We start from the raw sequence: 72,089 nt of genomic DNA, 5'->3' as shown, positions 1-72,089 counted from the left end.
GCTCTAATGTAAGCAGCTAAGTGAATATTCAGTGCCGTAACTAAAGCATGTTGGATAAAAGCGTGCCGACAATCCTATGCAGGACTTATGCATGCAGCCTTTAAAAAGTTCTTGTTAGTGCTATGAGGGTGGGGGGAAGTGTTTGCGCTTCTGTTGAGAGTGTGGGGGGGGGGGGGGAGGTAGTAGAAACTGCCATTTTCCTTTGTTTTGTGGGCATTCGGCAGTTTTCCCACCCCTAAAGGGAGTGCAAACACTTGTAAGTTTAGTGGGGAGCGAATAAGTCCTGCGGGGGATTGTCGGCGCGTTTTTGTCCCTCACGATTTTGATGTGTCACCGAATATTCAGCATTGGCCAGTTATGTTAAAGGGCTACTATTTATGCCTCCTGATTTGCCCACTAAGGGGCTGATTCTGGAAGCAGCTTCTGCTGTGGCAGGCGCCTGCAAAACGGGCGCCTGCTGCATGTCAATTACCGACAGGCGCCATTTTTGGAATTGCAGATACCGCAGACCCTAAATGCTAGAAATATAGGCCAGGGTTTTAAAGGCCTATGTTTTTGGCACCTAGGTGCGTTAGAGAATCACGCATATTGAGGCCTAAAGATGCCTGATTCTGGTGCCACCCCTAATCATGCTTACTTCCACATTAGGCATCGCTTGGAGAGACATAGAAGCACAAGACACCTAGCACTGCCTATTTTTTACGTTAATTGTTTTGTAATTGGCTTTTAGTGGCGAAATGAATTATTGCGCCACTGAAAGGCAACTGAAAACAATTTAGGGGTCCTTTTACTAAGGCGCACTAGTTCAGCGTGCACTAAATGCTAACACGTGCTAACGTGTTCATAGGATATAATGGACGTGGTAGCACGCATTAGCATTTACCGCGCACTAAAATGGTACCGCACCTTAGTAAAAAGACTAGTAAGTAGGTACTAGTAGGTGTGCTTCAGACACCTACCAACACCTAACTTTAGGTGGTCCTTACAGAATTTCCTCCTAAATGTATTTATTTTATTTAAAAACTAGTGTTTAAGCCCGTTACATTAACGGGTGCTAGAATATATGCCTGTCTGTCTTTCTTTATTTATCTCTCTCTCCCTGTTCCTGTCTCTTTCTTCCTTCCTTTCTGTCTCTCTCCCTCCTGCTATTTTTCTCTCTCTCTCCCTGGCACCCTTTGTCTGTCTGTCTGTCTTTATTTCTGTCTGTCTCTCCCTGGCCTCCTTTGTCTGTCTGTATTTCTTTCTGTCTCTCCTCCCCCCCCCCCCCCCCCACTTTCCTTTGCAGAAGCAGCAGCGGTATTTCCGTTCCCCTCCAGGTCCCTGTGAAGTAGTAGGATTTGTTTAAAAATGCCCCCTCCCCTTTTACGAAGCCACTTTAGGCTTTTTTATCGCCTGCCATAAAAATCTATGAACGTCGGAGCTTTTTCCGCCACAGCTGGTGATAAACAAGCCTAATGCAATTTCGTAAAAGAGGAGGGTTAATATTGATTTTTCAAAAATGTATCTTGCTAGGAGGGTGCTGGGTTGATGGGGTGTTGGATGGCTCGGCCTGGGTTTTTTTGTGGGGGGAGGAGAAAATGAAAATGAAGTAATTGTTGATCTTACAAATTTGATTTTGCTATTTGTGGTTTGTTTTACAATGCTCGACAATAAAAATGATTTACACCCAATATGTTATCAGGTAGTGTTTCTGTGATGTTGGCTTCTAGCCTCTAGCCTCAAGATTTATCAACCGACGTGGGCATTGAGATTTGCCCAGGACAACTTAGTGGACATTCCTTCTATTTACAATGCATGTTGGGGAAAAAATTGGGCCCAAAATTGTGGAACTCTTTGCATTCAGAATTGCAGAAGGTGTAAACTGTGAGAGATTTTAAGAAGGGATTGAAAACCTGTTTCTTTCAACAATATTTGGGGGCTGAATGAACTCTGATGTCATAAATTAAATATACGGGCCAATTTAGTGCGTGCTAAACGCTAACACGTCCACTATATCCTATGGACGCATTAGCGTTTAGCAGACGCTAAATCGAATAGCGTGCACTAAATCAGTCAGCGTGCACTAAAACGCTTAGCACGCCTTTGTAAAAGAGGGTGATACTGCAGCGTTCCAATATTAGCAGTTCATAATAAGCTGATGTTAGTCATGGAAAAAAACGAAAGGAATTGACCCCAAAATATCCGTAGAGAAAAAAATCCAGAGAAAACAAAAAAATACTCTGTGGAGTGACGATGTTCCAAAATGGACTTTATTTGAAAGTGTCAAAGTTCCAAAGGTACACTGAAATCATCCACATAAAATAAATTCATCCACATAAAAGCCTTAAAGGACCTAGTCTGCTAGTGATACAGGACCCAACACAGTCTGCGTTTCGACAAAAAGTCTTCTTCAGGGGTCCCTGAGGGTCCTATAAAGGTGAATACGTGGGAAACAATTGTGTGGTGAACCGGAAGTGAGACACTATGATTAGATCCATTATAATATTTGTTTGTTTATTTGTAATCCGCTTTAATTCAAAGCAATGTAGTCAGCATACGTAGAAAATCACTGTATCAACACAAAACAAAAATACAATTCTAAAAACATGACATAAAAATATCTTAATCACAATCAAAACATATAAGCATGACCTCCCTACGACTATAAATTCAATTTCAATCCAAATATTTCATTTGCTAGAATAAATGATGCGTCAATAGTTTTTAAAACATAGTTATATTCTCCTGCCTTCTAATATATAATGGGAGTTTATTCCACTCTTTGGGTCATATGCAGAAAATAACCCCAGCCCTTATGGTCAGTAGCCTCTTAATTAATATGTAACTTAATTAAAACTGTCTGTATACTATGCATGTATCAAGTATTTATGATAGTACAAATGTTTTCCACTTATAATGCTAAGATAATGTGAACTATATTTTAAATAAAAACAATTAAATATAGGTGTTATTTTATTTTTTTAATTGTCCCCCCTTACAATGGAACTCATTGCTGACCAGTTAACAAGCGGCTGGATCTTGTGTAGTTAAAGAATTTCCAACTCACATCCTACATTTCACATAACTAAACATAATCATAACTAAACATTTACCAGGAATCAGAGTGATGCACGGCGAATCTTGCTCCAGGATCTGCTTAAAGCTTTGAGCATGTCTTTGTTTCTTAGGCTGTAGATCAACGGATTCAAGAGCGGAGTTATAGTTAAGTAAACTAAAGACACCGCTTTATCTACTTCGTAGGATTGCATGGGATCGCGCCGCAGATAGTTGAAAGTAGCAGTTCCAAAAAACAACAGAACTACAGTGAGGTGCGAAATGCAGGTGGAGAAGGCCTTCATCCGACCTGTGGCAGAAGGCAGTCGGAAAATGGTCATGATAATGTAAAAGTAAGAAATAGTTATGAGAAGGAGAGGTATAAGCACTAGAACAAAGGCGTTCCAAATGAAAATAAACACATAGCCAACGGTATCAGAAGTGGCCAGCTTCACAAGTGGCATCATATCACAAAAGAAATGGCTTAATTCATTGGACTCACAGAAAGAGAACAGGAACCCTGGCATTGACAGTGCCCATCCGTTAAGAAAACCCCCTGTCCAGGATCCGATAGCCAGCTTTTTACAAAGTCTACTGTTCATAATAGTGCCGTACTGTAGAGGGTAACATATGGCGAAATACCGATCAAATGCCATTACTGTTAGCAAAATATATTCCATGGAAGCCAAGAAACAAAAGCTATAGAGCTGCATAAGACAGCTTCTGTAGGAAATTGCTTTATTACCTGTTAGAAAACTAGAGAGCATTTTTGGGATGGTCACTGTTGGGTACCAGATTTCCAGGAAGGCAAAGTTACTTAAAAAGAAGTACATGGGGTTATGAAGGTGCTTGTCGATGCTTACTATTGTAATAATTATGCTATTTGTCAAGACGGTCAAGAGGTAAATTACTAGAAACACCACAAAGTATACTATCTGTACTTCACGTGAGCCTGGGAACCCAAGGAGTATGAATTCTTTAATGGATGTCTGATTATTGATTGCCATGATTGATCTGTACAGAGAGAAAGACAGACAGAAGCAAAAATGATAAATCCATACATTTGAAGACAATCAGTGATGGAAGAAATGTATCGCAGACCATGATTTTCAGAAATACTTAACAGTGAGCAGGCTTTTTTTTTTTTCCTGTCCTTTGGAGAATCAAGTTTCCTGAAAATATATTGACGCCTCAAAAATTGACATAGCAAAATATGAGGAGTGGAGGAATAGCTTAGCGGTTAGAGCACCGAACTACAATCATCTTTGTGAGTGCTCAAATCCTTCTTCCACCGATTGATATTAAATAAGACAATTCATCTTCTTTATTATAGGAACAAATGTATGTGCCTTGTAGATCTGCCTTTCCTATGCTTGATTTGCTTAAATATTTTCTGCATTCTCTGAATCGGAGAAAAGTCTTAGGCCCCCCTTTTATCGAGCTATAGTAGTTCATTTTAGTGCAGGCTGGCGAGGTTAATGCTCTAAGAGTCCCTATAAGATGGTTATTTCTTCAATAGTACTCTAACTTGGGAATCACATAGAGCTCATAAATACCTCTTATTCCAAGTGATAAAAATCTGTTGTGATATGTGATTCAACCACTCTTAATCGCTATAAATTTCATAACTTTACTGAAGCTTCGGACCTCAGAAACACCACTCATCGCTCAAATGTTTATCATAGCGATAAGCTTGACGTGTTGTCTCCTCACTGGCCCACTTTTTTATTCTAATTGGATTTCAATATTTAAAGTGCAACAGTTTCAAAGTGCTTAAAAAGTGTCTTAAAATGCTACTAGTCAAATGTACTAAAGCAGGGGTGTCCAACCTTTTGGCTTCCCTGGGCCACATTGGATGGAAAAAAATGTTTCTGGGGCCGCACAAACGCTGTAGCAAGACAGAGGAGGGAGCCGGCAAGTTGGTAAACACCCAGGGGCAGTAGAGGAAAACACTGCAACGCCCTCGACCGGGGCCGCACAAAATACTTCACGGGGCCGCATGAGGCCCTCGGGCCGCAGGTTGGACACCCCTGTACTAAAGGTTAATGACTCATCTCCGTTTTTATGATCGTGGAAACTCGGATCCGACATGTTTCACATATTCAACGCTTTATCAAGGATTGTTTCCCACAATAATTCCGTCGTCACCTGACCATTCAAGATTGTGACACATAGTAAATGAATGGTCGGGTGACGATGGAGTGATTGTGGGAAACGACCCTTGATAAAGCGCTGAATATGCAAAACATGTCGGATCCGAGTTTCCCTGATCATAAAAACTGAGATGAGTCATTGACCTTTAGTACATATGTAAAAGCATTTGACTGGTAGCATTTTGAGGCACTTTTTAAGCACTTTGAAACTGTTGCACTTTAAAAACTGCACTTTAAATATTGAAATCCAATTAGGATAAAAAAAAAGGGGGCCAGTGAGGAGACAACATGTCAAGCTTATCGCTATGATAAACATTTGAGCGATGAGTGTTGTTTCTGAGGTCCAAAGCTTCAGTAAAGTTATGAAATTTATAGCGATTAAGAGTGGTTGAATCACATATCACAACAGATTTTTATCACTTGGAATAAGAGGTATTATTTATGAGGTTAATGCTCTGACATTCATAGGAATTGAATGAGCTTCGGAGCATTTACCTAGCCAGCCTGCACTAAGGGTTCCTTTTATTAACGTGCCCTAACTAATATCAATAAGCAGTTTATAAGCTGCTTAAAAGCAACTGGCTGACTGACCCGGATTTTCATGGCTCCTGGCAATGAATATCTGGGTATGCCCATTGACCCAGAAATTAACTAGGCAGTGACCGATATTAAAAACAGCCCCCAGTTAACTCAGTATATAAAATTAGGACAGGCGTTTGCAAATAATAATACTGAAAATATTAGAGCTTTAATATATTATCTTAAAGCAGGGCACTTTATAATACATTACTTACTTTTTTCTCCTGCTGCACTTCACCCCTCCTTGGTGCAGTTATGAATTCCTTGTCATGCACCTTCCTACATGTAGAAAGGAATACCAAGGATACAGAGAAGTTGTGAAGAAGCTCTGGTATAGCACTGGTTAAAGAAGCGATGTTCAAATGTTCAGCTCTGAGGCTGTGAAGACTTATAGAAGGAAGAACTTTCCAATTTTAATATCATTTAGTGAAAGACACCCAGGAGATATGAACTTATGTAAGCTTAAGATATTTTTAACTGTGCATCTAAGATCTAATAATTATAATTATGAACTAGATTGGAAATCAAGATTACCTCTCGTTCTTCTAAGGTTTCTCTAGCCCAAGGAATATGTCCATTAGTTTGTGCCCAGGAGAGAAGTGTTAAGATGGACATTCTAGTTGGTAATTCAGGGGAGAATTTATCAATGTGGACTGCTACTAAGATAATTTATTCCAGAGTGCATTTGAACAAGAGATGCCTTGGGATACATCCCAAGATTTTAGCTTTTAAGCTAGAACCATTATGCGTGAACAGGGATCTTACACTGTTTAAGAGATTTGTCTGAGTTGGGTATGTTGGGTTAAGTTTATTTGACTAGTTTTGCCTTTACTCAAAATTTATTGAATGGCTAAATTGTATTTTTTTAAAAAGTTTTGGTTTGTACAAGGGCTGCTGGAAAGTTTTCAGCCCAACCAAGAAGAGAATGATGTGGAGCCATGAAACTTACAAGTTATCCCACACTTACCTTGACACTTTTCGTATCAATGAGGCAAATGCATCTAGTAAGTGGGCACAAGTAAAGGGAAACAAAGCCACTGTGACATCACCGATGAGGTTGGCTCTTAGGCATTGGTGGAATGAGGCATTATGACATCACAATACGAGGAGCTGCTGAAAAGTTCTCAGCCCAGCCAAGAAGAGAATGATGTAGAGCCATGAAACTTATAGGTTATTCCACACTTTTCTTGAACTTTTGGTTTCATTTAATATCATTGAAATGAAAAGTGTCAAGAAATGTGTGGAATAACTTGTAAGTTGCATGGCTCTACATCATTCTCTTCTTGGCTGGGCTGAGAACTTTTCAGCAGCCCCTTCTTGATAGTGTTATTGAAGGCAATGGTGATGTACAACCCCATTTTAGATATAACATTGAAATCGGAATTGGCACGTACAGTTCCAGAAGTATTTTAGAACAGTATCTGTAACCCATTCTGAGCTCTTTGGGGAGAATGGGATAGAAAACAAATTCAATTTGGGAGTGTATGGTGCTGTGGTTAGAACTATAGCCTCAGCACCCTGAGGTTGTGGGTTCAAATCCCACACTGCTCCTTGTGGCCCTGGGCAAGTCACTTAATACCTCTCCCCCCCCCCCCCCGCCCCCATTGCCCCAGGTACATTAGATTGAGTATAAGCCCACAAGGATAGACAAAAAAGAAATAGTTGAGTACCCGAATGTAAACCACTTAGGCCCTCTTTTACTAAGGTGCGCTAATCAAATTAGCACCCGCTAAACGCTAAGGCGTACATGTTAGTCTGTGGATGCATTAGCGTTTAGCGCGTGCTAATTTGATTAGCGCACCTTAGTAAAAGAGGGGGTTAGGCTATAACTGGTATATAAATATGAAAATAAATCTATCCATGCAAAACCTACCCCCTCTTCTATTAAACTGAATTAGCAGTTTGTCGCACAGAGAGCCGCGCTGATGGCTTGTGCTGCTCCCGACGCTCATAGGAGCTCTATGAGCGTCGGGAGCAGCGCGGGCCGTTCAGCGCAACTCACCGCGGTAAAAACTGCAGTTTTGTAGAAGAGGGGGCTAGTCTAAGATATATTCAGGAATGCGCATGTATGTGGCCGCTGCAGGTAGACAGAGCATCTGTTTTACAAAGGTAGCATGAAAAAAAACTAAGTGGCTCCTTTTACGAAGGTGCGTTAGGGCCTTAATGCGTGGAATAGAGCGCTATAATGCCACGTGCACTAGTCGCTACCGCTTCCTCTTGAGCAGGCGGTAGTTTTTTTGGCTAGCATGCGCTAAAAACGCTAGCGCACCTTTGTAAAAGGAGCCCTAACCGAAGAAGCACTGCTGATTTCACATGAAAATGATAAAACGGCAACTTAAAGCCTCCTTTTATGAAGCTGGGGTGGAGCGTTTTAGCTCTGGCCTGTGAGGTAAACGCTTTGCTGCTCATAGAAATTGAATGAGCGTCGGAGCATTCTCCTCACCGGCCAGCGTTAAAATGCTCTTCCACGGCTTGAGAAAAGGAGACTTAGGGCTCCTTTCACAAAGGTGCGCTAGGGCCTTAATGCGCGGAATAGCGCAGGCTAAAATGCCGTGCACGCTAGCCGCTACCGCCTCTCGAGCTAAAAACACTAGAGCACCTTTTTAAAAGGAGCCCTTAAATATATTGGTACATAGGATAGGAGTAGAGGTAAGTTATAGGGAGAGGATTAGAGGCAGTAGAAAAATTAGACAGGGGCACCTGATGGGCCGCCGCGGGTGCGGACCGCTGGGGAAGATGGACCTCTGGTCTGCCTCAGCGGAGGCAACTTCTTATGTTCTTATATCTGAATGGATGCTATTTTTGCCAACCTGAGACAGAGGCCGCAATTGTCATGGAATTCTGCCTTGAAGGGAAACATTTAAAACATTAAAAAATTTTAAAAGACATTAGTACAAATGAAATAATGGGGAGGGGGAGGATGTTCAAGGGTTGGGAGGGAAAAGGATAAATTCTATTTAATATGAAGAATGGTAGAATTTCAAGTGATGTATTTAAGTTAAAATATTGTTACTTTTTGATGCACTTGTTGGAAGTTATAAAAATGAATAAAGAATTGGGGGAAAAAAGACATTTAAAAACACATTTTTTTTTCAATTGGCTTTTTCAAATTGAAGAATTGAGTTTGGAACTGTAATCTGTATTTATGTAATGATTAATTTTAATTTTTTTTTAATGAAAATTTTAAATTGTATAAATTAGTTATGGTTTATTGAGATTTCATTGTTTTCCTCCCCTCTTTTGTTAAGGTGCGCTAACCAATTAGCGCGTGCTAAACGCTAACGCGTCCATAGACTAACATGCATACATTAGCATTTAGCGTGCACTGAATCGATTAGCGTACCTTAGTAAAAGAGGGCCTTTTAGAGTTTTATTATTAGAATCTTTATTATTAGAATTGTTACTATTGAGATGTTGATTGTTATAGTATTTTTTAAAAAAAATAAATATATAATAACTTTTGCTCTTTTTCTTTCTTTTCCTTTTTTAAATGGAGTTCTTTTCATAATGAATGTGAACTATATATTGTAAACCGCTTAGATCCTTTCTAGGCTGTTATACGGTATATAAAGTTTCTAATAAACATAAACATTGAGGAAGTTACCTTTTTTTAACCTTAATTCTATATATGATGCCTAATGCCCCAATTTACATGTTTATATTTGAGTGTGTTCCTGATATGTGTACCTGAATTAAAGGCCCCCCTTTAATCAAGCTGCATTAGAGCATAAAGTTAGGCACCTATCACATTTCAATCACTCTTAGGCGGCCATTACAGAATCGTGCTTAACGATGCCCAACTTAAAACTTAGGTGCCTGTAATGTAGGCCAGGGTTTTAAAGGCCTTACAGTACAGGTACCTATGTTCTTTACAGAATTGTACCTAGCAGTGCCTAAGGCCCTCTTTTACTAAGGTGCGCTAACTGATTAGCATGTGCTAATCGAATTAGCATATGCTAAATGCTAACATGTGCATGTTAGTCTATGGACACGTTAGCGTTTAGCGCATGCTAATTCGATTAGCCCACATTAGTAAAAGAAGGGGTAAGTCACTCTCTATCCCTAAATATACCTACTTTGCTGTTCGGTGTCACTAGGCACCATGCGATAGGAGCCTTTTCTTTGTAGAAATGCACCTAAGAAGATATGCGCTTATCACCCAATTAATTTTTTTTTCCAATTATGAGCGTGATAACCTCATTATTGAAGTCAATTTACTAATTAAGTTATGTGCCTAACTTTATCAAGAAAATACATAGTACTCCAGGTCTACTTTGCAAAAAGAGTAGGCTCAGTACGTAGTGGTATATGAAGGGCATTCCAATAACATAGACATAAGAACATAAGAATTGCTGCTGCTGGGTCAGACCAGTGGTCCATCGTGCCCAGCAGTCCGCTCACACGGCGGCCCTTGGGTCAAAGACCAGTGCCCTAACTGAGACTAGCCTTACCTGCGTACATTCTGGTTCAGCAGGAACCCGTCCAACTTTGTCATGAATCCCTGGAGGGTGTTTTCCCCTTTAACAGCCTCCGGAAGAGCGTTCTAGTTTTCCACCACTCTCTGGGTGAAGAAGAACTTCCTTACATTTGTACAGAATCTATCCCCTTTTAACTTTAGAGTGTGCCCTCTTGTTCTCTCTATCTTGGAGAGGGTGATCAACCTGTCTTTATCTACTAAGTTTATTCCCTTCATTATCGTGAATGTTTCGATCATGTCCCCTCTCAGTCTCCTCTTTCAAGGGATAAGAGGCCCAGTTACTCTAATCTCTCACTGTATGGCAACTCCTCCAGCCCCTTAACCATTTTAAAAACTACTACACTGAACATCAATTTATGGAATGCAGAAGATGAGATATTCCGGACTGATGGGACAATCAATAGGTATTCTTGGCTAGAACTCAAAGCCTATGATGGGCTGGTTGGTAAGACATATGAAGACAGAAATTGAGGTGACCTCATATGAATGATCTTAAATACTAACAACAATAGTTTGAAGATTATACAGTACTCCACCTGGAGCCAATGCTCAGAGATATATGTGTAGATGTTCTTGAGTATACGTATAGTGTAGGTTGATCCCATTTTACACTCACCGACTTACAATTCTTTTGGAGCAGGAATTAATCTGTACATGGAGTTTGCACAACTTGGTGCCTGGGTTTGAGTGTCTCTGTTGCCTTCATTTCTCCCATAGACAGCCTGTTATAAAATTACCCCACAAAACGCATCATACATCTTATGGAAAGAAAATCATGTTAAATTAGATTTAAGTTTGAAGAAACATATTTTCACTCACAATGTAAAAATAAGAGTTTTATCTGTCAAAATGAAAGGGAGGAATTTCACTCTCCTAACAGATTCATTAAAAGATTCAATAATGCCATTTAAATTAGTGACATGCATAAGTAAAGAGGTTGTTATGTGACATCAGTTGGACCACTAGTTAGATCTACACCAGTGTTTCAACATACTGTAGCAGGAGCATTCCCTGGAAGGAACATAACTTTTTTTTTTTTAATATCTTTATTAATTTTCAAAACTTCAATAGTGCCATATAACAGATGCAACATATAATTATACAATAAAAGCACATTCAACATGCACATGTTTATAATCAACCATTTTCCCCCACCCACCCAATGATTATTCAATAAAACACAAAGAACACAACATAAGAACACAAGAATTGCCATCTCCGGATCAGACCCTGGGTCCATCAAGTCTGGTGATCCGCACACGCGGAGGCCCCGCCAGGTGTACCCTGGCATAGTTTTAGTCCCCATATCACTCTATGCCACTCTTAAGGAGATGTGCATCTAGTTTACCCTTAAATCCTATAATCCAAAAACATATATTATCGCAAAAACCTTGCCCTACTGATATCTTCCCACCCCCCCCCCCAAGTGTAAATATTAAAAATTAATTTATGACAAAAAATAACCCCCCCTTCCCTGGATATGTACACAAATAAACAACAATTATAATGAGGTAACATAAGATGCCAATGGGCCCCATATCAATTTAAATATATTACCATACCCCAAATTCTCAGCGTTAATCCTTTCAAATCTATAACTAGAGCAAAGACTTGCCCACCAGAACGAAAAATTTAAACAATCATAGTTCTTCCAGTTACGGGTGATCATCTGGATGGCTATCCCAGTCATTATGGGGGGCTTAACATGTAATATTGTACCACAAATGACTGCCTCATACGTTAGAGGAATTGATGATTCCAAAATGTTATTAATTCTACCCCATATTGACCTCCAAAAGCTAAGTATCAAAGGACAATAGAACAGCAGATGATCCAGTGTCCCAGTGTCTAAATGACAGTGCCAGCATCTATTAGATTTAGAATTATCTAACTTGTTCAACCTAACAGGGGTCCTAAAAGATCTATGTAGCAGTAAAAACCATGTTTGTCTCATAGATGCTGACGCTGTACATTTCATCCTCCAAGTCCAAATTTGTGGCCATCGAGACGCAGAAATATACTGCTTTATCTCACTGCTCCAAATGTAACCTAACTTATAATAATGGCTGTCAATCGTGTACGCAGTATCCAGAAAAAAATGAGACCCCTTCCATAGTTTCAAAATATTTTGCAATTGTTTAAACATTAATATGACCTTTGGAAATACATTAGTATAATGGAGGTGGTGGGATGATTACATTACATTACATTACTGATTTCTATTTCGCCTCAATCTTGCAGTTCTGGGCAGATTACAAAAGAGACAACTGGACATTTCCAAGATAATTACAGAGAGAATTCTGGACATTTCCAGGAGAAGTTACAAGAATAATGGAGCTGTATATTTCAAGAGCTACAAGATGCTGTACAAATAGGAAATAGTGCAGATCCAGTATATATACCATTAGGGAAGCAGTTGACATGCTTGAGGCTAAAGAGAAGGGAACTGGTGAAGGGGGGAGGAGAGGGGAGTTGCGTTGAGGGGGGTCCGGTTGGGGTTAAGCCATCTGTATACATTTTTTGAATAGGTGGGTTTTGATTTCTTTGCGAAAATATTTGTAGTCGTTTGTTGTTATCAGCAGGTTGGCGATAGTGTGGTCCAGTTTCGCTGCATGCGTCGCCAGCAGACTGTCAAATATCTTCTTGCGCTGGGTGCCTTTGAGTGGGGGGTAGGTAAAAGGGGTCTTAGTTCTCCTTTGCCTAGTGGTGGCGTTTTGGTACAGGCGGTTGTTTAGGTAATTGGGGGCTGTGCCATTTATTGCTTTGAATAATAGACAGTATAGTTTGAATTGAATTCGTGCTTGTATTGGTAACCAGTGTGAGTCCAGATAGGCCGCGGTGACGTGGTCAAATTTTCTCAGTGAGTAGATTAATCTGAGTGCAGTGTTTTGAATGATCTTAGTTAATTCTCCTTCAATCTTGGCACATTCACACAGGGCTCATTTTACTAAAGTGCGCTATGCTTTTTAGTTCACGCTAACACATGCATGTTAGTCTATGGACGCATTAGTGGTTAGCACGCATGTAGATTTAGTGTGCGCTAAAGGCGCGCTAAAACGCTTAACGCACCTTAGTAAAACAGGGGGGTCAGTCTTCAATGTGACTGAGCTGTTGGCTCAATGAATTTTGGGATTTTATTAATGAAAAACTCAACTGTTTTGTGAGCTGATGCTCTGGAGCTCTATCCTATTTAAAAATGAGGTACCCAGAAATATCTCAAATTTCAGGCAGACGGTTTCTGAAGCAATAGGACATTTTTGGATTATTTAGAAAAATGTTGGGGGTTTCCCATTTCTTCCTGATAAGGCCAGTACTGGGCAGACTTACACCACGGTCTGTGTCTATATATGGCCGTTTGGGGGAGGATGGGCTGGGGAGGGCTTCAATGGCTGGGAGGGTGTGGATGGGCTGGAGTAGGTTTTAACGGAGATTTCGGCAGTAGGAACCCAAGCACAGGTCCGGGTAGAGCTTTGCATTCTTGCCCAGAAATAGCTATGAAGAAAAAAAAAAAAAAAAATTAAATTGAATCAGGTTGGATGGACCATTCAGGTCTTTATCTGCCGTCATCTACTATGTTACTATGTATGTTTATTTCCATTTGGTCGTTATTCTGTTTATACAGATAGATGACTAGATGATACTGACCAGGGATATTCAATAGCCCTCTATGGATGGGCAGGGGCAGATTCTGTGTTATCTCGAACATTACCATATTGAAACTTTATCCAGATAAACTGGATAAAGTTAGACCAGAAAAATTACTGTCCTTTATTTATTTATTTCCAGCACTTGATACACAGCAAGTGATCCATAAGATGACTATGCAGTTTACAAGAGTTTTAAAATTGCAGATGGAGACACCAGGGAGGGAGAGAAATCTAGGGGGTGAATGGACCAAAAGATTCAGTAAGCAGGTGAATTTTGAGTAGTGTTTTAAATTTAGTGTAGGAGGGGCCCAAACACTGGCTTGAATAATGCATGAATCTTCGACGTTCGTTTTAATCTGGATACCAGACACTCGATATATATGTTTTTAATTTGTTGCAGACAGCATTTAACCCTTTCAGGACCATAAGGATCGTAGGCCAATTTTTGTGGTTTTGACGACATTTTTATGGTAAAAAGGGCTTGCAGATGCCAAAAAATTGATTTTTTTTTGTGAAATATCATTATTTTTATTTTAAAAAATCACACTTCTGGCTTATGGACAGTGTGGCAAGTGAATCTTCTCGTCAATCTGGCAACGACGCTAATGAATGAATGTCGGAACCAGTTTGTTTGCATAAAGGCAGTATCATATGGAATCCGTACATATCAAATTTAGAACTGTAGACTATCCCAATCAAAATTTATAGGATTTTAAAGTTATGGGACAAATATGTCCCTTGGTCCTGAAAGGGTTAATAGCAATGTTAAGCACAATCTAAATATTTGCATTACTTTTTCAATTGTTAGACACGTGCCGGGCGATTTCCAGCTGGAGCCAAGCGGCATGCTGCCCACCCGATGCCGTCGAACAACATGGATATGGAGTGTCGGGCCATTGTCAGTGACTGGCATTGAATATCCAGGATGGTTCTAACTCACCCCCCTCCCCTTTTCTAAGCCGCGGTAGAGGTTTGTACTGTGGCCCAGAGTATTAAATGCTCCGACATTGCTCTGATACTCATAGATTTCCTATGAGCGTTGGAGCATTTAGCACTCCGGGCCATGGTAGAAACCTGTACTGTGGGTTAGTAAAAGCGGGTCTTAATCAGGTAAATGAATATTCAGTACTGGCTGCTTAAGTTATATATGCGATCCAATTTGCTTGGTAAAAGTTAGCCGACCCACGCTGAATATTTGTGGCTAACTGGCTGTCATACAACTATCTCCCGTTAAATATTGGCAGATTTTTTTAAATTTTATTTTGCTGCAAACAGCATTTAACAACAATGTTGGCCAAAGAACATAAGAAGTTGCCTCCACTGGGTCGGCCCAGAGGTCCGTCGTGCCCAGCGGTCCGCTCCCGCGGCGGCCCATCAGGTCTATGACCTGTGAAGTAGTTCCTGACCATTTTTATAACCTACCTCTACTCCTATCTGTAACCCTCAATCCCCTTAACCTTTAGGAACCTGTCTAAACCTTCCTTGAACCCCTGTACTGTGTTCTGGCATCTGAATACTGATATTACTTCGTCAATGCTATTTAACCGGCCAGCAGATGTTCCAGGCCAGTTAAATACTACTATTACTACTACTGCTAATATTAATTATTTCTAGAGTGCTACCAGATGTACCCTGTTTCCCCGATGGTAAGACACTGTCTTATTTTTTTTGGAAGGCCAAAATATGCTCTAGGGCTTATTTTCGGGGGGATGCCTTATTTACCCATGAAGAAGACTACAGTACACAGTTATTGTTGAAAAAAAACAGAATTTTATTACCTGTATTGGATGTTCTGGCCGTGAACAAACTCCTGCAGTCTCCGTTAGGGAGGGATGAGGGAAGCTGCCTGTGTTTCCTTGCGCGGAGTCACGTGCGCGCGCTGCAGTCCTGTCACTTCCTCCTCTTCACTTCATGACGAGGCGCGGCACGCAGCCATGGAGGCAAATACGGTAGACGGAGGGACCACACGGAGTCACCCACCGTACCACCCGATTCGGGTAAGCGCAGGTATCGGTGGGTGGCTTATTTGCGGGGGGGTGCCTTATTTTACATTTTTTTCTAAAAAGGAGGGGGGCTGTCTTATTTGATGGCCCTGCCTTATCATCGGGGAAACACGGTATGCAGCACTGAACAGAGTCACGTAGGAGACAGTCCCTGCTCAAATGAGCTTAGGATATAGGGACTGGGACTTGTATACTGCCTTTTTGGAATTTTACAACCACACTCCAAATGATTTACATACAGATACTTCAAGCATTTTCCCTATCTGTCCCAGTGGGCTCAAAATCTATCTAATGTACCTGGGGCAGAGGAGGATGAACGGGCAAATTCTATAAGAAGCGTCCAAAAGTTAGGCGCCTAAGTTCAGCACGATTCAAGTGAAATTGGGCGCTGTTGAATGAATCACGCTGAGCGGAACCTATTTTGGAGGCGGCCAAGAAATAGGCCAGCTCTAGGCGCAACTAAAAATTAGGCGCCTAGCTGAGCGCTCACGCACGCTTAAGAGCAGTGATTCTGCAACGAGGCGCCTAGCAGGTAGCCACGCCCACTCCTAGCATACATAGCGCCTATTTTTTTGGGAAGACCGCCTACATTTTTAGAGGCGCCTTGTTACAGAATCGCGCTTTCTTGATAGGCACCTGTGTTTCAATCAGTGCTGATTAAAAAGCTTAATTGAGCTTGTTCTTCAATTTAGATAGGCGCCAGACTCCAGGCACTGGTTACAAAATTCGGGCCTAAGTAACTTGCCCAGGGTCACAGTGCAGGATTTGAACCCACAACCTCCGGGGGGTTGCGGTTGTAGTTCTAACCACTGTGCCACACTCTCCTCCTTACAATCTAAACAATCAAGATAGACAAACAGGTATATACCTCCCGCTATTGAGCAGAGGTAGTGCTCAATAGCGGGAGGATGGGGCAGGGGGGCAATTTCATAATGATGCCTATACATAGGAACCCCCGCACTTTACTTAATAGACACCGCGCCGCGTTGTGGGGGCATTGTGGGGGGTGTGGGGGGTTGTAATCCCCCACATTTTACTGAAAACTTCACTTTTTCCCTGTTTTTAGGGAAAAAGTTAAGTTTACAGTAAAATGTGGAGGGTTACAACCCCCCAAAACGCCGGCGCAATGTCTATTAAGTAAAGTGGCAGGGTTCCCCCCCCACGCCCCCCCCCGTCAGAGCCCTAAAAAAAATAATTTAGAGCAGCGCGCGCCTCCGCGCTGCGCTCAATTGTCCGGGCGCACCTTTGTCTTTCGCGCCGTTGTCTATGAACCGGGAGTTCAGATTCCACCATTTCATACGAAATTGGTAGTAGTGGTACTCTTCATTATTCCCTTCACAGCTTTGAATAATGTATTTTCTAACCTTTTTTAGATATATATTCTTATTATTATTCTTGAAGTCAGTATGTTTAAATCTTTAAATCAAATGACTTATCTTTAGTCCTTATCTTTTTAGTCCCTTCTATGGGATTTTATGATGGATGTTAACTTTATATTGTTGGTTTTGCTTCGCAGTTCCCCCGACCTTGATAAAGACAGATGAAACACGTCGGGAAGGGGAACCAAGAAGGACTAAAGATAAGTCATTTGATTTAAAGATTTAAACATACGACTTCAAGAATAATAATAAGAATATATATCTAAAAAAAGTTAGAAAATACATTGTTCAGAACTGTGAAGAGAATAATGAAGAGTACCGCTGCTACCAATTTCGTATGAAATGGTGGAATTTGAACTCCTGGATAGTCATTCCTTGAGTTCCCTCTGTGCTCAGGTGCAGGCCATCCCGCCTGTAGAGCTTACTCTTTCCCCAGAAGGACGTCCAGTTCCTCACAAAGTGGAAGCCCTCCTCCTGGCACCATCTCCTCAACCATGCATTTACAGCCTGGAGGTCTGCCTGCCTCTTTGCATCTGCTCTCGGTACAGGTAGGATCTCTGAGAATGCTACCCTCCGGGTATTCCGCTTCAGTTTTCGTCCCAGGACCCTGAACTGGTCAGTCAGCGTGGCCATGCTGAAGTTCCTCCGGCTCACATCATTCGTTCCGACGTGGATTATCACCGCTGTCTCCTCTGTCTCTGCTCCATCCAGGATCCTCTCGATCCTATCAGAGACGTCTCGTGTCTTGGCCCCTGGGAGACAAGTCACTAGCCGGTCCTCCCTTCCTCCAGCTACGTGACTATCTACCTCTCTCAAGATCGAGTCTCCTACCACAATAGCAGACTTCCCTTTCCTCAGCAACCTCCTCTGTCTCAGGTCCGTGTCCTCGGTGTAGTGTGGTGTCTCACCCTCGGGGTCTCGGTGAGTCACGGTCTCCTCCTCTTGTGTGGTTCCTCCGCTAGGTCCTTCCTCGGTTTCGCCTTGTGGATCCTGGGTCTCGTCTGCCGACATCCGTCTGTGCAGCTGCTGGTCCTGTCCTTCCACCTTCCTATAGGCCTCCTCGATGAATTTCTCGAGGTCCCTCACCTGGTCCACAATGAGGCCTGCTCCGTCTGTGTCCTCGGTTGGCCAGCTCGTCTCCTCTGTGTTGCGCAGTTCCTCCAGTCCCTCCAGTTCCTGGACCTTGACCCTCAGTCTGCCGACCTCCATCCTCAGGCTTTCCAGTTCCTGACACCGACCGCATATGTATGCCCGCCTCCCAGAGGGGAGGTAGTCATACATATGACACTCGACGCAGTAAACTGGGTAGCTCTGCTGGGTTCCTGTAGCCTCCATTTCTTTCTCCTTGTTCCTACGGTCCCTCGGTGGTTGAGAGTGGCTTTCGGCTTGCAGCTAGCTGAAAGAGTAGAGAGAGAGAGAGAAGGATGACAAGCTGAAGGGTTGAGAGAGAGAGAGAAGAATGAGAAGCCTAAAAGTTAGAGAAAGAAGAAAATAGTGAGAAGAAACAATTTTTTTTTTTTGTTGTTTTTGTTTTTTAAAGTTAAAGTTAGGTTTGTTGCTGGGCTGCCTGGGCTCCTTCTCAAGGCTCCTTCGCAAAGGCGCTCTCGCTAAGGCGAGCGCCTTTACCGCTCGCCTTCGCCGCGCGCCGAACGGCTGGGCGCCGTTGTCTCCCTTCCTCTTAAGGGGAGCCCGGGCCGATGCGACCTGTGACGCGCGGGGGTGGGCGGAGCTAACTCTCGCCGCGACCCCGATCTGCCTGCTTCCTTAGTCCTCCTCCCTTCGGCGTCCCCGGCTCACCTCTCCTCAGTCTCTCTGCCTGGAACTACAAAGCAACAATAAAACAAGCAGCTACAGCTACAAGAATCGCCTCTGCAGTTCGCCTCGTGTCCCGGCTCCCTTCCTCTTAAGGGGAGCCCGGGCCGATGCGACCTGTGACGCGCGGGGGTGGGCGGAGCTAACTCTCGCCGCGACCCCGATCTGCCTGCTTCCTTAGTCCTCCTCCCTTCGGCGTCCCCGGCTCACCTCTCCTCAGTCTCTCTGCCTGGAACTACAAAGCAACAATAAAACAAGCAGCTACAGCTACAAGAATCGCCTCTGCAGTTCGCCTCGTGTCCCGGCTCCCTTCCTCTTAAGGGGAGCCCGGGCCGATGCGACCTGTGACGCGCGGGGGTGGGCGGAGCTAACTCTCGCCGCGACCCCGATCTGCCTGCTTCCTTAGTCCTCCTCCCTTCGGCGTCCCCGGCTCACCTCTCCTCAGTCTCTCTGCCTGGAACTACAAAGCAACAATAAAACAAGCAGCTACAGCTACAAGAATCGCCTCTGCAGTTCGCCTCGTGTCCCGGCTCCCTTCCTCTTAAGGGGAGCCCGGGCCGATGCGACCTGTGACGCGCGGGGGTGGGCGGAGCTAACTCTCGCCGCGACCCCGATCTGCCTGCTTCCTTAGTCCTCCTCCCTTCGGCGTCCCCGGCTCACCTCTCCTCAGTCTCTCTGCCTGGAACTACAAAGCAACAATAAAAACAAGCAGCTACAGCTACAAGAATCGCCTCTGCAGTTCGCCTCGTGTCCCGGCTCCCTTCCTCTTAAGGGGAGCCCGGGCCGATGCGACCTGTGACGCGCGGGGGTGGGCGGAGCTAACTCTCGCCGCGACCCCGATCTGCCTGCTTCCTTAGTCCTCCTCCCTTCGGCGTCCCCGGCTCACCTCTCCTCAGTCTCTCTGCCTGGAACTACAAAGCAACAATAAAAACAAGCAGCTACAGCTACAAGAATCGCCTCTGCAGTTCGCCTCGTGTCCCGGCTCCCTTCCTCTTAAGGGGAGCCCGGGCCGATGCGACCTGTGACGCGCGGGGGTGGGCGGAGCTAACTCTCGCCGCGACCCCGATCTGCCTGCTTCCTTAGTCCTCCTCCCTTCGGCGTCCCCGGCTCACCTCTCCTCAGTCTCTCTGCCTGGAACTACAAAGCAACAATAAAACAAGCAGCTACAGCTACAAGAATCGCCTCTGCAGTTCGCCTCGTGTCCCGGCTCCCTTCCTCTTAAGGGGAGCCCGGGCCGATGCGACCTGTGACGCGCGGGGGTGGGCGGAGCTAACTCTCGCCGCGACCCCGATCTGCCTGCTTCCTTAGTCCTCCTCCCTTCGGCGTCCCCGGCTCACCTCTCCTCAGTCTCTCTGCCTGGAACTACAAAGCAACAATAAAAACAAGCAGCTACAGCTACAAGAATCGCCTCTGCAGTTCGCCTCGTGTCCCGGCTCCCTTCCTCTTAAGGGGAGCCCGGCCGATGCGACCTGTGACGCGCGGGGGTGGGCGGAGCTAACTCTCGCCGCGACCCCGATCTGCCTGCTTCCTTAGTCCTCCTCCCTTCGGCGTCCCCGGCTCACCTCTCCTCAGTCTCTCTGCCTGGAACTACAAAGCAACAATAAAACAAGCAGCTACAGCTACAAGAATCGCAGCACTAAGGCCCTACAAATATAATGGAAGTCGAGGAGAACCAGAAATTGTAATTTATTTGCCTATCCAAAGATCACTGGTTGTAGATATAGGTCATTTCTGGATGGGACTCTTATGTTTCAAGCAAGTAAACAGCAGTCCTGGTTTGGTAATTACATTAGTGTAGCTAAGATGACCTAAGGCGCTTTTCAGAAAGAAATTAAAACTGTACTATTTCATAGATATATCTCCTAAATAGAAATTACATTAATTGCAATAATTCTTTAATAATTGCAATAATTCTATTCTGAATATCTTTAGAAATATACTGTTCTGTTATTATTTGTATATTGCACTTCACTGATTGCCCAGTTTCTCTTTGATGTAAACCACTGAGAAGTCGTCAGATTGCGGCGGTATAGAAGAATAAAGTTATTATTATTGTGATTAGGGGGAGGTAGGAGGCATTCATTTGGAGCGGGACAAGGACGCATGGGGTGTTTTTATTTTTATTTTTTAAGTAAGACAAGAAAAAGACTAATATTCAGTTGGGGCCTTATGCAGGCCCAGCTGAATATTTGCCTGACACATGTGAGCTATGGACTTAGGACTCCTTTTACGAAGGTGCGCTAGCGTTTTTAGCTCACGCACCGGATTAGCGCATGCTATAGCGCGCGCTAGCTGAAAATCTACCACCTGCTCAAAAGGAGGCAGTAGCGGCTAGCGCGCGTAGCAACTTAGCACGAGCTATTTCACGCGTTAAGGCCCTAACGCACCTTCGTAAAAGGAGCCCTTAGCCTGGCACTGAATATTGGGGATTAAATCAGCCAGAGACAGCAAGAGAAAATTTGATCATGTGTCTCCTTCTTTTGAGAAATCTTCACTGGCCCCTGTCTATCTTAGAGTACAGATTAAATGCGTTTCCATGGTTTTTGAAATCATACATGGACAGATAAGAATAGACGTGGGTTATAGGGATAGGAGTAGAGGTAGGTTATAGAAATAGTCAGGGACCACTGCTCAGGCAATGGGCCTGATGGGCCGCCGCGGGAGCGGACCACTGGGCAGATGGACCTCTGGTCTGCCTCAGCGGAGGCAGCTTCTTATGTTCTTATTTGCATCTTTGATTCCTCTGTCGTTGAATAATCAGAGATCTTCTGATTCAAGAAACTCTCAGAAATTTAAACTGTCCTTTCCATCTTTGAAAGGAATAAAATCTATTGGTAATATTATTTGATCTTTCTCATAAACTTTTACAATGATTTGGAATGAGATTCTCCCTTGTGTTCGAACTCTTCTCTCCTTCCAGATTTTCCATAAATCTTTGAAAACACTGTTATTTCAACAGCTCTTAACTAATTTTCCTTAGGGCAATTTTCTATCTTCTCTCTAGGATTCATATGAGGGTCTTCATTAATAAGTTATTTTCTCTCTAATCTAACTACTTACACTCTGATTATCGATTTTTATGTGAACTGAGTCGAGCTCCTTTTGGGGAGATAACACGGTATATAACTCCAAGAATAAGATTAGATTAGGCCCGGATTCTGTATATGGCACTTAATTGGCCGATGCCTACAAAAACAGCATTGGTTGCATGTCAATCATGCTTAGGTGCCGTAAAAGGAATCATGGCTACTGGCACCTAAGAAACAACGTAATATAGGAAAGCACCTAGGTTTGACAGAGAATCGCGCATAGCGACACTTAACATAACATAGTAGATGACGGCAGATAAAGACCCGAATGGTCCATCCAGTCTGCCCAACCTGATTCAATTTAAATTTTTTTTTTTTCTTCTTAGCTATTTCTGGGCGAGAATCCAAAGCTTTTCCCGGTACTGTGCTTGGGTTCCAACTGCCGAAATCTCTGTTAAGACTTACTCCAGCCCATCTACACCCTCCCAGCCATTGAAGCCCTCCCCTGCCCATCCTCCTCCAAACGGCCATGCACAGACACAGACCGTACAAGTCTGCCCAGTAACTGGCCTAGTTCAATCTTTAATATTATTTTCTGATTCTAAATCTTCTGTGTTCATCCCACGCTTCTTTGAACTCAGTCACAGTTTTACTATCTACCACCTCTCTCGGGAGCGCATTCCAGGCATCCACCACCCTCTCCGTAAAGTAGAATTTCCTAACATTGCCCCTGAATCTACCACCCCTCAACCTCAAATTATGTCCTCTGGTTTTACCATTTTCCTTTCTCTGGAAAAGATTTTGTTCTACGTTAATACCCTTTAAGTATTTGAACGTCTGAATCATATCTCCCCTGTCTCTCCTTTCCTCTAGGGTATACATATTCAGGGCTTCCAGTCTCTCCTCATACGTCTTCTGGCGCAAGCCTCCTATCATTTTCGTCGCCCTCCTCTGGACCGCCTCAAGTCTTCTTACGTCTTTCGCCAGATACGGTCTCCAAAACTGAACACAATACTCCAAGTGGGGCCTCTCCAATGACCTGTACAGGGGCATCAACACCTTCTTCCTTCTACTGACTACGCCTCTCTTTATACAGCCCAGAATCCTTCTGGCAGCAGCCACTGCCTTGTCACACTGTTTTTTTGCCTTTAGATCTTCGGACACTATCACCCCAAGGTCCCTCTCCCCGTCCGTGCATATCAGCTTCTCTCCTCCCAGCATATACGGTTCCTTCCTATTATTAATCCCCAAATGCATTACTCTGCATTTCTTTGCATTGAATTTTAGTTGCCAGGCATTAGACCATTCCTCTAACTTTTGCAGATCCTTTTTCATATTTTCCACTCCCTCTACGGTGTCTACTCTGTTACAAATCTTGGTATCATCTGCAAAAAGGCACACTTTTCCTTCTAACCCTTCAGCAATGTCACTTACATACATATTGAACAGGATTGGCCCCAGCACCGAACCCTGAGAACTTAAGGTCATCTCCGCTCCTAACCACACCTACTTTGACCGTAGACACCGTTAGATGCCATGATGTAGGAGTGATTCCAGAGCCAATTTTTTTTTTAACAAGTTTTTAATTGGTTTTAAATGGTGTGGTCAATTACCACTCTGATTGAAGTCAATTAAAGCAATTAAGTTACATGTCAGCTATGATCTAGGCGCATAACTTACAGTACCATTTTTAGAATATAGCCCTAAGCATGCGTATGAATGTATCTGACCTGTTAAGCTAGTATTTTATAAAGGCAGTTGGCTAGGCTCCTACTAGGTACCTATATATAAATATCATTTTATAAAATTCTACCCCCCACCACTTACAATACAACTCATTATTAACCAGTTAACAAGTGTCTGAATCTTTTGTAGTTAAACCATTTCCAACTCACATCCTACATTTCACATGATAATCATAGCTAAACATTTACCAGGATTCAGAATGAAGGATGGCGGATCTTGCCCCAGGATCTTCTTAAAGCGTTGAGCATGTCTTTGTTTCTTAGGCTGTAGATCAACGGATTCAAGAGTGGAGTTATAGTTAAGAAAATTAAAGACACCGCTTTATCTGCTTCGTAGGACTGCGTGGGATCGAGCCGCAGATAGATGAAAATAACGGTTCCAAAAAACAACAGAACCACAGTGAGGTGCGAAATGCAGGTGGAAAAGGCCTTCATCCGACCTGTGGTAGAAGGCAGTCGGAGAATGGTCATGATAATGTAAAAGTAAGAAATAGTTATGAGAAGGAAGGGTAAAAGCACTAAAACCCATGCATTCCAAATGAAAATAATGACATAGCCCTTAGTGTCTGGACTGGCCAACTTCATAAGTGGTATCATATCACAAAAGAAATGGCTTAATTCATTGGACTCATAAAAAGAGAACAGGAACCCTGGGATTGACAGTGCCCATCCGTTAAGAAAACCCCCTGTCCAGGATCCGATAGCCAGATTTTTACAAAGTCTGGTGTTCATAATAGTGCCGTACTGTAGAGGGTAACATATGGCGAAATACCGATCAAATGCCATTACTGTTAGCAAAATATATTCCATGGAAGCCAAGAAACAAAAGCTATAGAGCTGCGTAAGACAGCATCTGTAGGAAATTGCATTATTACCTGTTAGAAAACTGGAGAGCATTTTTGGGATGGTCACTGTTGGGTACCAGATTTCCAGGAAGGCAAAGTTACTTAAAAAGAAGTACATGGGGTTATGAAGGTGCTTGTCGATGCTTACTATTGTAATAATTATGCTATTTGTCAAGACGGTCAAGAGGTAAATTACTAGAAACACCACAAAGTATACTATCTGTACTTCACGTGAGCCTGGGAACCCAAGGAGTATGAATTCTTTAATGGATGTCTGATTGTTGATTGCCATGATTGATCTGCAAAGATACAAAGACAGACAGATGCAACAATGGTGAGAATGCAATAAATCCACAAATTGGCAGCCGATCAGTGTTAGAAGATTTATTGCTGAGCATGAATTTCAGAAACACAGGTTTTTCTTTCTGTTTCCTTAGAAAATCAATCAGGCTGATTATATCCTTTTGAATTTTTATGTGTACAGACATCATCTCACAGAAAATAAATATAAAGAGACTTACTATGTTTCTTGTTAGCTGTTGAGGATGCACTAAAATCACTTTGATCAAGCTTGCTTAGTAATAACTACAATCCTCCACAAATGGATTTGTAAAACATTCCACTAAATCCTGAATGCAGGGCTCCAGCCTTGAGGGCTATGCGATGAAAGTCTTCTGCTTGCATCAGACCTGTGATAGCAACATAATGAAAGGTTTGTTTCTTTGCTTGAGGTTAAAAGTGATTTAAAACAACACGACATATTACAATTGCAGGTGAACTATCTTCAGCTACGAACACTGTCATACTATCCATCTCAAGTTCATCCTATTTACATTGCTTTTACTGGTAAATAATGTTTTGCATGGTTATAGGTTCCTGACCAGGAAGCTAAGTAGATACTATACAGACATGGAGATCGCTTGGGGAAATCCATTGCTTATTCCTAGCATAAAATCTGTTTTACTACTTGGGATCTAGCTTGGTACTTGGGACCTAGGTTGACCACTGTTGGAAAAAGGATACTGGGCTTGATGGATCTTCCGTCTATCCCAGTATAGCAATTCTGTGTTCTTATATGTAATGTGCAACGGACAAGCAACGGTCTTTAATTTTAAGAAGCAGAATTTAAGACAGTAGATGAGTGGTACGTAGAGGACATACCGTACTTTAAAAAAGAAAAATAAGTATACTTTCATCAAAGCAATTGAATCATGTAAAGAAAGGAAAGAAATGAACAAGTCAATTAAAATATTATAACTTATATGTATTATCTTAAAGAAGGGCACTTTACAACACATTACTTACCTTTTTCTCCTTTCTCTCCTCCTTGGTGCAATTATGAGTTCCTTGTCATATGCCTTCCTACATCTAGTGAGAAGCTGTGAAAAAAAGTGGTATAGCACAGGACAGAGATGTGATGTTCAAGCATTCAACTATGAGGTTGTGAAGACTTATATAAGGCAGATGTTTCTGATTTTAATAGCTTTTAGTGAGACACCCAGGAGATACGAACTTATGTACGCTTGAGATATTTTCACTTGGGGTTGTAAAATCAAACAATTATGATTATAAACCAGGTCAGAAATCAAGATTACGTCTGTTTTCTCCATTTTCTTGTAAGGTCCCTCTAACACCAAGGAGCATCTCCATTAGTTTGTGCCCAGTAGAAAAGTGTTAGGATGGACATTCTAGTTGGCAATCCAGGGAGAAGATATCAATATGTGTTGCCTCTAAGACAAATTTATTCCAGAGTGCATTTCAGAAATAGATGGCCTGGGAAACATACCACAGATTTTAAGATAGATAGAACCATTAGCAATGTTTTAGGGATATGAGTTGAGTGTGTTTGAGTTTATTTGATCAGTTTTGCTTTTACTGCACTTTATTCAGTGACCTGATGGTATGTCCTTAAATAGTTTTCTGTGGGTGTATGAATGAATGTGTGAGTTTTACCATAGTTTTTAAAATTTTAGTTTGTAAATCTTCTTGATGGTGTTATTGAAAGGAATGGTGATCATATTTATTGATCTTCAGTAGAAATTACCAGTTTGATCGTACTCTTCTGATTGTGGTTTGAATCTGTCCTATCTTTTTTATTATGATCTTTTCTATGGCAGGATATCAGAATTTTAATAAACATAAATATTTTTGATACAACATACAAATCAGAATTGTTCCTTTCAGATCAGGAAGCATACAATTCTAGCAATGCAGAACCTAGTCTAAAATATATGCAAGATGGCATGTGATTGTCATGCTGTGGGAACGTCTGATTTATGAAGATAACATGGAAAAATATTCAACTGAGGAATTGCTGCTACTTACACACAAACATGTTTGGGGTTTTTTATTTCATATATTGCCTTTCTAGATGATCCAACAAAGTGATCACCATTAATAATATCAGAAATACAAAATAATTCTATAATACTCATATTAGGATATAAACATAGTAAGGAAAACAGAGTGTGGGGAGAGGAGGTTAAGCGGAAAAAGAAGGAGGAATGTGAAAATATAGAGCAGCAAACAAGAGGATTCATGTTAGCCACATCCACTGTAGCCCCCTCAAGCCCATGATCATTCTGGAACCCTCAGACCCAGCTGAAGGGCTATTAACATTGACTGAACCTGACGATAGACGTATGATCTTAAGGTAAAATTTATGAAGGAGGATGAAGGGGAGACATAGAAGGTGGATGGAAAGGAAAGAATGAAGTTTATGGTTAATTAAATAGATGGAAAAGGGAGGAGAGTAAGTGGTTACTAGGTAGAGGTATGAAATGGTATGATTGGGTCCTAATGGAATAGTGAGAATGGATTGGTGGGTAGTAGTTGGGGGCAGGTTTAGAGGTAACAAGGGACAATTTTTGGCAGGCGGGTTTTCTGTGTGAAGAGTGGTTGCAGTAGGTTGACAGGTGTTTTGGGGAGTAGGACATTTTTTTCCCAACTGACCATCCCATTATGGTTGGGTTTTTATTTGGGGGTAGGTTGGTTCCCATTGGTAGTTATGGTGTATAACTTATATATTCTGTTCAGCATGTTTGATTTTGAGGTGTATAAGTTGGCAATATTGAATATTGGTGGATTGTGGGTTTGGGGGGGGTGTACAAAATTTGCAGTATTGGACCCAGTTATGAGGTGGTATATTGTAAGGAATGATACTAAAAAGAGTTCATGACTCATGTTCAATACCACTGTGAGACAAAGTGTGGCCCCAGTCCATGTTTGTGTAAAGCACTGTGAATTTTGATACATGGTCTGGTGAGCTAGTTCGATACCGATTAGCTCAAATGGGGGTGTGAATGAGGCTAGGCCCAAGAGTGACCGCTGGGAAATAATTTGAGTTAATTTGGGTTAATGTGATAAATATATTAAATAAAACTGTGGCCAAATATTATGGCACATATTTGTATATTTTGCATAAAATATTTTCTTATTAAATTATTATTGCTGAGTGTAGAAACTTTACAACAAACTCCAAAAACAGAATTGCCAAAGAGCCTTATAAAGAGACCCACAAAAAGGCAAAAAGGTCAAAGGTTCCCAAGAGTGGTAGTGAAACAGTGTCCCCAGCAAAGGTTAAATCAATAACCAACACAATAATGTCTTTGGCATTTAATATTTTAATCCTTAAACTGTTGTTTTGAATATTATATTCTACTGTTATTTGTTTTCCTTATGTTTTTTCCTTTTTTGTTCTACTTTTCTATCATGAATTGTATTTCACACCCCTTATGTTACGATTATGCTGAACCATTTTTTAATATTATGTCATTATTTAAAGTTTGTATTGTATTGTTTCCCACTGAATGTATTTTAAATTGTACATCGCTTTGAATTATGATTAAGCGATTAATCAAAAGAACCATTAAACTTGAAACTTGAAGACTTAGGTACCCTCAGTGCGAAGGGACAGCGATGGGAACGTAGCTCCAATGCTTCACGCATCAAGGTGGCGCTGGGAAGGCGTACACCTACACACCATCATAGGGTACCAGAGTGTGTGTTTTTAAATCAAAATAACACTATCTCCAACAAAAGCAGTGCAAAATAAACACGGGGCACTATTACAGCAACCAAACAGGAAACCCCCCAGCCAACTCCCAAAATTGAAAAAGCAAAACTTAGCTTCAAAAGATTTTCATCCAATGTCCAAGGGAAGTGAGACAGGGCAGCTGGAACGCCAGAAGACCAGGTTCAACCAGCCTGGTTTCGGGAACAAGTCCCTTCCTCAGGAACCCATAACTGAACAAATCAATCAATGGCAGTCCTCCAGGAGAGCTGGGAAGAAAGGAGGAGCAAACAGGAAGGCACGCATACGTGCTTAAAAGCCAACAGGAAGGACATAGAGCCAATCAGAGCACAGGAGGAGGAGCCACACTAAACAATAGTGTTCCATTCAATGCTATCATTTAGTCCATAAGGAGACACACAATGGAGATGAAAGATGCAAAACTGCTCCCTGAGATCTGTGCCATCTTGTCACCCCTGTAATCACTCGGTATCTGTTCCAAAACAAACCAAGAGAGATCACCAAAGGTGTGGTTCTTCTCAAGGCAATGGGGTACAAGAGGAGCAGATATAGCAGCGGTGTGAATCCTACTCTTGTGTTTAGAGTCTTGTTCGAATTTTTCTGCTGGTCCGCCCCACATAAATCAAATCACAGGGATATACAATCACATACACAACCCACTGAGAATCATGGCAATTATAGCTATAATACCAAGAAATTTGTTCCATAAAGCAAAAATAATAGTAAATGTTAAGAAAAATAGCTTTACATAATCTAGTGGTTTTAAAAACATTTTTAAAATTATTTTCTGATCAATCAAAATCAAATTCATGGGAAATTTCAATGCATACAGTATTTTTTTTTCCAAATTTAGGTTTTTTTTGGGACAACCCTAATGTATATTAGAGACCTGGAGGAATTAAGATATCCAGTGTGACATTAAGGTATTCATTTTCTAAGCATATGGCTGCCCATATACTTACCGATACAGCGCCATAATTGGCAGCTGCCTACAAAAATGGCACCAAGAACGTGTCAATTACATTATGGCGCTGTTTGCAGACTCACAGCTTCCATTGAAGGGAAGGCATCACTAATGTAGATTAGGGTTTTAAAAGCCTACTGTACCAGTGCCTACTGTTGACAATCACACCTAATGGTGCCTAAAGTTATTTCCAGCCCTTACCATACCTACTTTCAAGTTTCAAGTTTATTTAATCTTGATGTACCACTTCAATTACCAAAGCGGTTTATATTTGTGCAAAATTTTTAAATATAAAAAATAGGGGGGGGGGGGAAGACAGGCTACACATTCATGAATAGGGATGGAGGAGTAATAGACCCTGATCAATTTTCAGAGGGTTGTGTTTGTGAGGAGCTAGTTAAATAAACATAGACAAAGCGATGGGGCTGAATGGTTTACATCTTAGGGTGCTGAAGGAACTTAGGGAAGTTCTGATAGCTCCTCTGACTGACCTTTTCAATGAGTCTCTAGTCAGGAATGGTACTGGAGGACTGGAGAAGGGTGGATGTGGTCCCTCTCCACAAAAGTGGAAGTAAGGAAGAAGTAGGGAATTACAGGCCGATAAGTCTGACTTCTGTGGTAAGCAAATTAATGGCAAAGTTTCTGGAATCCTGTGGATTATAGGACTGAAGGTAACATGGATTCACTAGAGGTAGGTCTTGTCAGACAAATCAGATCAATTTCTTTGACTGGGTAACCAGAAAATTGGATAGAGGATGTGTTGTATTCAGATTTTAGCAAAGCCTTTGACAGTGTTCCACACAGAGGTCTAATAAACTGAGTGCCCTCGGGATGAGTCCCAAAGTGATGGGCTGGGTCAAGAACTGGTTGAGTGGAAGGTGACAGAGGGTAATGATCAATGGATATCGCTCTGAGGAAAAGGATGTTAACAGTGATATGCTTCAAGGTTCTGTTCTTGGGCCTATTCCTTTTAACATTTCTATAAACAATATTGCTGAAGGGTTGTTGGGTAAGACTTGGCTCTTTGCGGATGGTGTGCCTCTCTGCGGATGGTGTGAATAACATGAAGAAAGACCTGGCAAAGCTTGAAGAATTGTCTGAAATTTGGCAGCTAAAATTTAATGCTAAGAAATGCAAGGTCATGCATTTGGATTTCAAAAGCCCAAGGGAACGGTACAGTTTAGGGGGTGAAGAACTTATATACATGACAGAAGAGTGGCACTTGGGTGTGATTGTATGTGATGATCTTAAGGTGGCCAAACAGGTTGAAAAGGTGACGGCAAAAGCTATAAGGATGCTAGGTTGCATAGAGAGAGGTATGGCCAGTAGGGAAAAGGAGGTATTGATGCCCTTGTATAAGACTTTGGTGAGACCTCATTTAGAATATTGTGTACAATTCTGTAGGCCGTCCCTTCAAAAAGATTTTGAAAGGATGGAGGAAGGCTACTAAAATGGTATATGTTCTTTATCATAAAGTGTATGGAGACACACTTAAAGATCTCAATCTGGTCGCCGTACTACTCAAAAGGGTCCAGAGAAGAGTGACTAAAATGGTTAAGGGGCTGGAGGAGTTGCTGTACAGTGAGAGATTAGAAAAACTGGCCCTCTTCTCCTTTGAAAAGAGGGAACATGATCGAAACATTCAAGATAATGAAGGGAATAGATTTAGTAGATAAAGACAGGTTGTTCACCATCTTCAAGGTAGAGCGAACGAGAGGGTGCTCTCTAAAGTTAAAAGGGGATAGATTCTGTACAAACGTAAGGAAGTTCTTGTTCACCCAGAGAATGGTGGAAAACTGGAACGCTCTTCCAGAGGCTGTTATAGGGGAAAACACCCTCCAGGGATTCAATACAAAGTTAGACAAGTTCTTGCTGAACCAGAACATATGCAGGTAAGGCTAGTCACAGTTAGGGCACTTGTCTTTGACCTAAGAGCTGCCGCATGAGTGGACTGCTGGGCATGATGGACCACTGGTCTGACCCAGAAGTGGCAATTCTTATGTTCTTATGTATACTTTGGAGGAAAGGCGGGAGAGTGTAGATATGATAGAGACATTTAAATACCAATGTAATGTAACTGTGCATGAGTCGAGTCTCTTTCATTTGAAAGGAAACTCTGCAATGAGAGGGCATAGGATGAAGTTAAGAGGTGATCGGCTCCAGAATAATCTAAGGAAATACTTTTTTTACATAAAGGGTGGTAGATGCATTGAACAGTCTCCCAGAAGACAGACTGTGTCTGAATTCAAAAGGGCCTGGGATAGGCACATGAGATCTCTCGGAGAGTGAAAGAGATAATTGTTACTATGGATGGGCAGACTAGATGGGCCATTTGGCCTTTATCTGCTATCATGTTTCTAAATAAACAGAAAAAGGCAGTATATGAAATCCCGTCTTGTGCCAAATTAAACCCTTTTGAATATCGGGCCCTATATTATCATTGTAAGCCTTAAATACCAAATCATTTTGTGCCATTTTGAGCCTATAAAAATACTTAGGGCCTCTTCTAACAAACTGCGCTAGCAGTTTGTACCGCACTGAATGGCTCGTGCTGCTCCCGATGCTCATAGAGTTCCTATGAGCATCAGGAGTAGCGCGGGCCTTTCAGCAAGGCTCCCTGCGCTAAACACTTCTAGAGCAGTTTGATAGAAGACACCCTTAGTGTGTCTTAGATTAAGGAATGTTTTATCACTCATGTGATAGAGAATAGCCTTTATTAGTCAAGACGATTTAAAGGGCATCAATCAGGGTAAATGAACAATGAAAATAAGCTGAAATGTCTATACCCAAGAAATTTGACTCATTGATAGATGTTTGTTGTGATTCAATTTATTAACATACACAAATAAAGAGATTATGTGTGGCAGTCCACACAACTTTTAACATTCTACTCCTAACTGGTATGGGCCTTGCCAAATTTTACTTCATAATAAGAATATTCTTTCCATAGATGTGATTCACGTCACAGGTAAGCACTGGAAACGTAGGACTTGAAAAACCCCTAGCCTACATTTCTGGCGCCTACCTTTTCTGAAGGTATGATTCTATAAACAGCACCTTCACAAGATTAACATATAATCGACAGTCAATTTTAAGGCAGCCACTGACAACGGTTCAATTTATAGAATCTGGGCCTCAGGGTGTAACAAATTATATATATATTAAAACACTGTATATATTAATTAATTAATTCTTGTATATATTGATATCAACCATTTTGTTTGCTTTCAGAGCATTTTGACTCCTGAAGCAAGTAGATCTCTACAAAACATGACCCAGAGTCAGGTCTTTAAACTCAGGTGCTTTTTCAATTAACCTTTGGCTATAAGCACCTGGATGGTTGGAAGATTTCCAGTGTTGGTAAATTTTAGAGAGAAAATAAAGTTGCCATGACTTACAAATCAATCCTCTTGTATAAATAAAATATAATGACACTGAATCGGAAGCCAATGACAGGCCACAACGACAAGACGAGAATGCACAATGAAGGAGTCGTGAGGACAAGATGTCAATTGATCAGCCAAGGGTGTAGAGTTTAAAACACCTTTATTGATGAGCTATTGTTGCATATTCATCAATAAAGATGTTTTGAACTCTACACCCTTGGCTGATCTTTTGACATCTAGTCCTCACGACTCTTTTGTTGTGTGTAAATAAAATATAAAGCATAAAAAATGAATGAAACATAGAGCGTGCTTTGTCAATATGCCTATCTATTTGAAAGCTATTTGGTCCGTTCCTACTCTTTCTTTTGATGGCTTTCACATAAGGGTTTTTTTTTTCCCTTTCATCTCTCTTTTTTGAGTCATGTTTGCTGTGGTTTGCTACATTTCACATCATCCGTCATACGCAACCGTCTATCCTCTATAAGATAGATACAAACAGTTTAGCTACAAATCTTTTTCCATGCTCTGTTTAAGGCCTTAAGTACTTCTTTGTTTCTTAGGCTGTAGATCAATGGATTCATGAGCGGAGTTATAGCTGAAAAAATCAAAGCGACAACTTTATCCGCCTCATAGGTTTGCATCGGATTAGGCCGCAGATAGATAAAAATAGCTGTGCCAAAGAAGATCAGAACCACAGTGAAGTGGGAGGCACAGGTGGAGAAGGCTTTCTTCCGCCCTGTGGTAGAAGGGATTCGGAGTATGGTCAGGATAATGTAACAATAGGATACAGTGATGAGGAAGAGAGAAGTCAGAACTATAATCCATGCAAGGACAAAAAAAATAATTTCACTGATAATTGTGTCTGAACAGGCCAACTTCAAAAGTGGGATGAAATCACAAAAGAAATGGTTTATTTGATTGGAAGTGCAAAATGAGAATTGGGATGCTGGGATTGACATTGCCCATCCATTAAGAAAACCGCTTGTCCAGGATCCGATAGACAGCTGTTTACAAAGCCTACTGTTCATAATAGTACCATACTGCAAGGGGTAGCATATAGCAAAATACCGATCAAATGCCATTACTGTTAGCAAGATATATTCAATAGACCCCAAGGTGAAAAAGAAACACAGCTGTGCAATGCAGCTTTGGTAGGAAATTGCTTTGTTCCCTGTTAGGAAGCCAGAGAGCATTTTCGGGATGGTCGCTGTTGTATACCAGATTTCCAGGAAGGCAAAGTTGCTGAGAAAAAAGTACATAGGGTTGTGAAGATTATTATCAAAGATTACGATTGTAATTATGATGGTATTTGTTGCAATCGTTAAGATATAAATTGCCAGAAACACCACAAAGTATAATATTTGTGTCTCTCGGGATCCTGGGAACCCAAGGAGCAGGAATTCTGTAAAGGATGTTTGATTGTAGGTTGTCATGATTGACCTACAGAGACAAAAAAGATAGAAAAATAAAATATTTGTTCCCAAGTATTAAATGATTCTATACATTCATAACTAGATAGCACATACATAAAAATGTGATGCAACATTTTAGAAAGGACATCCAGTTCAGAATATGGATGGACCAGAATCAGTATGTGTCACGTAAGGAAAGCTTGTATTGTAAAATCTTGCATTGTAACTATAGCAAATCTAACCTGTATACTGTCCATGTGTGTCAAATTAGGATAAAACGTATACTGAAAACCTTGTACTTTAAGGATAACTATGGCAAATTATAACCAGTAAACTGTATATTAGAATATAAGAATAGCCTTACTGGGTCAGACCAATGGCCCCTTCAAGCCCAGTAACCTGTTCTCACAGTGACCAATCCAGGACACTAGTACCTGGCCAAACCCCAAGGAGTAGCAATATTAATATTAGACCCCTAAGTTAGGATAAAAACTTGTATTGTAATCTTGTGCTGAAATTATGTATTTTAACCTGTAATCTGTTCTGAGCTCTTTGGGGACAATGGGATAGAAAACACATTAAATAAATATGTTGTACTGTATATGGACGTCCATTTTAGAACAAGATCTGGTGACATACTACACGATTCTCAGATCTCTTGTTGGAGAAAGAGATTCTTGACTTAACATAAGAACAAAAGAATTGATGCTGCTGGGTCAGACCAGTGGTCCATCGTGCCCAGCAGTCCGCTCACACGGCGGCCCCGAGGTCAAAGACCAGAGCTCTAAATGAGTCCAGCCTCACCTGCGTACGTTCCAGTTTAGCAAGAACTTGACCAACTTTGTCTTGAATCCCTGAAGGGTGTTTTCCCCTATAAAAGACTCCTGAAGAGTGTTCCAATTTTCTACCACTCTCTGGGTGAAGAAGAACTTCCTTATGTTTGTACGGAATCTATCCCCTTTCAACTTTAGAGAGTGCCCTCTCGTTCTCTCTACCTTGGAGAGGTGGAACAACCTGTCTTTATCTACTTTATCTTGAATCCCTGGAGGGTGTTTTCCCCTATAAAAGACTCCAGAAGAGCGTTCCAGTTTTCTACCACTCTCTGGGTGAAGAAGAACTTCCTTATGTTTGTACGGAATCTATCCCCTTTCAACTTTAGAGAGTGCTCTCTCGTTCTCCCTACCTTGGAGAGGGTGAACAACCTGTCCTTATCTACTAAGTCTATTCCCTTTAGTACCTTGAATGTTTTGATCATGTCCCCTCTCAGTCTCCTCTTTTCAAAAGAGAAGAGGCCCAGTTTCTCTAATCTCTCACTGTACGGCAACTCCTCCAGCCCCTTAACCATCTTAGTCGCTCTTCTCTAGACCCTTTCGAGTAGTACCGTGTCCTTCTTCATGTATGGCGACCAGTGCTGGATGCAGTACTCCAGGTGAGGGCGCACCATGGTCCAGTACAATGGCATGATAATGATCTGTTCATGATCCTCTTCTTTATCATTCCTAGCATTCTGTTTGCCATTTTTGCCGCCGCCGCACATTGCGCAGATGGCTTCATCAACTTGTCAATCAGAACTCCCAAGTCTCTTTCCTGGGAGGTCTCTCCAAGTACCACCCCGGACATCCTGTATTTGTGCATGAGATTTTTGTTATCGACATGTATCACTTTACACTTATCCATGTTGAACCTCATTTGCCATGTTAATGCCCATTTCTCGAGCTTGATTATGTCACGTTGCAAATCTTCGCAATGCCCTGTGTCTTCATTACTCTGAATAACTTTGTATCGTCCACAAATTTAATCATCTCACTCGACGTACCAATGTCCAGATCGTTTATAAAGATTTTGAAGAGCACGGGTCCAAGCACCAAGCCCTGCGGCACCCCACTGGTGATGCTCTTCCAGTCCGAGTATTGTCCATTTACCCCCACTCTCTGTTTCCTATGCTTCAGCCACTTTTTAATCCACGTGAGTATTTCACCCTCAATTCCATTGCTCGCAATTTTCCGAAGTAGTCGTTCATATGGAACCTTGTCTGAAATCTAGATATACAATGTCAACCGGGTCGCCCTTGTCTATCTGCCAGTTTACTCCCTCGAAGAAGTGCAGCAAGTTCATCAAGCAAGATCTGCTTTGCAGAAACTATGCTGGCTGGTCCTCATCAGACTGTTCCCGTCAAGGTGATCAATGATGCGGTCCTTTATCAGCGCTTCTACCATCTTTCCTGGTACCGAGGTCAGACTCACCGGTCTGTAGTTTCCCAGATCTCCCCTCAAGCCTTTTTTGAAGATCGGTGTAACATTTGCCACCTTCCAGTCTTCCAGAATCTTTCCCTATCTGATCAACAGATTGGCTGTTAGTTGAAGCAGTTCAGCTATATTCCCTTTCAGTTCCTTGATGACCCTCGGATAGATGCCATCTGGTCCCGGGGATTTATCGCTCTTAAGCCTATCGATCTACCTGCATATCTCTTCTAGACTGACCGTCAACCCTGTCAGTTTCCCGTCTTCGTTTCCAGCATATAGCCTGATGGGCTCCGGTATGCTGTGTATATTCTCTTCAGTAAATACAGACGCAAAAAATGTGTTCAGTTTGTCGGCGATTGCTTTGTCCTCCTTTAGCACTCCCTTTATTCCATGGTCATCCAACGATCCCACTGCTTCCTTCGCAGGTCGTTTCCCCTTCTTCTTTATAAATCTAAAGGATTACCAAGGAAGCACATAAATTTGATTAACATCTTTTGGTGGCAGCAACGATTATACTAGCTAAATATTGGAAGGAATCAGAGGCTTCTCTTGTGAAATTCTATTTACCAAATTGGATTACATATGTCTCAGTCTGATGAATTTGTACTTAAAAAGATATAACTTTATGTAAACCGCTGTGAACTTCCATGAGGTATTGGCAGTGTATAAATAAAGATTGTATTGTATCGTATCATATTATTTGTCAAATGTGGGGCTCTTTTTACGAAGCTGTGTTAGCAGCTTTATCGCATGGGACTTTTTATCACGCGCTAACCCCTGCGCTAGCCGATAAACTACCGCCTGCTCAAGAGGAGGCGGTAGGGGCTAGCGCGGCTGGCAAATTAGCGCGCGCTATTACGTGTGTTAAACTGCTTACGTGGCTTTATAAAAGGAGCCCTTGGTCTCTTTATCATAAAACCTAGGATTCTTATGTTTCTTGACAATCCAAGTCCACTTGATGGGATCATCATGTCAACCCCTTATTGAATCCTATTTGGTTCTGCTAAAAAAATGTTGTTTTTTTAACTTCTAAAAATAGACTTTTTTTTAATACTTTAGGGGCTAAGGGAGGGAAGGTAGGGTTATGAAGGGAATTGTGAGCCACCCAGGAACAGAAAAATACCTATGGTACTTGTCAAAAATGTATCATTAGTCCATTAAAAAAGGCATCATCTTATTTTCGTTTACTTTAGTTTTCTTTCTTACCTGATAACTTAGAGTAATTATATTTTGTCTAGATTAAGTTGAATTATAATGAACATTATCCATAGTCTGTTATTGAGACAGACATGGGCGAAGTCACCATTTGCCCTGGATTGGTAGCATGGAATGTTGCTACTTTTGGGGTTCTGCCAGGTACTAATGACCTGGATTGGCCACCGTGAGGATGGGCTACTGGGCTAGAAACATTGGTCTGATCCTGTAAGGCTATTCTTTTGTTCTTATGTTCTTCAAACCACAGATGATTCATCTAAAATTAATGGGAAAATCTGATGAATATTATCTATAAATATGTAATGGTCTATTCCTAGACCTTGGATAAGAGAAACCACTGTAGCTAATAAATGTTAAATAATATTGGGGACATCAGTGAGCTCTGAAACACTCCATAGGTTAAGAGTGACTTGACAGAGCAAAACTCTGTCTACATGAGCTACCAATTATGATGTACTATAATGTAAGGGAGTTTAGATATAGCTCATGCTTTTTCAGTAGGTCACAGTGAGGTACATTCAGGTGCAATAGGTATTTTCCTGTCTGCAAAGGGCTTGGGATGTAATTTTTTATTTAAGTCGATAGAGTGTAAGTGAGTTGTCCAAGGTCACAATAAAAACACAGACAGATTTGATCCCTTACTTTTCAGGTTCTGAGTCTACTACTCTACTAGGTGACTTCTCATTTCTTTCCTTCTAGGTTCTTCTAAAAGACTCATACTGATCACAGAAAAGAAAACTGAAGAAACAAACTAAAAAAAAAAACCACAACAAAGAAAACCAGAAGGAATGGAAAAGGCAAAAGAGCCCAGATCCTGCCACAGAATAAGCCCACAAAGTCTTCTATTCACAAACAGGCTCAACATGACCAAGTTTGGCACAATGATCCCACCAGGGGTTCTATAAAATGAAGAATGTCATAAAGTAAATAAAGTTATACAGACCGATTTGTCCAGTTAGGTACCAGTATTTAATGTGCCCGAGTCCGCATGTCTGATGGCTCTGCCAAGACTATACTCAGAAACAAAGGTGCTCATAATAATAATTTTGAAAAAATGTCCAAAAACCGGCCTAAGTCGGTACTTGATGTGTGTGGAGTTTTTTACAGACCCATGATGGCATGGGCTCCAGTGAACGCTTTGTGAGTTCAGGAGCCAATTATTGAGGTCTGTTTTTCTCCATTTTTCTCCCACAGGGGAGAGTGTGGCGCAGTGGCTAAAGCTACAGCCTCCGCACCCTGAGGTTGTGGGTTCAAATCCACGCTGCTCCTTGTGACTCTGGGCAAGTCACTTAATCCCCCCATTGCCCCAGGTACGTTAGATAGATTGTGAGCCTGCCAGGACAGAGAGGGAAAACTGCTTGAGTACCTGAATAAATGCATGTAAACCGTTCTGAGCTCCCCTGGGAGAACGGTATAAAAAAATTGAATGAATGAATTATTAGATTTTATAATTTCAGTTTTTGTACATCTGAATGGTGGTTCCAGCATCTCTTATACTGCAGCCTGTATAGTTTTGAGTAGTAGCGATTTTGATTACATCTGTGTCTTTTTGATTAGTGCTGTTTCATTAAAGTCCATTTCAGGATCATCGTCGCTCCACAGTGCTCTTTTTGATTTCTCTATGTTTCTATAACCACAAAGCTCTATGACCTCATAATGCAAATATTAAGAGCTTTAGCTTCTTACAATAATTTTCTATAACCTCACAAAACAGGTGTAAAGATCCTTACCCTATAGGAAGAGGAGGAGATAGTAGATGCTGAGGGTGAGCAGACTGGATGGGCCATTTGGCTTTTATCTGCCATCATCTTTCTATGTTTCTCTGTTTTCTGTATTTCAAATATTCCACCATCACTGCCTCTTAGGAAAGAGGTTATCAATGCAAGATACCATTAAGATGTGTTAATGTCCTGTTAAACTGGGTTATTAGCAACTAGATTTCATTGTATAAAATGGACCTGTGTTAAAATAGCTCAAATTGATGATAAAATAATCCATTTTTAAATGTAGCCCACATTAATTATGGGCTCCTTTTACTAAGGTGCACTAGCTTTTTTAGCGCACACAGGATATTACCGCGTGCTACACCGTGCACTAAGTGGCTAGAACTAACGCCAGGCTCAATACTGGCGTTAGCATCTAGTGTGCGCTCTTCCGTACGTTAATGCCCTAACGCAGCTTCGTAAAAGCAGCCCTATGTCTCTCTTTAGTGTGCTGTAATGACTTACGCAGACAGCCTAAAACCCAAATAAGTCTGTACGGTTTAAATCCAGCGCATCGTCTTTGTTTTTTTCACTGACCTAATGAAGACAGGATACATAAAGCCGGCTTGTCAAATATTTCATTAGTCCAATTACTAGGTCTCGCCTACAACATATTTGTTGACCATTTTTCCACATATCCAAGTGCATTACTATGGTAAGTTCAATACTTACCCCCTCTTTTACTAAGGTGAGCTAACCGATTAGCGTGCGATAATTGAATTAGCATGCACTAAATGCTAACGCATCCATAGACTAATATGCACGCGTTAGTGTTTAGCTCGTTCTAATCGGTTAGCGAACCTTAATAAAAGAGGGCTTTAATTCATGTGAAAGGTAGAAACCTACTGAGCTCCAGTCATTTTTGATGTTGAGAAGGTGATTAGGGCAGTTGTCTGGATTTGCATCTCCCCATTGCTAACTCATTCGACCTAAAAAGAACATTTTATCTGAGATTATTTAATGCATGCCTGTCCATATGTTCTAACTGCTGACTTTCATTTTAGACATAATACTACATTATACTATAATACTGCTATTATTCCTGTTTTGAAGATTATTCTCTGGTGTCCAATATAAAAATTCATTATAAACAAACAAAACCAGATGAGTGGTACATAAAGGACTTATTTTCAGATAAGTACTTGTAGAAAATATCCTTGTGTGGAGAGGTCTAAAGTTATTGGCATAGTTTCTTATAAAAAATGATTAATTTTGATTTAAAAAAGGAACGATAGCTAGGCATTGAGCCAAAGAAAAAAAAAAGAAGGAATGCAAAATAGGTCTATCTCAATATATCAACCACAGTAATATAAACCCAGGCGTGATGAATGGGTAGATATTTCAGTTATTATTATAACACCTCTTGTAATGTCCTTAGCCAGCACACTTTCAAACAAATGCCTTACTTGTCTCATCTGTTTTAGCTTATCCTTACCTTGACGTGAGTTTTCCTACACACAGAAAATTGGATCGGTGATTCAAATAAGCAGTAGTTGAAGTGATGCAAAAGTGGATAGAGAAGGGGTTTTGAATCCTTGGCCCTATGGAGATGGTGAAAATATACTTAGAGCTGGTGTGACAAATTGCTCTTCCGTCTTTGCAAGCTACTCGGGAGACGTGGTCTTCTGTGTATTCAAGAAATATTTTGCAAATTGTTTCTGACCTAAAACAATTACAATTATCTTTCTCTTTAGAAGTGAGCAATAGGGTGAAAGAGATGTCCTACTCAGTCATCTTTCCCTCATTCTCCTTATCAAGAAAGTCCCTAGGCAGTCAAATTATGACCCGGGTTGGTTTTTGTTTTTTTTTTTATCTCCACTGGAAATTTGTATCCACCATTATCTCAATAATTTTTTCATATTCTTGTGGTTTCTCTCTTTTTATTTTCTTCTCCACTACAATTTATAGACTTTATTCCTTTCATCTAGCTGCCCACTGGAATAAATTACCCATTTGTCCGCCAAGCCCATTCCTTTCCCTTGTTTAAAAGCAGACTGAAAACTCACCTTTTTGATATAGCCTTCAATCCATAACCCTACTCCCCACTTCCCACCAACCCAGCTCTTAACTGTATTCATGACACCCTGTTTGTCTGTCTTGTTTAGATTGTAAGCTCTTTCGAGCAGGGACTGATTGGCAGCGCTATAGAAATAATTGGTAGTAGTAATGTCCTCTTGTCCATGAGTTTTCATTTTTGTGGAAACTGCTTACTTACTGCATGATACCTTATTGAAGCCTGTTGGATATTTTAATGTTTGTATAACTTTCTTTTGAAAGTTTGCCTCAAGTTCTTTGCCTCCCAAATGGAAATTGTCGAATGTATCTACCAACTTAATTTAGAAGATAGCCAACCAATCCTCAGTGGGGGGAAACTGTATGCAAGACAGGGGATAAATATAGGGTGACTAGATTACCCATTCCAGAAGGAAGACCTTTTGGCCAGACCTGGTCTAGTGCATTATGGGACCTAAAACACTGATCTCAATGGACAGAATCATGGAATACAAATACTACACTGGCCAATAAATCGCCCTTCTTGAATGGGTAACCTGGTCACCCTAGATAGAACATAAGAATTGCCACTGCTGGGTCAGACCCGCGGTCCATCGTGCCCAGCAGTCCGCTCACTCGGCGGCCCTCTGATCAAAGACTAGTGCCCTAACTAAGACTAGCCCTACCTGCGCACGTTCTGGTTCATGTAACTATCTAGTTTTATTAGTTTTATATTAACCATTGAAAAAGTCATCATTATGGAAATATGGTTAGATGAGGAGATTAACTAGGTGAATATGTTATAATTTCATACACTCATTCAACCTGATATTCTATATGGTTTATAGTTTATTCATTTATAACCCACCTTTAATAAAGTGGGTCACAAAATTACACACATAAGACTCTCATAACGCTCTTTTTTTCCAGTGGCATTGTCCTTCGTGTGATTTATGGTCGTCAGCTAATTTGAGATTAGGATTTCCACCATTGGCAGCCGTGAGGCTTACAGGGAACTGCAAATCTATGCTTTCGGTGCAAGGCTGTGGAATGCCATACCTCTGTTGTTGTGACAATCAAATATGCTTTGGCATTTCAGAAAGGAGGTGAAAACTGTGTTGTTTGAATGCTTTTTTTGGTGTAAGCACAGTGACAGTTTAAGGATGTGTAGTTCTTCTTTATATATTTTAGACTGGGGGCCAAAATTGTGAGTGTGCATTATTTTGGCGTAAGTTACTCCAAGTGCTCCAAAGAATATCAATGCTCTCATGAGGCCAAATGAATATAATTCTCTACAGGCCTAAAAGAGTAAGTTTACTAATATTATCTAATTTACCATGTAGCACAATGTATTCCAGCTACATTAATTTGGTGAATTTTAGAGCTAAATTTCTCCCTTTGTATGGAAGCATCACAATTTTTTTCTACTAAACCACGCATTACTGTTGTAGTGGATTGCAAAAAAAAAAAAAAATGCAGCACGTTTACCAAGCCATGCTATAAAGCGGCCTGTGCTATCCTCAGCATGGGTTTTTCCTACGCACTGAGGTGGTAAAATGGCCCCATTTCCATTTTTCCTTGCACTTATTTTCCCATTAGTGAATGAGCTCTCATGTCACCTATTTTGCAGGCGGTAAGGGCTGAAGCACTAAGGCCCAGATTCTGTAACCAGCACCGTGGAAACTGTTGAACCAGGACTCAGCGTGGATTCTTGTGCTCTCTCACAGGAAGTCCCGTTCCTTGATTGGAGGCTAGTTGACAAAAATTTTGTGAACCGCCATCTGGCTGTGACTCATTAGATTTCATAGTAACCTTCTTGGAAGTTTGGCCCATAGTACACTCCTCATCAGAGGTATCCATGGATGTGTTAGCATATGTAGATGACTTTATAGATTTTTAACTTCCAATTCTTATCCATCCATATAGCCCTTGGCGTAATCATTCTCGTTTAATTTTCATTTGTTTAAGCTCCAATCAGAACTTGTCCATCTATGTTTGAAAGGCAGACATACATTCATTGAAAGTCTCCAGAGCCATGGAGGTTTGTAAAATATTTATCTTTTTCTGGTAATTTTCATGATAATGAGTCAATTCAGAATGAGTGGTATATATAGTGCGCAACATCAAATCAAGAGAACATTTGTTGAAGACAGCATTCTACTTGTTGAAAGAAAGGGGATTGTCCAAAAAGAGATGCAGTTTATGCAATACAATACTCTTCTAACGTGGCCGCATGTAATTCAGCTCACATTATATGTTTTTGCAAAAACCCAAGCTGATCCCAATCTAAAGGGGCCTGAAACTCCACTTGTGTGGAAAAAGATTAGGGATATAGGCTGAACACAAAATGGAGTAAAGCCAAGCAGAAGACATAGAAAAACAGAGATGGAGTTCATGTATATCCTGATTTCCTCTATGATCTAGCTTAATAGCAAAGTACATAAAAAGAATATTATTATGCTTTTCCTTAATATTAATCTGTAGTGTGTTTTTCTGGCCTTGGCTACATCCACATTAAGATTTTTAGTCACCAATTTTTCGTACGCTTCTATTGGGTGTGGCCTTAAATAACACATATCTGTATCTAACTAGAGTAACCCAGAATCATACGAAAAGCAGGCGCTATTGTAGAAAAACTCCACAAAATACTGCACCATCATGTCCTGACGTCCATTCCATTACCTTCCCATAGACATCACCCCCTACTGGCCACGAGCCACTATTCCTCATAGGGCCTTAGCACGTGAAATAGCACGCGCTAAATACCGCCTCCTTTTCAGCAGGCGGTAGATTTTTGGCTAATGTGCACTAATCCGGTGCGTGCGCTAAAACCACTAGCACGGCTTCGTTAAAGGAGCCCTACATGTTCTGATGCTGCTCCAGTGCTCATAGAATCCGTATGAGCATCAGAGCAGTGTCGGAGCATTTAGTGCCCCAGGCCGCAGTAGAAACCTCTACTGCTGCTTAGTAAGAGAGAACCTTTACGTGGCAACCCATGGATGGTTAAATTCTGAATATCAACATTTCCTAAACTGGATATTCATTGCTAAAGCCTTGACATGGCATCCAGGAATAACATCAGCTGCGGTCAGCAAGACACTGATTGCCAATAGCTGAATCTTGACACTATTCATATTTATGCTTAAAATTCCTTTTTTTTTCATTGTGAAATTCGGTAAACTTCAATTCATGACTTGAAGTGTCTAATTTTGAGTTATTCTTAGCTTGAGTCATTCATGATAGAGTTAAAACTGAAAATGTTTACACTGACATTTTCAGAAATGAATCTTTAAACGTTAGCCGTGACTTCAGAGGTAGTGATTATTTCTAATTAATCAAGATAATTTTGCTTGTTTAGATCTTTGAACTCTCCAAAGTGCAAATCCCCAGGAGTCGTTTCAAGAGCAATCATCGTTTTTGTTCACCAGCTTTAAATATCTTGAGCCAGCCTCTCAAGATGATTTTGAAAGCTGCTAGTACAGCTGTAGAGATGAAGAATGGCACAAAAGAATGCAGAAATGGAAAGGCAGGTATGCCCCGAACCAGCAAACAGGCGTAGAATCTGCAAACAGCACATTTGTATCAATTTTTGAGTTAATCGTTCTATATATGTCATATCTAGTTACCTGGATAATAAATTGGCAGAAAGAATATGAGTACTTTGGACACACTGGAAAAAGGTGCTCTGTGAGGGAATGAGGACATTTTGAAGTTATAAAGAGAAATAGTATGTCCACTAAAAAATAAAAATGACACCCTCTTTTACAAAGCCGCATTAGGCTTTTTTTATCACCAGCACCAGTCGTAAAATGTCCGACACTCAGAAATCCTATGAGCGTCAGTGCTTTTACCATGGGGAAGGCGATAAAAAAGCATAACTAGGCTTTATAAGAGAGGGGGTAAATTATCTCATGTATGTTGTCAGAGTTTAAGTTTATGTTAATGCATTTAGATACATTTGGGCTTGAGTCATAAGTTTGGTTTCTATGAGCTAAAAAGTGATGTGATTTGACAGTAGGGAACAGCATTGAAAATTACCTTTATCATAGGGCTTGATTTACCATTATTTTCTTTTTTCTTTTTTTTTCATTTTGATTGATTTTCCAAACTATCAAAGTGCAATAAACAACTGTACATAGAATAATTTTGTTAGAAAAAGCACATTCATCATTCAGAAATACATGAGCAATCATTTGTACTTCCTCCCACCCACCCAAATGACTAATCGAGAAAAACATAAATATATAGGTTCCTTCAATAACCTTTCTTACATTAATCTCTGCAAAAATCAAACCCCCAACCCTCCCACCCACCCCTTGGTTGTGCAAGTTATAATCAGAAGTGAATTAATGAATCAGTCAATTATTATTATTAATAAAATCAGTCAACAGACCCCATGTTAGTTGAAATACCTTAGTATTACCTTTTTGATCATTAATCATTTTTTCCAACCTATAAGAAAGATATGAGTGCCACCAAAAACTAAAATTCAAGCGATCAAAGTTTTCCCAATTATTTGTGACCATGTGGATGGCTATCCCAGTCATAATTCCTAACTTCCTAATTTACTATTACTATTATTTTCTGCCAAAGATGCAGCATGGAAAGAAATTGTTAATAAATCAAACCCTACCTTAGGAAAATTGAAAGAGCAAAGGATCACCACAAATGAATACAAGCACCCTATAACATAACATAGAGCTGACCATCATGTACTAGAATCAGTTTGTAATCCAGTTGTAAGGTTTTTTTCAGATGAAAAGGAAATATGATGATCTATTTTTCTGGTTTTAATATGAGAAACTTGGTCTTATTCTTTTCTGGTTTTTTATTCGATAACTTAACTATTGTAAACCGAGTCGAGCTTTCTTTAAATGATGACTCGGTATATAAAGTCAAGCATTAGATTAGATTAGATTGTGATTTAGGCAGTTCACTGTTGCAGTGTATGTATTGATGTGTATTTATGTTTTGAATTTTTTAAAAAGTGTTCATTTGGGAAATCATCTTGAACAAGAATATGTTTGATGGGTTATAAAAAAACAAACCAATAAAAATGAAGAGCAATTCCACTAATATGAAACAAAAATATATTAAATCAAATTCTTATAGATTATGCATTTTGGAAGCTTTCTATATATTGTCATTAATTGATCCTAAAAGGTTTTGCTTGTTTTTAATATGACAATATATGTCATCATTTTGTAGTCAATTTTATTTAGATGTACATGTCCTTTGTTGTTGTTTTTTTTCTGTTGCATTATTTCTACAGGTCATTCTTTTGGAAGACATGAAAATGGGCAGTAACACTTCTATGACCGAATTCGTTCTTCTTGGATTTCCCAGCTCACGGGAGATACAGATAGTATACTTTATGGTGTTTCTAGTTATCTACGTCATGACCATTTTTATAAACAGCCTCATAATGATTATTGTAGTGGTTGACCCAAAGCTTCACAATCCCATGTACTTCTTTCTGAGTAATTTTGCTTTCCTGGAAATCTGCTACTCCACAACCACTGTCCCGAGAATGCTATCTGGCTTCCTGAAAGAGAAAAGTACAATTTCTTATAGAAGCTGTCTGGTACAACTGAGTTTCTTCTTTACCTTTGGGCCTACTGAATTTGTTATGCTAGCTGTAATGGCGTATGATCGGTATGTGGCTATATGCTACCCACTAAGATATACCACTATCATGAACAGTAGACTATGTAAACAGTTAGCCCTAGGATCGTGGGCAAGTGGTTGCCTGACAAGTTGGACACTCACCGTCCCAATAACTCAGTTGTCATTTTGCAGGTCGAATACAATCAACCATTTCTTTTGTGATTTCTTGCCAATTCTGAAACTGTCCTGTTCAGATACAATGGCCAGTGAAGCTGCTTTCTTCTCCCTTGCGTGGATTGTGGTGTTGACTTCTCTTTTCCTTAATGCAGTGTCCTATTTTAATATAATTCTGACCATCCTCAGGATCCCATCTACCACAGGACGTAGGAAGGCTTTCTCCACCTGTGCCTCCCATCTCACTGTAGTTCTGATCTTCTATGGAACTGTGATTTTTATGTATGTGAGACCAACTGCCAAATATTCCTTTGATACAGACAAAATAGTGTCTTTATTCTACTCCGTTCTAACTCCACTCTTAAACCCTTTGATCTATAGTTTAAGGAACAGAGATGTAATTAAGGCACTAAATAAAGCTTGGAGCAAAATCACCTAATGACATTCTAGTGTTCCTTCTTTACCTATGAAATATACAAGTTCTTTGGTGCTTTCTAGGATGTTACTGAGAGCATAGGCAGCGGAACACTTTTTTGTTTGGGGGAGGCCTGAAAGCTCTGCCCCTGACCTGCCCGATCTCTGCCCCCAGACCCCGCCCCTATTATAGTACTAATTTTAATACAATTTTTTCCATTCATTTTTCATAAATACATACGATATAATCTTATTAACAACACATAATGGTTAACCACAAAATTAAGAAAAATGGGGAGACCCAATGATCCACAGTGAAAACAACCCACCGATGAAAACAAAAACAAAAACTGTGGATACAGATGTTCTGGAGATAATTTATTAAAAACTGACATATAAAACCATGAAAATTCAATTAAAAAAGTACAATGATAAAAAATACTGTGATAAAAATCCAACTGGACCCTACACGGTCCATGTTTCGGCGAACACGCCTTCCTCAGAGGTCCAATGGTTTGCAACCTCACATATAAAGAATTGGACTGAAAACAGTCTATTGTCTTTAAACATGTGAGCAAAGAACACCGCAGACAAGCTGAAGTGCTAAGGCACAAAATTAAACTACACAAAGTACACTGTATGCTTCTAAACATTCATTCCTACCAGAACACAGATAACCCCTAAGCAAATATGGGACCACAAACTAAAAGTACTAATATATAAAAATGAAACCCTAAGATGCAAAACTCTGCATACAATGCAACACCACAGAAACAGTGACACATGTCCCCTAATACTGGGCAAAATATGAAGACAGTAGATGTGAATAGTAGTAGTAGTAAATTTGAAAAAACTGATACAAAACAATCACCACTTTCAAATTAACAAACAGAAATAAAACAAATAATGAGAAATAAGAAAATACCATTCTATTGGACTAATCAATTTTTCAATTAGCTTTCAGAGGCCAAATCGTTCTTCAGGATAGTACAGTATACTGCTGTTATGGTATCCTGTCCTGACCTGAGGAAAGGGATTGCCTTTTTTCCATTTCCTATTTATAAATTTTTATCAATAGGAAATGGAAATACTACCGGTACTTGATTCTACAAAAATCAACAAAATAATTTTTCTACCTTTAGTCGTTTCTGCTTTAATCATCTTCTCTTTGCTTTTCTTTCTATGCAGCATTTTGTCTTCTCTCCCTTCCATGCAACATCTGGCCTCTCTCTTTGCCCCTTCCACCCAGCCTATGCCCTATCTCTATACCCCATCTACTGTCCACTCTCTCTCTGCCCCTTCCGTCCACTGTCCGGATAGGAAACAGAGAGTAAGGGTAAATGGACAATACTCGGACTGGAAAAGCGTCATGAGTGGAGTGCCGCAGGGTTCGGTGCTCAGGCCCGTTCTCTTCAACATATTTATAAGTGATCTGGAAATTGGTACGACGCGGATGATACAGAGTTATTCAGAGTAGTGAGGACACAGAAGGATTGCGATGATGCAGAAGGATTGCGAAGACCTAGAACGAGACATAAACACACTCGAGGAATGGGCCGCAAAATGGCAAATGAGGTTCAACATAGATAAGTGCAAGATGATGCATGGCAGTAACAAAAATCTTATACACGAATACAGGATGTCCAGTGCGGTACTCAGAGAGAACTCCCCAGGAAAGAGACTTGGGAGTACTTGTAGACAAGTCAATGAAGCTGTCCGCACAATGCACAGCAGTGGCAAAAAGGGCAAATAGAATGATAGAAATGATTAAGAAAAGGATCACAAACAGATCAGAGAAGGTTATCATGCCACTGTATTGGGCCATGGTGCAACCCAACCTGGAATACTGCGTCCAACACTTGTCGCCGTACATGAAAAAGGACATAGTACTACTCGAAAGGGTCCAGAGAAGAGCAACAAAAATGATTAAGGGATTAGAGGAGTTGCCGTACAACAAGAGGCTAGAGAAACTGGGCCTCTTCTCCCTTGAAAAGAGGAGACTGAGAGGGGACATGATCGAAACATTCAAGATAATGAAGGGAATAGTAGAGAAAGAGAGATTGTTCACCCTCTCCAAGGTGGAGAGAACGAGAGGGCACTCACTAAAGTTAAAAGGGGATAGATTCCGTACAAACATAAGAAAGTTCTTCTTCACCCAGAGAGTGGTAGAAATCTTGAACGCTCTTACAGAGGCTGTTATAGGGGAAAGCACCCTCCAGGGATTCAATACAAGGTTAGGCAAGTTCCTGCTGAACCAGAATGTACGCAGGTAAGGCTAGACTTCACTGGTCATTGACCTAAGGGCCCCTGCTTGAGCGGAATGCTGGGCATGATGGCAATTCTTATGTTCTTATTTAATTTAATTATTATATACCGCTAATAACCGTGAGGTTTCTAAGCGGTTTACAAAAATGATGCATTCTTATGCCCTTTCCATCCAGTGTCCACCCTCTCTCTCTTCTATACGGCATCTTCTCATGTCCCTTCAATAAACTGTATATCCTGTGCCCCTTCTCTCCTATGTACATGATTCATTTCAGTTTCATCCCCTCTCTATTTTTCTGTCTTCACTCCCTCCCCTATGCTCTGGCATCTCTCTCCTCTCCTATCTCTCCCTCCATGCTCTGGAACCTTCTCTCCTTCCTTTCCCTCCCCCCATGTCATGGCATCTCTATCCGCTCCTTCCATCTCCCCCTCCATTTTCTGGCATCACCTCTCCTTCCTCTCTCTCCTGCCCTCTTTCCTTCCTTTCCCTATGGTCTGGCATCTTCCCTCCCCCATGCCCTGACATCCCTCCCTCCCCCTCCATGGTATGGTATCTCCTTTCCCTCCCTCCCATGGACATCTTACTACTACTATTAATTATTTCTATAACGCTACCAGATGCACACAGCACTGCACAGAGTCACAAAGAATAAGAAAACAGTCCCTGCTCGAAAGAGCTTACAATCTAAACAGACAAGACAGACAAACAGGATGTCATGGATACAGTGAAGGGGAATAGTAATCAGCGGGCTGGGTTGGAGGGCAGAGGAGTAGGGTTAAGGATTGAAAGCTATATCAAAAAGGTGGGTTTTCAGTCTGCTTTTAAACAAGGGAAGGGAAGGGGCTTGACGAACAAACTTGGGTAATTTATTCCAGGCATAGGGGGCAGCTAGATGAAAGGAACAAAGTCTGGAATTGGCAGTGGCGGAGAAGGGTAATGTTATGAGTGACTTATCTGAGGAATGAAGTTCTTTGGGAAGTGTATGAGAGAGAAGCGAGAAGAGATATTGAGGGGCAGCGAATGAACACATTTGTAGGACAATAAGATCTTGAACTGTATGCGATGGCAGATAGGGAGCCAGTGAAGTGGCTTAAGGAAAGGGGTGACATGAGCGTAGTGTGTGTTAAATCTGTTAGTGCATCTCGATGAATGCCCCCACCATTTTGTAGAATACTAGTATTAATTCATGTGTCTGTGACAGTCATACATGTTAGTGTTACTTGTATACTCAGCTTTATTCAATGACATGCACACATGTACTATATATGCCCGGCGGTGTTTATGGGTGGAGGCGCATGGGACCATAGGCAGGGCTGACATTTATGTGTGTAGCTAACAGAATACAGTAAGTTACATGTATGACTGTCACATTTAGGAACTTATATTGATATGATGCAAGCATAATACATTTTAAGTGTTTCTGATGCTGATAGTATCTTGGTGATCAGAGGGTGTGGTCAGCCCAGTTAAATGAAGCTGAATATAATCTCCTGACTTCTTCTGTGTGATTTAACTAGACAGAAGCCTTTCCTACTTATTATCACATTCTTAATATCAGACCCTGGATACTAAGGTAAGGGCTATTTTTATTATTATAAAACACCTGTATTGGTTGGCTGCCCACTTCTCACCCTCATCCATTTCATGTCTCCTTCCCAACCATATTCCTACAAGGGCTTTTGTTGATCATGTCTAATCTAACCTAAAATTGTATTTATATACTGCTTTCTCCCTACAAATAGGTCCAGTTTCACCCAGGTCAGTTGGTAATTTTCAATTGTAAAAATGGACCATATTTTCCCTCTAAGGTTGGGGTGCCAAACACAATCACATAAGGGGCCGAAATCTAAAACATAGGCTGTTGCAGGCCATATTTTTTATTAAGATACTTAGGGGTCCTTTTATTAAGATACGCTAACCGATTTAGCACAAGCTAAATGTACACCTTAATAAAAGGACCCCTTAGTCTTAGTAGAAGTATAGGGTTACAACCTCTCGAACCCCACGCCGGCTCTGTGATGTAAAGAAAACAAATAAAAAATAATTTTCCTCTGTGTTTTAGGTCCTAGTTCACAATTGCTGTCTAACACCAGCTCTGGCAGGATACACATTTCAAATCTGACATATTGTAATCACAAAACAGAAAATAAAATTATTTTTTCTATCTTTTGTTGTCTGGTCATTATTCAAGTCATGTTGGTCCCAGGCTTTGGTTGTCTTCTGATAATTTTGCTTGCCAGGGTCTCCTGCCCATTTGTTGTTTTCTTCTTTCTCCATGCTAACCATCCATCTTCCTTCTCCGTCTTCCCATTCTGTTTCTCTTCTCTCTCCCGGAGGTCTGGCATCTTTCCTTTTTTTATCTCCATCCCCACAGCTGCAGTGTTGGACCCCACCATCCCATGATCTACCATCTCTCCTTTTCTCAACTACCCTTGCATCCAGCATCTCTCCCTCCTTCCCCACCACCCCAGGGTCCACCAGCTCTTCCCAACTACCTCCTATCCAGTATCTCTATTCCCCCTTCACACCATCCATTGTGTCTAACTTCTCTCTCTTTATGTTCCTTCCCTCCCTCCATCCCATTGTCCATCATCTCTCTCCCTCTCCTGTTTTAGACCCATTATTTCTTCCTACCTCCCTCAGTCTGGCATATGCACATCTGGACCCCTCCTTCTTTCCCTCCGGGTACTTCTACACCAGGACCCGCCCCAACGGCCTGCATGTTTTCCCCCTTCTTCTTCATGGTCTTACCTTCAGATTTGACCCACCATTCCTACCCTCCATCCATCCCAGCTTCATCTTCAAAGCAGCCGGCATAGGATCGCCGGTCAGCTATAGTGAACCTAGCAGGCTGCATTGGCCTCCATAGCACATTCCCTCTGCCATGGTCCCGCCCCTCTTCTGACGTACGAATCACAGCAGAGGAAACGTGCTGTGGTTGATGGCAGCCTGCGAGGTTCGCTACAGCTGGCTTGCGATCCTCAGCAGGTTGCTTTGAAGAGACCAGGAAGCTGGGATGGAGGTAGGACCAGGCGAAGGCAGAGGAAGGCACTCATGAAGAGCAGTGGCAGCGGTTCATGAAGTATAAATTGGTAAATGTCTGGCGGGCCAATTACACCGCGGGTCAAATTTGGCCCGCAGGCCAGAGTTTGACATGTCTGCTCTAAAGACTGTGGTTCCTCCAACCACTTTGCTGTCGGGGTGGTGCTGCTTCAATACTTTGCTTTTCAATTTCTAAATAAATCCTTGAAGAAAACAATGTTATTTTCACAGGCACCATATCAGTGTAAATTATATCATAAATCACAATTAGAAATTTTGTGAAAATGATTTGTGTGCATCCTCAGTGTTCTCCCACGGTACAGAAACTCTGTACTTAGACTTCCCAAGAACTATATTTAAGCCCTCTGACACAGACCATCATAGGCCTACTTGCCCCGCCCCATTTCACCCTTCAGCGAAATGAACCCAAGCCGTGGTGCCCTAACACTGCACGCGTTTGCGTCACTTCTCTTCCCTCCGGACCAGGAAGTAACGTCATGAAGTAGGAGGGGAAAAAGGAAGCTGACATGTACAGTGTTAATGCCTCGCGGAATGGGCTCCTTCCGCTCTAACACTTGCACGCGTTTGCTTCACTTCCGCGAGGCTCTAACACTTGTACATGTCGGCTTCCTTTTTCCCCGCCTACTTCATGACGTTACTTCCTGTTCCGGAGGGAGGTGGGAAGAGAAGGGAAGCAAACGCGTGCAGTGTTAGAGCGGAAGGAGCCCATTCCGCCAGGCTCTAACACTGTACATGTCGGCTTCCTTTTTCCCCTCCTACTTCATGACGTTACTTCCTGTTCCGGAGGGAGGAGGGAAGAGAAGGGAAGCAAACGCGTGCAGTGTTAGAGCGGAAGGAGCCCATTCCGCTCTAACCGCGAGGCATTAACACTGTACATGTCGGCTTCCTTTTTCCCCTCCTACTTCATGACGTTACTTCCTGGTCCGGAGGGAAGAGAAGTGACGCAAACGCGTGCAAGTGTTAGAGCGGAAGGAGCCCATTCTCTTCCCTCCGGGACAGGAAGTAACGTCATTAAGTAGGCGGGGAAAAAGGAAGCCGACATGTACAGTGTTAGAGCCTGGCGGAATGGGCTCCTTCCGCTCTAACACTGTACGCGTCGGCTTCCCTTCTCTTCCAACCCCCTCATGACGTAACTTCCTATTGTGGGGGAAGGCGGGAGCTGGCGCGTGCAGTGTTAGAGTCCCGCGGCCTGAGTTCATTTCACTTATCGGCACTGTCCATATTGTATGATCCCTCCCAATACCCTATAGTATCTCTGAGACCACCAACACAGATTGAAATCCTGCCCCCCATCCAAAACCATAGCCTTAGGAACAAGCACCTCCTACTCAACCCCCCCCCCCCCAACCTACCCATGGGTCTTTATTAGTGTGTGGTCCCAAGCAAGTACAATCCCTTTCTGCTCCCGAGATTGCACCAAAATCCACAATAGCTGCCATTACCCCTAGTGGTAGTCTTGAAATGCTATCACTAGGGTGCTTTCTTCCATATAATGAGAAAACTTTAGGCAGGAGGATAACTCAGAATGAAATTAATACTGATAAGCAGATAGATGGCACAGTTTAGAAGGAAGCTCAAGAGTGTGGAAGATCAGGCATAGAAATATTTGAGAAAAACAGGAAGATGTGCAGAACCATCGGTGACGCTGTAATATTTGTATCCTCTGGCAATAGATTTTTGAGTTTGAATAGAATAAAAATAATCAAGATTAAGATTATAGATTTGTATTATTAATATGCTTCACATGTCATGCATAGTAACATAGTAGATGATGGCAGATAAAGACCTGAATGGTCCGTTCAGTCTGCCCAACCTGATTCAATTTTTTTTTTTTTTCTTCGCACTGCCTCCTTTTTTAAAACTTTTCCTAAACTCATTTGCCTGACAGATGAAGAGAGTGCCAGCTCCTGCAAACAAGTCAAGAAATATATTGTTACTCCAGTCAATAATATCACCATATATATTTTTGGTTTATGGATTTTTATTACCATACATGCAAGTAGACTAACATGGCAATTAGAGTTTAGAAATTATTTGAAGATATAGAAGCATCATTACAACCAATTTATTCTGTGATTGGATGGGTTAGGTGGTTGGTGAAAGAGCATAGACCAGTGGTCTTCCCTAATTTTTAAGTGGGGGACCCCTTTGAATCCAAATGAGAACTGAAGGCAAGCCACCAAATATCTTCTTATGTGAGGCCTCATCAGCCTCTCTTCAAATCTTCATTGGGAGTATCCTCAAAGAGAAGGGCATTTCCAAATGCATTCCCTTTATCTATTCATATGCCTTGTACTTTAAGCTTGTGGATTTTCTTCCCATTCACTTCCTATTTCTGCTGTGAGCTTGGGTAGAAAGAGAGTATAGCAGAAAAAAAAGCCATGATGATGATGAGGGACACCCCAAAGGTCTCCAGGAGCTGCCACTGGCCCCTGGGCCTTGCATTGAAGAATGCTACTATAGAGAGGGAGAGAGATTTTTAGTAAGGGGGGAAACAGATGTATACCTAAATAAAACAAATGAAAATGTAAAAAATGATCAAAGAATGGAAGGAAGGAATAGAAGTTAAGGCCCTTATTTTATTGGCAGACACTTTCATAAAAGTAGACTTGGATTCCTCCTGACCTGTATATCTCAGTTCTGATTCCTACATTCTACCTAAAATTGGACTGCACATATTTCAAAAGGAAACTTTATGCCTTCTTAAGGTTTTTCTCAGAGCCACTTTCACTTCCCTATTTCGTAAGGTATAAATAAGAGGATTTAAGAGAGGAGTTATCACTGTGTAGAGCAGAGAAATCGCCTTCTCCATCTCAAAGTCATGGTGGGCCGTAGGCCTGATGTACATGAAAATGACAGTTCCATAAAAGGTCAGGACAACAGTGAGGTGTGAGACACAGGTAGAAAAGGCCTTATGTTGACCTGTGGTGGAAGGGATTCTGCAGATGGCTCGGACAATAAAGAAGTAAGACACAGCAGTGAAGAAAAAAGAGATGAGAATCACAGCCCAGGCAATGATGAAAGAGAGGGAATCAACAATGTGGGTTTCTGTGCAAGAAAGTTTAAAGAGTGGGATAAAATCACAGAAGAAATGGTTAATTTGATTGGACCCACAGAACAGTAGTCTGGATGCTGATGTGGCCAGTAAGAGACCAATGAGGAATCCACTGATCCAAGACCAAAGGGCCAGATGAATGCAAACCCTACTGGTCATTATTGTTGCATAGCGCAGAGGATTACAGATAGCTGAATACCTGTCAATAGCCATGACAGCCAGAAGGAAAAACTCTGTGAGCCCCAAAGAGAAGAAGAAATACATTTGACTGACACAACCAGGGTAGGATATGGTTTTGGTCGGTGAAAAGAAGTCTGATAGCATTTTGGGGATGGTGACTGTCGTGTACCAGATCTCCAGGAAGGAGAAGTGACTGAGTAGGAAGTACATGGGACTCTGAGAGAGACTGTGCTCCATTCTCACAATTAGGATGATCGTCAGGTTTGCCATGAGAGTCAGGACATATAATACTAAGAACACCAGGAAGAGACAATATTGATGCTCCGGAGCACTTGGAAAGCCTAGGAGGGCAAATTCGGTCACAGTCAGATTTCTCTTCTGCATCTCTTCTTTCTTGAACATCTGCAGAAATAAGGCAGGGTAAAAAAATACATATATAAAACAATTATTAGCCTATATGCCCTGTTATAAGAACATAAGAATTGCCGCTGCTGGGTCGGACCAGTGGTCCATCATGCCCAGCAGTCCACTCTTGCGGCGGCCCTTAGCTCAAAGACCAGTACCCTAATTGAGACTAGCCTTACCTGCGTACGTTCTGGTTCGGTAGGAACTTGTCTAACTTTCTCTTGAATCCCTGGAAGGTGTTTTCCCCTATAACAGCCTCCGGAAGAGCATTCCAGTTTTCTACCACTCTCTGGGTGAAGAAGAACTTCCTTTCGTTTGTATGGAATCTATCCCCTTTTAACTTCAGAGGATGCCCTCTCGTTCTCTCTACCTTGGAGAGGGTGAACAACCTGTCTTTATCTGCTAAGTCTATTCCCTTCATTATCTTGAATGTTTTGATCATGTCCCCTCTCATGTCCCTCTCTCAGTCTCCTCTTCAATACCACTATGGAGTCACTAACTAGTAAAGTCTATAGATGGCCATTGAAATTGCACGCACAAATTTTGTCATGTGTCCAAATTGTGCATCCAATTTAATTGATTAATGAGTCAATTAGCATCAATAATTGAGCATTAATAATGAACTATTGGTACTAATTGACAACAAATTTAATTTATGCATGTGTCGCATTCAGTATTCTATATGTTTGGATCTGAAAAGGGAGTGTGGTCATGGGAGAGGCATAAACAGGTCAAGGGCTTTCCTTGAATTTGTGTGCAGTGTTATAGAACATCACAGATCTGTGCTCAATTTAGGCACGAAGATTTACACCAGATTTCAGTTGGTGTGAATTCTTGTGCCCACAGTTAGGACTAAATGCTATTCTATGAACAATGACTGCCTCAAAGTGCCATTTATAGAATAATGCATAGAGCCAGATTCTATAAAGGAAGCCTAAGATCACTCTGTACAGTTGTCAATCAAGCGTTATAGAATCCCACCTAGCAGTGCCTAGGCATACTTAGGCATTGCTAGTCATCCTAGATATAGGCGCCAATACATTAGACCAGGTTTTACATGGCCTAATTTACCGGTGCCTAACTCGGACATCTAAACTAAACTAAACTAAACCATTAGGTTTGTATACCGCACCATCTCCGCATGCGCAGAGCTCGGTACGGTTTACAGAGGTTAAGAGGAAAGGAATTACAAAGAAGGGGTATAGGAGAGGGACTGAGAGGATAGAGAGGGGCAGGGTACTAGAGAACGGGAGGAGATTAGATTTTTGAGAAGAGCCAAGTTTTCAAGCGTTTACGGAAGGATTGGAAGGAGCTAGAATTTCTGAGCGGGGATGAGAGATTGTTCCAGAGTTCAGTGGTTCTAAAGGGGAGGGATGTTCCAAGTTTTCCTGCGCGGGATATACCTTTTATAGATGGGAAAGATAGTTTCAGTTTTTGGGAGGGTCTAGAAGAGAGCAATGCCAAAATCAGCTGAACCTATTCTCCACCTCTAACCATGCCTATTTTTCAGGTAGATGTCATTAGGTATTGGAGAGCACCTAAGCTTTGGCTAGGCACCACTCTGAGTTCTGCACACAACTCTTAGTTTGTTTTTTTTAATTTATCAAGTAACTTCAATGGCATGATTATGTGCTATGCCATTTAAGCTAATTAAAACAATTTGGGTTGTGCATGAATTTTACTTACCGTATATACTCAAATATAGGATGAGATTTTTGGGCCAAAAAAATGGCCCCAAAATGGGTGTCTTATCCTATATTCGGGTCATAACCCAACCCCCCTCCCCGACTTGATGCAGACCTCTGATAGGCCAGGACAGGAGAGATCCCTCCTGTCGCCCAGCCAATGCAAATAATTTTTTTTACTCCCTTCCCCCCTGCTTACCTTTGCTGTTATCCCTGGTGGTCCAGTGGTGTATGGGCTTGGGGAATGCAGCACACAGGCACACAGGAGCGAGCTTCTCGAGCTCCTGCATGGCCCTGCACCACTAGCTGAATGGCTGCTGCAAGTTCTTGCAAGACTTGATGGCAGCCATTCAGCTAGTGGTGCAGGGCCGCGCGGGAGCTCGAGAAGCTAATTCAAGTGTGTCTGTGTACCGTGAGCCCTGAACCCCGATTAGCGAGCCCCGAGCCCAGAAGGAGGTATGCAGGGCAGAAGCGCGGCCCTGCCCATATACCACTGGACCACTAGGGATAACAGCAAAGGTACATGGGTGGGGGGGAGGGTTAAAAAAATATTTGTATCTGGCGGGCTGGGCCGGGATGAGAGGGATCTCTCCTGCCTCGGACTACCACTAGACCACCAGAGGTGGAAGAGGAGGTGGGACAGAGTACAGAGCCTAGCAGGGAGTGCAGAGCCTGATAGGGAGGGGGGACAGGGTGCAGTGCAGAGCCTGGCAAGTAGTGATGGGGGCTGGCTGCATAGCCTGGTAGGGCAGGGAGGGAAGGGGGCTGGGTATAGAGCTTTGCAGGGCAGGGAGGGAAGGGGGCTGGGTGCACAGCCTGGTAGGGAAGGGGGCTGGGTACAAAACCTTGCAGGACAGGGAGGGAAGGGGGATGGGTGCAGAGCCTGACAGGGAAGGGAGTGAGGGAGAGGATTTGATCCCACAACCTCAGGATGCTGAGGCAACAGCTGTACCACTAGGCCAATGCAAACCAATCCCAAAACTACCACGGGATTCCCCCCCTCCCCCTTCCCCTGCCGTGGTAATGTTGTTTAACCTCAAGTAAGCACTCTTTAATTTTTACCACAGCATAGTAAAAGGACCCCTAAGAAAATGATAATACTTTATTTTAAAAGTCATAGATTGGACTAACATGTTAAGACTTACTATGCTAATACAATGTCTAAAATTGCATTTCAGATATCCGGAAACAGTACTAAGTATTTCAATAAAACAACGAAGTGCCAAGTTAGGCATGTAAATTTGTACATGGCTGAATAGAGACATTAATGATGTAGGCCAGCGGTCTTAAACTCAAACCCTTTGCAGGACCACATTTTGGATTTGTAAGTAGTTGGAGGGCCGCAGATAAAATAGTTAATGTTTTATTAAAGAAATGACAACTTTGCATGAGGTAAAACTCATAATAGCAACTATAACGAGTTTTACCTCATGCAAAGTTGTCATATAGTTGTAATATAGTTTATAAATCTTTCCTTAATTGCTCCTGATAATTTCAGCTGTACACAGCTGAAAGCAGTGCAACATGCAGAAAGTGAAAAGCTATCAAAATATCAACTGCAAGAGACAAGATTTTGGACCAACTATTTTGAGGCCCTTGGTATTATAAAGAATGATTCTTTATGGAAAACTTGTGCCTTAAGTATCCGGCGGTCACGTCCGCAACCGTCTTCATCTCTCACTTCTTCCAGCACCGGACATACGCACAAGCTGCACTGCCTCCAATGGTTACCTTATGTTCTGGAACATTGCCCGCCTCACTGCTGTAACCTCACGCAAGCGCTTTCCTGGACATGACTGCAGGACACTTAAGGCACAAGTTTTCCATAAAGAATCATACCGAGGGCCTCAAAATAGTACCTGGCAGGCCGCGAGTTTGAGACCAGTGATGTAGATAGTCTAAGGATAAGATGTTGCAAATAAACACAATCCAATTTTCAGTATGCTGAGCATCTACATAGCATTATCATATCAAGTTTTAAGACATCTAACCAGGTCTCTAATTTTCGAAGACGGATTTTCAGATTCAAGTACAGGAAAAAAGAACATCAAAAGATCCATTTAGGGCTTCTTTTAAATAACTGCGGTAGCAATTCTCCTGCGGCAAATGTACCGAAGCCCACTCACTTCCTATGGGCTCCAGTGCATTTGCTATGGGAGAATCGCCACCGTGGCTTTGTATGAGACCTTTAGTTTTTCATCCAGTTTAAATATGAAATAATGCTTTAAGTCTGTTCTGATTCTAGATATCACAGCTGCATTCTAGAAAATGTTGCCCCAGAATGTATATTAATTTTACAAAGTAACCCTCCCTTTTATGAAGCCACGTTAGGGTTTTTTTTAAATATCGCCAGCCACAGTGGTATTAGCTCCAGTACTCATAAAATTCCTATGAGCGTAAGAGCTAATATCGCCGCAGCCGGAGATAAAAAAAAGCCTAATGTAGTTTCGTAAAAGGCGGGGTAAGTGTATTTAAAACAGTGCCCCAGGTCAGAACTGGCTGGCAGGTTCTGGATTTGATGTATTTGCCTCAGTAGACTTGTGCTGCTCATACATAAACAAAGATTTCCAATAGCGGTAGTGGCTGAGAAATCAAGAATTGATAGTCTTAAATCATTTGCAGGATGGATCTTAAAAAATGCGATAGTTTGGGGCACAGTAATTTATTTAAGCAGGTTTGGGGGCCCTTGACATCATATATTACCTCACAGTTTTGGTTTATTTTCGTACACATCCAGGGAAGGGGGGAGGGTTATTTCTGTCCTAATTTTGACCTTTGAGTATTTACACTTGGGGTGGGTGGGAGGATGGGAGGATATTTTTAATCTGAATAGGGTAAGGTTATTGGGATAGTCTATGTTACTGTGTTTTATTGAATAATCATTGGGGGGGGTAGGGGGGGAATGGTTGGTTATGCATATTTGTAAGTTGTATGTGCTTTTATTAACTTATTATATGATGTATATTTGTATATTGCACTTTTGAAGTTTAGAAAATCAATAAAGAATTAAAATAAAAAATCTTTGTAGTGTGGATGGTCAGAAAGTGAAGTAGGTTCTCAAGGAGGTACAGATGGGGAGCTCTATCACCTGTGATTTTATAGTGGCAGGTTAGACAAGCATTTCTCTAAGTTGATATAGGTAAATTAAGCCCCCCCCCTTTGCTAAATTACGGTAAAGGTTGCTGCCACAACCAGGGATGCTAAATGCTCTGAAACTGCTCCGACGCTCATAGGAATTCCATGAGCGTTGGAGCAGTGTCGGAGCATTTAGTGCTCCGAGCCATGGTAGAAACCTCTACTGTGGCTTAGCAAAAGGGGATTAGTTTCTACCTGAGGGAGAAGAAGTTCAATACTTTTCAATATTTCCCGCTCACGTTTTGGGATATGTGGGATATAATTGTTTTAAAGAAAATAAATTCCCCCATCCTGGATGCTTTTTGCTTTCTTACGCTTGACTGATCACAATCCCTTCTGTATCTGTTGTGATGGAAGCAAATTCTGAAACAGAGAAGTTCACTATTGCCAATATTATAGGAACTGACCCTAGCTTGGAATGGAAGAAGCAAGAAGGGTCCTAATACGTTGCTGATACTGTAAAGAACACAGCGAGAAAGGCTTTTGCGACTTATGAATCGAGAAGGTGGAGGTGTCTGGAAGTAAATGGAAAAAAAAAAAATCTTTAAAAACAGAGAAAAACAGAACAGGGCTATGAATCAAGACCATAAGGCCCATCACAACTATTAAATTTACCTTTTATTAGAGTGACATGGTTACTGGTTAGTCTTTGACTTTTTCCTTCTGTCCCAAGTTTTCTTGATTTCTGCCATTGCATTGTCCACCACCACCTCACTGGGAGACCATCCTCTCTATGAAACAGCAATATTCAGGACTAAATTCTATAAATGGCATTTATAAAAAAAATTGCTCTTATTCTGAAAAAGGTGATCAAGGTTAGGCATTGCTCACTTAGGGGCTGAGTCTAAAAACGGCGCTTTATGTTAGACGGCGGAAGGCATTGTACCACTGAATAACTTAAGTAACTCACATCCTTAAAATCTACTCAACATTCCATTTAAATAAAAAATATAGCCGTCTACCTGGGCTTCCTGAAGCGGCACTGTAATCATGGCTATGGAGGCGCCTATTGGCGCCTACAGCCAACACCAGAAATGCTGGTAGGCACCTCTGTAGATGAGATTCATGTAAAAAGTAGTTGCCAGACAAGTAGGCCTTCAAAACCCTAGCCTACTTTTCCGGTGCCTATCTTTCATGCAAGTCACAATTCTGGAAGCGGTATCCTGTCGGTGATTAACACGTGGTAGACAGCCGTTTTGTAGGCGCCTGTGGTGGCAGGCGTCACTTACAGAATCAGGGCTTTAGTGCTGCAACTTTAGATATGGCTACTTGAATTAGCTTAAACATGGTGTAAATCCTTCCACCTAAATTAGGTGTGGATCCCCCTTATTCTTTAACTACGCACATAAATTCTAGGAACGCCCTTGATCTGTCCATGACTTCTCATTTCCACGCCATCTTTTTGGACCTGTGTGTAAACTTTAGGTACAGTTCCCGTGCCTAAATCTGTAGGTGCGACTTTGAATTAGTTGCAATTAGCACCACAATGTGCTCATTAAGATTCCAATTACTGGTGCCAATTGGTTTGTTATTCAATTAAATTATGCCTTCAGGTTGGATGCACCCAACTTTGCACGCACAATTGTCAGCACTTTTTATAGATACGACTATTGTAAGGACTATTCTGGCTACTCATAAAGGCAGTATCACAAGATAAGAATGTATAAATGTTAAGCCTACCAACAGCTCTTCTTAGTCTTACCTAATAGACCCTACTTCTTTGCTAATCCTGCTGTCCAGACTGAGAATCTCATAGAGAATAACATGGGGACAAATTTTCCCCATTACTGCAGGATCTCTCTATTCCCGTCCCATCTCTGCAAGCTCTGTCCCTGACCCTGCTCCATTCCTACAAGCTCCGTCCTCTTCTGCACAACCCTTGAACATTTTGAAATCATAAGTATTTGAGGCTTGTGCGGTTAAGGCAGAGCTTGCAGGACAGGCATAGGAACAGAACTCACAGGGATGGGATGGGTCGGGGATATTGAGATCCCGCGGGGATGGGGGACAAATTTGTCCCCGTGTCATTCTCTAACCCCCCTCTTTTACTAAGGTGTGCTAACTGATTAGCGGTTGCTAATCAAATTAGCGCGTGCTAACCACGTCCATAGACTAGCATGCACGCGTTAGTGTTTAGCACGCGCTAAATCGATTAGCGCGCACTTATCGGTTAGCGCACCTTAGTAAAAGAGGGCCTATGTTTCCATTTTAAAATGGAAAGCAAAATATATCATTGGGGGAGGGTATCAGGGTAAGATATCCAGTTATCCTATTCCACAGACCATTTCAGGTCAAATGCAACACAATAACTTATGTAGATTTCATAGATCTGCCCCCTGTGATGTATGTAGCCAAGATAATGGCATAAAGGTATTTTGGTATTTTGATAATAGCTGACCATAACCACAATTCAGGCGATTTTAGCACCTTTACCTCCATCCCACTCCCAGCAGACTTTCCTTCTCTTTTTTTAATTGGGGATATGTTGAGATGCCCAGTCAAAAGCTCTTTCCTGACCCCCAAATTTTCAAATCAAAGGACTTACACATTTTACTCCCAATATTTACACATAAAATGCTTGACCCTTCTTCTACACTCTTCCCTGCCCAATCTTTGTCAACTTTTGCCCATTTTCTTAGCTCCTTCCCTTTACAATTTCACCTTCCTTATGAAGGCAAGCGAAGACTGCGCCACCCTCATCCAAATTATTAAAAAAAAAAGAAATCGTCAATCAAGGAACATGCCAAAATAGACAATACAAGCAAATTTAAATGAATTCGATATTTGAAAAATGTTGAATATGAAAAGCTCACCTGTTCTTACAGAGATTGCTTTGTGGGAAGAAGCAAAGCCCTTGCCATCTTTCTCTGTTCTTGCAAATCGCTTGTTCTGATCACGGTCAAGAGACTGCAAAAGCCACATATTAACCCAATCATACCATGATGGGACATCGATGAGTTGAAGCCATCGGGATGCTGTTGACCCTTCTAGTCTGCGCCAACGGTTCTGCTTTATGCTGGGTAATGTTTTTACTCGGAAGCACAGCTTTTTCTGATCCTTAAAACTCCTCAGATCGTAAAGCTCTTTAAAACCAGGTACTAAGTGATACAGCAGAGAACGGATAAAAAATAACTCCAACTGTTTCAGTACGCTGCAGCAGTCTGTCATCTCAGTTGAGCCCAATAATGTGAAGGACTGCAGAAGAAGTGATTATATTCAAGTGATTTATATGCACTAAAATTCCCAGTTGTAGGTATGCAACCAGGCACAAATTACCCATTTAACACATATTAGTGGCTAAATAATTACTACCGTTTGTGTTCATATTTTCATCCAAGGGGCACAGTCTCTAGGGGAGGGGGTCTTAATTGGTGAAGCTACTTTATCCTCAATAACAAGTTTATCTGATTTTTATCATTATTTTGTTGTATATTGCTTTTATTGAAACCGTCTTAAAAGGGACATATTCAGAGCAACCTAAGGGAATTTCACTCAAAAATGGACCACATTTCATTACATGCCCATGGAAAATATTATTGAATAAAGGGGAGATTCTGTATAGGACGTCGATCGCAGCAGCTGCCTAAGAATCAGCTGAGAATCGCACACTGGCGTCCTATACAGAATTGCATCTGCCTTAAAGGACAGATGCCTAACCCCCACCTAACTGCCCCGATTCTCTAACCGATACCCATGTCTGTGCCGGTTAGAGAATCGCTGAGGGATCCCTTGCCATCAGCTGATTGCAGCAAGGGAATCCCCCTGCCGCAATCAGCTGAGCAACTGCGGCTGCAGCAGGTGACCCCCCCCCCCCCTTGAAGTCCTCCAGCAGGAGGGATACTCACTCTCTCCTGCCTCTGAACCCCCTGCAGTACACCAGGCAGGAGAGATGCCCACTACTTCATGCCCCGAACCTCCACAGTTTGACAGGTAGGAGGGATGATCACTCCTCCTGCCCCTGAATCCCTGCCCCCATTGAGGGCTGGAAGGAGGGATGTCCACTCCCTCCTGCTGCCACCCCCCTGGACTCCTGATACCCCATGAAGCCAAACCCTCTGACACCCCTTCAGAGCTGCAGGCCCCTCATCCTGCACCCCTAACTCTACCCCAACCATCCCAACCCCCATACCTTTTAGTTGAAAGTCTGGCCGGAGGGATGCTTGTACCCTCCAGCCATCAGGCCCACTACTCCAAAATGGTGGGCCTCCCCTTACCAGTGCATTCTGGGATGCACTGAGGAGAAGCCTAAGCCTACGATTGGCTCAGATGAGCCATCAAGATGATGTTCATTTATGCTGATGATATCTTCATCCTTCTAGAAGTTGATTCTAATTTGAGCAACTTTACAGCTAATATAAACTCTTGTATATCTACATTGCAATCGTGGTCACTTCTGGCTCATATGAAGCTTCACGCAACAAAGACAAAATTATTATGGTTTGGTCCAGAAATTGGTAATTTGTCATCTTCAGTCATCCTTAATTCCGGTGATATTTTGTATATAGAATCATCTTCTAGAGCAGGGATAAGCAATTCCGGTCCTCAAGAGCCACAGGCAGGTCAGGTTTTCAGGATATCAACAATAAATATGTATGAGATAGATTTGCACCTCAAGGAGGCAATGCATGCACATCCATCTCATACATATTCATTGTGGATATCCTGAAAACCTGACCTGCCTGTGGCTCTCGAGGACCGGAATTGCCTACCCCTAGTCTAGAGTTGTTTTGGATTCTTCTCTCTCTTTTCAATGCCAAGTAAATAATCTTACCAAAAAATGTTTCTTTAGTCTTCGGACATTGAGAAAAGTTTATCATCTGCTCCATCAAGATCATTTTGCAGTTTTGCTTCAAGCCATCATCTTGGCACAGCTGGATTATTGTAAATCCATTTATGTGGGATTAAGCAAAGAAAACGAGAAACGGCAGCAATTGATTCAAAACACTGCATCCAGATTGATTTTTGGAAATAAAAAATTTGATCACATGCCACCTCTGTTGATGAAATTACATTGGCTTCTGTTTCAATTGAGAGTTCAATTTAAATGTGCCTGTATAGTTTTTAAAATTTTACATGGACTATTTGTTCCTTTGATGTCTTTATCTCTAAACATCATGAGATCTTCGGGCATGAGAACAACTCGTATGTATAAGCTCTTTTTTCCATCATTAAGAGAAATCAAGTCCATTAGTAAAATTTCACACTCCTTTCCATATTTACTAACTGTGATATGGAATTGACTACCTCTTCAAATTAGAACGTTTATTTCTTCAGATCTTTTGCAAAATCTTTAAAACCACTATGTTTCATCGCTTTTTAGGCTATAGCGCCAATGAATGTTAATGGATCTTTCTTTGTGATCTAATTATGTAAACTGAATCGACCTCCAATTTTAAGGAGATAATTTGGTATATATGACTAAGAATTAGATTAGATTAGATGCCTAAGGACCCTTCCATAAGAGGGGCCTTAGACACCTGGGCCAACCAGAGTCATAGGCCTCATTCCCGGTGTACTTCGGTGGGGTTCGGCAGCAGAAGGGAGTAGACATCCCTCCTGCTGGGTGGACTTTGCAGCAGGTAGATTTCCATGCCACGAGCATCTCAGCGGCCTCCATTTCAGGCATCTATTGTGGCCCTAGGGAGATGCCTAGGGCTGCTTAAGCTTGCCCAAGGCCACTTCTGGGTGAAACCATGCCCAAGCTCAGCCTTGGGTAAGCTTAAGTATCACAGCGTGTCTCCCTTAACTGCAATAGACACCTACAGTATAGGCACCTGCCTCAGGTTTGGGATTTTTTTTTTTTTTTAAATAAAATGTGCAGCCCAACTTGCTGGTTAGACAGAGGGAGGATGCCTACTACTGCATACAATAGGGACACCATTTATAGAATCTGCCCCTAAGTGAAATAGAGATGTGACTGGAAGGAAATTTAAAAGAAAATAGATATATAGGATTTGAAAGAGATCTCAACAGGTCAAAAATGCCCTTACAATGTCAGGATCCAAAGTTCATAAATTAAAAAAGATGAGGTTTAAACCAGTCATAAAACATTCACTGACAGAGGTTCTACCTGCATCCAAAGTAGTTCTTCCTACAATTGAATCAAAATATCTCTTACTACATTTGAAGCCTGTTTATTTTGTTTTGACCCAATGAAGAGCTGCAGGCCGTCGTGATTAGAACGTCAACTCTGTACAAGTTGTTTGTGAAAGTTAGAACATAAGAATTGCCATACTGGGACAGAGTGAAGGCCATTAAGCCCAATATCCTGTTTCAAAAGTGGCCAATCCAGGTCACAAGTACCGGGTAAGATCCCAAGGAGTAGGACAGATTTTATGCTACTTATCCTAGGAATAAGCAGTGAATTTCCCCCAAGCTATCTCAATAATGGCCTATGGACTTTTATTTTAGGAAATTATCCAAACCTTCTTCAAAATCCTGCTAAGCTAACAGTTTTCACCACATTCTCTGGCAACGAATACCAGAGTTTAATTACAAGTTGAGTGAAGAAATATTTTTTCTGGTTTATTTTAAATTTACTACTTAATAGCTTCCTCTCATGCTCCTTAGTCCTAGTATTTTTGGAAAGATTAAACAAGTGATTCACATCTACCCTTTCTACTCCACTCAGTATTTTATAGACTTCTATCATATCACTCTTGAGCTGTCTCTTCTCCAAGCTGAAAAGCCCTAGCTGCTTTAGCTTTCCTTATAGGGAAGTCATCTCATTCTTTTTTAATCATTTTAATCGCCCTTCTCTATACCTTTCCTAATTCCACTATATTTTCCTTGAGATGCAGTGACTGGAATTGCACACAGTATTTGAGGTGTTGTTGCATCATAGAGTGATTCAGCATTTTAACTAGTCCTTAACTTAGCAGATAACCATAACCAGAAGGTGATGCAATCTCTACATGATGCTAAGTCAGAAATGATATCACTTTGCCATTACTTCTATGGTCTGTACTGGAGAACTAGGAATTAAGTATGCACATATCAGGTTGGATTTAATAAATAGCAATTAAACTTGAGTGCCAAAAAAATTGGTGCTTAACGGTATTCTATAATGGTCATTTTGGAATGGGCACACTTTATAGATTAGTGTGTGGTATTGGGATTCAGCTCTGGGCATGAGACATTATGTTAGGTGCTATCGACTCATGAACATCATCAAGTTTTTGTGGCAGAATACAAGAGTAGATTGCTGGGCCTTTCTTCTGTGCAGTATAAATTCTATGTTGTCACCGTTTTCACATCAAATGCAATCCTCCACCTTCAACATTGCCCATGTGCTGCTGCATGAGATGTTACATCAACTGAAACCAAGGTGTATATCCCGACACTCAAGTTGATGCAGATCTACATAATTCTACAAAACTGTGCATATTTTAAAGGAAGGCCCCTGACCTGCCCAGGTCCCTCCCATCATTACACAATCTTTGCAGATTGAAGCTGAAACATTTAGGCACTGTTCTATAAATGGCTGCATAAGTAGTTTTTCATGCGGATCTACCATTTCTATCCAAATCCAATGCCTTGTATCCATTGAAAAACTTTTCCATGCTGAAGACTCAGTGCAGAAGAAGCACCTTAGGTCCAGTACTGTTTATAGAGTTTCCCTGTATATATCACATTCAAAACATATGCAATGATTGTGGGTGCTGTGTATCTCTATGGGGGAGTGGTAGAATCAACTAAATTGCAAGCTCTAATTCAGGGGTACCCAAAAGGTCGATCTCGATCGACCAGTAGATCGCAAAGGCTCCACGATAGACTCGAGTTGCCTTTGCGTTCTCCCTTTCCACGATGCCACAACATGCCAGCAGCGACTACAGAAGTGCAGGCCTCCCCCCCCCCCCTTGACATCGGAGAGTACATCTGCTGGCCTGTTGTGGCGTCAGGAAATAGGAAAAACTTGGCGGTAACAGTAGCATCGGCGGTGGCTTGGGGGCCTGTTTCCAGACAACAGCCCTGGTGGTGGCTTGGGGAGAAAGAAAGGGGAGACTGGAAGGCAGAACAGGGAGACAGAAAGACAGACATGGAGACAGAAAGAAAGAAACGGTGGTATGGGACAGAAAGAAAGGGGGCGGGGAGACAGAAAAAAAGACAGACAAAGAGAAAGAAAGAAAGGGGGCAGGGATACAGAAAGACAGACAGAGAGAAAAAGAAAGAATGGGGGCAGAGAGACAGAAAGAAAGAAATGGGAGGGGTCAGGGAGAGAGGAAGAAAAAGTTGGGGGAGGGAATGGAGTGTGTCGGGCGGCAGGGAGAGAAGAAAAAGTTGGACTCATGGAAGGGCAGAGATGTTGGTTGGGGAATGAAATGAGGTCTGGAGGAGACGAAGCATACAGGAGGCAGAAAGAAGGGAAGAAATATTGGATGCACAGTCAGAAGAAGAAAGTGCAACCAGAGACTCATGAAATCACCAGACAACAAAGGTAGGAAAAAATGATTTTATTTTCAGTTTAGTGATCAAAATGTGTCTGTTTTGAGAATTTATATCTGCTGTCTATATTTTGCACTATGGCCCCCTTTTACTAAACCGCAGTAGCGGATTTTAGCGCAGGGAGCCTATGAGCGTCGAGAGCAGCGTGGGGCATTCCGCGCAGCTCCCTGTGCTAAAAAATGCTATCGCTGTTTAGTAAAAAGGGAGGGGGTATATTTGTCTATTTTTGTATAGTTGTTACTGAGGTGACAGTGCATATTTTAAAGCCATCTGCCTTGACCTCTTTGAAAAGCCCCCCTAATATAAATGATAACATTTTCTCTGCGTACAGTGCGCTTTGTGTTTTTTTTTTTATTTTATCGTTGGTAGATCATTTTGACTTGGTCATTTTAAAAGTAGCTCGCAAGCCAAAAAAGTGTGGGCACCCCTGCTCTAATTGATCTACCTGTATAGTGATGCCTTTGTCTAGCAGTGCTGTAAGGATGTTAACTCGTATTAATGGTAGAAAAATCTGGGCTAAATCCAGGCAAAAATAATTTGCAAACACATTATAATACAATTAGGAGTCCTTTTACTAAGGCGCACGTCCATTATATTCTATGGATCCGTTAGCATTTAGAGTGCGCTAAATTGACTAGTTCACCTTAGTAAAATAGGTCGTGTTTGAGTCCTAGCAACTAGAATTACAGATCTGAAAAGAGATTGGTTTTGTGTTGGAATGGTAAGGTCCTCGAGCGTCATCCCCATAGTTGTTTCAGCGTGTCCAGTCGTCTGATTGCAAGTCACCCTCTTCGCCTGGTTCCTTCGATCTTCCCAAACATGATGCTCTTCTCCAATGATCTTTCTCTTCAATTAACCTGCACAATTTTAAAATACAGGAATATATTTTTAAATTGCACAGAAATGTGTATAGGGCAAAAGGTTTAGCTCTTTTTCTTGATTTTCATATCTTTTCAGTTTCACACTTGCATTTTAATAAAACAGTTTAATACTTATTAAAGCTTTTTAACACCTGCTAATAAACCTAACACATGCTACTTCATAGGTTAATATATATTAAATCAGTGTAGAGCACAATATATTTTTTAAGGGGCAATAAGGAATTTTATACACACTAACAATTGGTTAAAAACATGGCTAAATCTACTCAGTTAAAATTGTAGTAGATAGATTTAGGTCTCTTATTTTCATAGCAGTAGGTATCCAGCTAAATTCCAAGAGCTCTGAATATAATTTTTACTGGAAAAAGTCTATAGTCTGTTATTAAGACACGGGGGAAGCCTCTGCTTGCCTTGGATCGGTAGCATGGAATGTTGCTACTCTTTGGGTTTTGGCCACCATGAGAACGGGTTACTGGGCTTAATGGATCATTGGTCTGACCCAGTAATACTTATCTTATGTTCATGAAAAGGCCCTTCTCAAAATATCCTCCAAAGAGTCCTGTTTTACCTCATTAAATTTGTGCAGCTTTAATTTTTGTCCACATAGTTTCAGCTGCTTTGAAGGCCAGGGCCAACCAAAGAGTGTTTGACACGTGAGGCAAAACTTTAGATGGGTTTCCCACTACCACCATTAAGGGGCGGCTCAAGGACCACTTCCAGCATACTCCCCTCTCTATTATTCCATAGCCCAGCATCAGCCCCCATTTCCTCTGATAGTATCCAACATCTCTGTCTTTTCTGACCTCTCACTTTTTCGCCTTCTCATTTCCTATTTTCTTTCGTCCACCCCCCCCCCCACCCCCAACCTCACCACCACACATACTCCTATGGTTTCCATAGACTATCTACTTCCCTCCACCTGCCATGGTGTCCAGCATCATTTTCTTTCTCTTCTTTCCCCTATCTACTTGATCTCTTCCCTTGCTTCTTTCCATCCCTTGCTCACACCACCCTCTCCACTGCAAGGTATTCCTCAGCTTTCCTCCCTTCCTCCAGAGCTTCAGAGTCA

General features: G+C 41.6%; 4 protein-coding genes across 4 annotated transcripts in view; 2 read left to right on the top strand and 2 right to left on the bottom strand.

Moving 5' to 3' along the window:
• The window catches only part of LOC117350394 (olfactory receptor 5A2-like), a 9,918-nt gene extending 6,042 nt beyond the window's left edge, over positions 1–3,876 (top strand). Inside the window, exon 2 of the mRNA XM_033924673.1 lies at positions 3,843–3,876. Coding sequence (XP_033780564.1) covers positions 3,843–3,876 — 34 coding nt within the window. The remainder of the gene's footprint in view (positions 1–3,842) is intronic.
• Positions 3,877–33,585: 29,709 nt separating this feature from the next.
• On the bottom strand, positions 33,586–34,518 carry LOC117349651 (olfactory receptor 6F1-like). The gene has a single exon (XM_033923245.1). The coding sequence runs from the start codon at positions 34,516–34,518 to the stop codon at positions 33,586–33,588; it is 933 nt and encodes a 310-aa protein (XP_033779136.1).
• A 12,479-nt stretch (positions 34,519–46,997) lies between these two features.
• Positions 46,998–47,930, top strand: LOC117349650 (olfactory receptor 226-like). The gene has a single exon (XM_033923244.1). The coding sequence runs from the start codon at positions 47,001–47,003 to the stop codon at positions 47,928–47,930; it is 930 nt and encodes a 309-aa protein (XP_033779135.1). The 5' UTR covers positions 46,998–47,000.
• A 7,984-nt stretch (positions 47,931–55,914) lies between these two features.
• Positions 55,915–56,853, bottom strand: LOC117349649 (olfactory receptor 6-like). The gene has a single exon (XM_033923243.1). It carries the CDS (start codon positions 56,851–56,853, stop codon positions 55,915–55,917), a length of 939 nt encoding a protein of 312 aa, XP_033779134.1.
• Positions 56,854–72,089: the final 15,236 nt, after the last annotated feature.

Source organism: Geotrypetes seraphini, chromosome 16, assembly GCF_902459505.1.
Source record: "Geotrypetes seraphini chromosome 16, aGeoSer1.1, whole genome shotgun sequence".
Taxonomy (NCBI): domain Eukaryota; kingdom Metazoa; phylum Chordata; class Amphibia; order Gymnophiona; family Dermophiidae; genus Geotrypetes; species Geotrypetes seraphini.
Note: the sequence above shows the minus strand (reverse complement) of the source record. Positions and strands in the feature narration are given on the sequence as shown.

Excerpts from the sequence above, each read along its gene's own strand:
- LOC117349649 (XM_033923243.1), bottom strand. The coding sequence starts at position 56,853 with ATGCAGAAGAGAAATCTGACTGTGACCGAATTTGCCCTCCTAGGCTTT.
- LOC117349651 (XM_033923245.1), bottom strand. The coding sequence starts at position 34,518 with ATGACAACCTACAATCAAACATCCTTTACAGAATTCCTGCTCCTTGGG.
- LOC117349650 (XM_033923244.1), top strand. The coding sequence starts at position 47,001 with ATGAAAATGGGCAGTAACACTTCTATGACCGAATTCGTTCTTCTTGGA.